A 52,246-nucleotide genomic window follows, 5' to 3' on the forward strand; every position below is an offset into this window, starting at 1 on the left:
GATTCAATCATTTCTGTATCTGGTTTTTGAACCTTTCAAAATCTCAAACTGCATCAGGGAAAAAATGTGTCAAATACAGGCTAACCAGTTCCAGAAGGGAAAATGAACCACAAGCAAGTGAAAACCAGGCTGAAACGCATGTGTAAACGGGCTACTCACCGCCGCGGCGCCTCCTGCTGGTTTTTCCGGGGAATTAGCTCTTTTTCAGCCCGGAGCGCCCTCTGCAGGCCGGTGATCCCCCTTTTTCCTATCGACCCCGTGTCCCTCCCAGGACCCGGTGCCCCTTTAACTATAATTGGGTCTCCCCCTCCCAGGGAAACCCCCACCCTACTATCCCCACTTTGCCTCAGTAGTGGCCACTGACAGTCATGGTCTAGCCCCACACCCTGGGGCAGACTGCAGTATCAGCCCACTCATCACAGGCAAAAGGGGTTTGGACCTGCTGCTTTGTCCTACCCCTGGGCTGCCCTCTGCAACCCCAGTACCTATGGCCCTTTGCTAGGCCGCAGCCTGGGGCTTTCTAGGCTGGAGCTCCCCAGCTCCTCAGCCTTTTCCCCAGCCCTGCTTCACTCAGGTATTCAGCCTCAAGCTAAGCAGCCAGGCCCATCCCTCTCTGAAGGCAGAGAGAGACTGACTGTGCTCTGGCTTCCCTGCCTTCTTATAAGCCCCAGGGCTTCAGTTTGGGGCGTGGCCGCAGCTACAGCCACTTCCTTAATCAGCCCAGCTTCCAGAGCCACCGCTCTCAAGCCCTGGCAGGCAGCATTTCAAGCCCCTCCGGGCAGGAGCAGGGTCCACCCTGCTACAGCATGGAACAATGGGAATGGTGTATAACAAAGAGAATTACAGTCACACTCTCTCCATGTCTGATCTAGTTTAATAAACCAGACTGACCCGCTATTCTGAGGGGAAGTAAATTATCATTAGCGAGAGTTGCCTTCAGTTTGTCTCCTCTTTGACCAGGCTGCCAGATCTGTGTATTTAAGTCCCAAGCGTTTTCTCTGCCTTCACTATACTGTGGGTATCAAACTTGTTATGAGGTCTGAACAGCAAAAGGCTCTTCTAGAGCTCTTCAGAAGAGCGAGTGCTGCGGGACATAGCCGTGACGTCAACAGTTAAAACCTACGAGGCTTTAAAAGGGGATTTGTAGGAAAAAATGGTTCCTAATTGAAGCAAAATGGCTCTGTCCGGGCGTCCCTGATCACTGGTGTGACCAGCATTCCCTGGGGGTCTAGAGTTCACAGCTCTGCTGCTACTCGAGTGCTAGGGTTCTTTGGATCACAGAGACCCCAGACAGAATCAGGCCTGGCTGTGCCAGGTGCTGCACATACCCAGAGACGCACCCTGCAGGAGTCAGGCCCTGTCCTGCAGAACAACAGACAAAGGCCAGGCAGGGACTTGCCCAAGATCACCCAGCAGGTCAGTGGCAGAACCAGGGCCGGCTCTACAGTTTTCGCCGCCCCAAGCAGCGCGCCGAATTGCCGCCCTGGGCGGGGCGGGGGGCAGTCCGTGTGCCCTTAGGGCGGCAGGCGTGTTTCCGCGGCGGCGGCAATTCGGCGGCAGCTTCTATGTTTAGCTGAAGGCGCCCCAGACAGCTAAACATAGAAGCTGCCGCTGAATTGCCGCTGCCGCGGAAACACGCCTACCGCCCTAAGGGCACACGGACTGCCCCCCCCCCGCCGGCAATTCGGCGTGCTACTTGGGGGCAAAACAAGGGGGACTGCTGCCCCTTGCAGAATGCCGCCCCAAGCACCAGCTTGGAATGCTGGTGCCTGGAGCCAGCCCTGGGCAGAACCAGGAATTGAAGCCAGTGCTCCTGACTCCCAGGCCAAGGCCATGCCCCTGGGAATGGTTCAATGACCCAGCCCTGCAGCATGTCCCTGCAGTTCTGGGTTTATCCCCCAGCCCTCCTCCCCTCTCACCTTCTCTGGGTGAAGGGCCAGGTTGAGGAGGCCTTTGAGCGCCAACCAGCGCATCACAGTATTGGGGTCTCTCAGCTGCCTGCTCATCTGGTCCAGGATGGCATCTTCCAGCTCATTGCTGAGGTCAGGATACTGGAGGAGCTAACACCTGAACAGCAAAACAAGCTAGAGAACGGGGCTGGCCCCTTGCAACTCATCTCCACCATGTGGTCCTTAGCTTCACTGGCCATGGGCCCGGGATGGGCTACACTGTACACCAGGCACTGTGATTGGTCACCGGGGTGGGCCCCACTGAAATGCTGCTAGTGCAACAGCCCCTTGAGGTTCCAGCTGAGATCAATGCCTGCCCTGCTTCTTCACTAAGTCTCAGCTGCACACAGAGCCGGGGGTGGGGGGATTCCGGTGAATTGGCCATGGATGGGCAGGAGGTTGCCCTGTTTGTGCACGGCACATGGAAATCAGACAGGACTTGAGGGCTGTGGAGCTAAGCCTGGGGGATCCAGAAACATCCAGCTCTGGGTCTTGCTCCAGCCCCGTGACACCAGCTGGGGCAGGTAACACCACAATGTCCAGAGAGAGTGACTCCACCACTAGGGATCTAGGGGATTTCCTGCCCCTGCTCACCCACCCACCCCGAGGGCCTTGAGGGCCACCCCTCTCCTGGCCATACGTCAGCCCCGTGCCTCAGTCACCGCTGGGCCAGGGCTGTTCTCACAACCCTCACTCACCGGTGAGGCTCACCTGAATGAAGAAGGCCATGGCAGGGATGTGCCACTTTTTGTCTCTGGTGTCGAGGATGGCCATCAGCTGGTGCAAGATCCAGGACCGCTTCTGGAAACGGTCCCAAACCATGGCCCTGGCACCGCACCCTGCCAACTCCTCCCAGAGCCTGCACCCCTTTCCCACACCCCACTCCGGCCCCCAAACTCCCTCTCGGAGCCTGCACCCCCACCCTCCACATCCCCTCCTGTCCCCAAACTCCCTCCCAGAGCCTGCACCCAGCACCCAAATTCCATCCCAGAGCCTGCACCCCAGGCCCCCTCCCCCATCCAAACTCCCTCCCAGAGCTTTAGGCAGGTGGGGGCGGAGTTTGAAGGGGTAGGCTCTGCTGAGCACCACCAAAATTTCTACAAACCTGCTGCCCCTGGTCATAGGTCAGCCCCATGTCCCAGTCACCGCTGGGCCGGGGCTGTTCTCACGACCCTCACCCGCTGGTGAGGCTCACCTGAATGAAGAATGCCATGGCCAGGATGTGCCGCCTATCGTCCCTGCAGTTAAGGATGGCCATGAGCTTGTGGAAAATCCAGTTACGCTCTTGGAAATGGATCGAAACCATGGCCCTGGCATAGGAAACACAAACATCACATCATCGAGGTGGGCAAGGACTGGTCCTCCATTTACAAATGTAACCAGACTAGTGCCACAGGACAGGAGATCCCGGGTGACTAGTCATGCACAGCTGGCATGGACTAGTTCCTGCTGGCTTAAAATGCCTAGTGGCCTACGTGCTAGAGACCCAAACCCTTAATCACTCGACAGGGAGCCCTTCCACGAGGCCAGCTCCAAGCACGCAGCGCTGGGGCTGCAAGAGAACTGCAGACAAAGAAGGGCGTCGGTGGGGTCGGTGGCCTTCCTCATGTGCCCAGATATTGGGTGATGAGAGACAGAAGGTGGGTGAGGGAATATCTTAGGTTGGCCCAAGACAAGCGTTGGAGTTTTCTGTGTTAGCTTCTCTCTCACCCACAGTCATTGGGCTAACCAAAGACATTCCCTCCCCCACCTTGTCTCTCTCATGTGCTGGGCCTGACAGGGCTACACCAACGCTGCAGACAGACATGGCGGAGGCTGTCTTTGCCCAGCCACGCCTGCTAGAGCCACGCAGGAAGAGGTTTACTGCCAGGCAGTGCAGGGTGGAGAAGTAGCCGACTGATCCCTTGGTCAACAGCACAGAGGCTGTGGCCTGTTCCACACAGGCGATTGAGAGCCACATCTCACCCAGCAGGGAAGGCAATGTGGCCGTGTCCTGGGCCCAGGGAGGGGAGCTGGTGCTGTGGTCAGTTCTGGGCAGCCAGCAGCCAGCCAGCAGGCAAGCAGGCAGATGCCTTTGTGCGTGTCGGAGCTCATGAGCATGTCCCAGCTGCCCTTCTTCAGGATGAAGGTGACCTGGTCCCCGTAGCCAGCACATCGAAGCAAGGATTTCATGGACTTCACCGTGCACCTGCGTGCAGAGCGAGCCTCTTGTTACTGAGCGAGCCCAGGCCAGGCCCTGCCGCGTGCCTGCGGCCGACGGTGCAGAACCCAGGCTGGGTGTCGGGCTGGCGGTACCTGACAGAGCTGAGGAGTGTGGGCGTGTCCTCATGGTTATGAACCCTCTGGTGCAAAGCAATGTTCTTCATGGACGGCTCCACCGTGTAGGTGATGTGGAAAAGCAGAGCGATGTAGAGCTGAGGAAAGAGCTCCTTCATCTTCTGCCTGCAGGCCTGCTCCTGGAGGATCTCGTACAGGGCTCTTGTGGCCTGCAGTAAGAACAGGAGACAGACATCGCTGCAGGCAGTGATGAGCTGCCAAAATCTTAACAACGGGTTCCCTATAAAAAGTTCTGATTTAACAACGGGTTCCCTATAAAAAGTTCTGATTTAAGGGATGTGCGACAGCATGTATTTTTTGTACCAATAGGGTTACCATACGTCCATATTTTCCCAGGAGGTGATTAAGAACCGAAAAGCCTGACATGTCCAGGAAAATACAGATGTATTTTAACCCTACCTAAAGTTCTTTTTTAAAAAGATGGGGCTGAACTAGAAATGAGCTCCGTTTCACATGTGTGGGTGGTGATCAGGGACAGTCTCAATTTTTGGGTCTTTTTCTTATATAGGCTCCTATTACCCCTCACCCCCGTCCTGATTTTTCACACTTGCTGTCTGGTCACTCTAGGGTGTGCACATGTGTTGGTCCCAGCTGCTCCCTGCCCCACCCCATCATTAAAGCAGGTGTGCAGGGTTACTGCCCTGGGAACTGCAGGGCACCAGTGGATGTGGGGCTGGCTGCAGATAGGGGCATGGGGCAGGGCTAGCTGGAGGCAGGGAGTGACACGGGCTGGCTGTGGGCAGGTGATGCAGACGGGCGGGCTGCGGGTGGCTGTGGGCAGGGGGTGGCTGTGGGCGGCTGTGGGCAGAGGCTGGCTGGAGGCAGGGGGTGGCTGTGGCAGGGGCTGCAGGCAGAGGGTGGCTGCGGGCAGAGGGTGGCTGTGGCAAGGGCTGGCTGCGGGCAGAGGGCGGCTGTGGGCAGAGGGCGGCTGCAGGCAGGGGGGTGGCTGTGGGCAGAGGGTGGCTGTGGGCAGAGGGTGGCTGTGGGCAGAGGGTGGCTGCGGGTGGCTGTGGGCAGGGGGTGGGGCAGGGGCTGGCTGGGGGCAGGGGCTGGCTGGGGAGGGGCGCAGATACTCACGCGGGGGGGGGGGGGGAGCGGCTGGGAGCAGCAGGACGCAGCCAGGGACTCACCAGGGCCAGAGGTCCAAAGAGCAGGAGCAGCAACAGGGCCAGGAGGCAGCTCACATGGCTCTCGCAGCACAGCGCAGCGCCCCCCGGCGGCCGGGAGGAGGAATTACAGGCTTCCCAGGCAGAGCCCGTCAAAGCTTCCCTCGCAGGGAAGCTAGTTAACAAGCGGTTCTAAAACCGCTTCTAAATTTAACAACGGGTTCGCGTGAACCGGTGCGAACCGGCTCCAGCTCACCCCTGGCTGCAGGGCTTTCGTCCTTCCCACGCTCCCCCAGGGCATCTAGAGAGGTGGGGTGGGCTAGGGGCTAAGCCCTGGGATGCTGGGTTCAATTCCTAGACTGTGTGACCTTGGCTAAAACCACAGAAGAGACTTTGGCTCAGCGTTGCCATGCCTAGCTTCATGTGCCCTGCTGCCCAGTGGACTCACAGCCCTGGGTTAAGTGCCCAGGCTCCAGATACGCTCCAGAGGGAGAGTCAGTTGGGCCAATTGTTAAAGAGGGTAAACGGGATGGCCTGGGTAATTTCAGGCCTGTCAGCCTGACATCGATCCCAGGCAAGATAATGGAGCAGCTGGTATAAGATTCAATTAATAAAGAATTAAAGAGAATAATTTAACTAATGCAAATCAACATGGGTTTGGTAGATAAAGGAAATGGCATTGACGTACTGTATGTAGACTTCTGTAAAGCGCTTGAATTGGCGCCACACTCCAGTTTGATTGAAAACCTAGAAGGATACAAAAGTAACGTGGCACACCTGCAGGGGCGGCTCTAGGCACCAGCAAAGCAAGCACCTGCTAGGGGCAGCCCATTTGCAGGGATGGCACAGGAGCTGAGAACCAACAGGGGGCTCTGGGAGCTGTAGTTCCTTGGTTAGCTCCCTGCCTATAGAGCAGCCCTGGAGCAGGGAAAGAACTACATTTCCCAGCAGTCCCTTGGGCACTACCAACTGGAAAGGAAGGAGGGGGACCTCATGGCGGCAGCGTGCTGTGAGTGCTGTGGAGACCATATTTTAACATTCAAAAAACAGGACACTCCAGGGGGAGGGAAGCCCCACCCTGCCACCATCCACTCCCTCCGACTGCCCCCCACAGAAACCCCAACCCATCCAACCCCCTCCCCCCGCTCCCTGATCACCCCCTCCCAGGACCCCTGCCCCTAACTGCCCCCCAGGACCCAACCCCCTATCTAAGCGCCGCTGCTCCTTGTCCCCTGATTGCCCCCTCCCGGGACCCCTGCCCCTAACTGCCCCCCAAGACCCCACCTCCTATCTAAGCACCACTGGTCCTTGTCCCCTGTTGCCCCCTCCCGGGACCCCTGCCCCTAACTGCCCCCCAGGACCCCACCCCATATCTAAGCAGCCCTTCTCCTTGTCCCCAACTGCCCCCTCCTGAGACCCCAACTTCCCCCCAGGACCCCACCCCCTACCTGTCCCCTGATAAACCCCTGGGACTCCCATGCCTATCCAACTGCTGCCTGTCCCCAGACTGCCCCCCCCCCCGGAACTCCCTACCCCTTCTCCAACCCTCCAGCCCCCTTACCGTGCCACTCAGACCAGCGTGTCTGGCTCCATGCAGCTCCAGACACGCTGGTGCATACATGCTGCTGTGCTCCCCCACGGAGCCCACAGCACCTGTCTTCCAGATTTGAACACCTCAAAATTCAGGAGTGCTCAAGCTCCATTTGGGTAGCTGTTACTTCATTTCTCTTAAATCAAATATACTGATCCATTGTAACTTGCTGTAGAAAAAGTAGGATAAAATTGAGTAAGAAATGCTTCCCAGTGGTTATTAAGACTGGAATTGCTATTTTCAACAGCCATTGCCTTTTGGTTTGTTTGTTTGTTTGTTTAAAAGGAAGACACTGATATTGCATTGGCAAATTCCCTATAGAAAGAAAGAGTGGAACAAAAGAATAATAAAGGCTCCTCAACTTTTCCTCATTTATGGAGGACAGTCTTATAATATGCATCCAGATATCCTCCAATCACACAAGCTGAAAATTGTTCCACTTTACTGCAGCTCTGTAACCATATGGGAACCAATCCTATCTGTGTTTTGTGCACAACCAAAATTCCTGCTGAATGACCTGCCCTGGGAGCGAATTACCAGTGACCCAAGGCTGCGGTGGAAGGAGGGTGCAGGTGAGGGGGGGTCAAGAGCCCAGGGCTGGGGTGGCAGGAGGTGTGGGAGGGCACTGGTGGGGAGGAGCCCAAGGCAGGGGTGGTACCGGGGTCAGGGGAGGGCACTGGTGGAGGGGAAAGGGGGAAGCCCAGTGCTGGGGCGGCAGGGTGTGTGTGTGAGGGGGAGAGCCCAGGGCTGGGGCAGCAGCGGGGTATTGGGGGGGAGCCCAGGGTTGGGATGGGGGGCAGCCAACATTTTTTTTGCTTGGGGAGGCAAAAAACATAGAGCCGGCCCTGCACACATGAATTGGATTATAAACTGGCTGATAGGTCTCGAAATGTAATTGCACTGGTGTGTTTCCAGTGTGGTCCCCGCAGGGATCGGGTCTTGGCCCTATATGATTTAACATTTTCATCAGTCATCAAATCATCACTGATAAAGTTTGCAGATGACACAAGAATTGGGTGAGTGGTAAATAATGAAGAGGATAAGTCACTGATACAGAGCGATCTGAATCGCTTAGTAAACTGAGGGGCAATCAAACAGTATGTGTTTTAATATGGCTCATTGTAAATGAATACATCTAGGAACAGCCCCATACCTGTCACATGACAGTGAGCAGCCCAGCAGGGTTCTGACCACCTCCTCGCTGAACTGGTAGCCCAGCAGGAGAAGGGCCCTGAGCAGCTCCTGCCGGGCCAGCAGCTCGCTGATGGAGTCCAGGTTGTGGTACATGCTTGTCACAGCCTCCGACACCTAGAAGGGAAATGGGGAGATGGGGGCTTCGCTTCCCCGCGCTGCTATTGATCTGGGGTGCCAGGAACCTGCCGCATGTAAGAGCCATCTGCCCTCCCAGATCCTCTTTGCCAGCCCCAGTCCTAGAGCACAGGACCAGTTCCCAGGCTATTAATTCATAGACCAAAAGGCCACAAGCGACCATGGTGATAACCTAGACTGACACACACACACACACACCCCCAACCCCGCATTGCACAGGCCAGAGACCTGCCCCCAGTAATGCCTAGCACCCAGAGACAGACTCTCCCACGGATGGGCTCCCCCAGCAGGGTGTTCTCACTGCAGCTCTTACCCTCACCAAGCCTGGGCCGGGAACTTCCAGGATCACATGCAGCATGTGCCTGGCCGCCACTGAGTTGTGGAGGCTGGTATCTCTCATGCCATCAATAGCAGTCAGGAGGAAGTCCATGCACTCGGATGGGTGAAAGTACTTCCCAAACACCTGAAACAAACCTGCCAGTGAAACCGCTTTTGCTGCCCAGCGTGGTTCCTGTCAGTGGCCGAGCAGTCAGGACTGGCCCGGCCAGGAGTGCAGGCAAACCCCGCTCTGCCGGGACAGGGCTGGGTTACTGCACCTGGGCAGCACAGTACCCAGTGTGGCAAAGTACCTTCCTCTCCTCAGCAGGCTCAGCCCCTTTTTGCCTTGGAGACACCAGCTTGGGCAAGGCAAATTCTTCCAGTAGCACAGGGTCCAGCTATCCCTTTCCCCAGTCAGTCCCTTGTGCTTGTTTTCCTTCCCTTCTGGGGAGGGAGTGCAGCCTTCCTTCCTGGAAGGGTTCGGGCGAGCCTACTGGCAGCTTCCCTGCTTCTCTCACTCTCTCACCCCCTTCCTTCCACGCAGGGGAGGGTTTAAAAACATCTCAAGCAGTTGTAGCCAGCTGAACTTAATTAGTTCCCTAGTAACCCCTTTTCCAGCTGAACCTTATCTCTCCTCAGTGGATTGGGAGAGGCCTTTTAACCCCCTGGAACTAATTACTACCCCCCCTTGTAGCTATTTGTATTGGGTTTACCACATATCCCCCCTGCCCGGCTCAACACTATGGGGTTGGGCTACTTGGGTAGGAAAGCAGTGCACTCTTGACAGGCCATCCACATTGCCCTGTTGGGTTCCAGACCTATGTTATACTGTGAAGTGGAAGGGTTGAAGTGACAGGAGCCATTTTGTTAGTCTCGTGTTTTTGTCCTTGTTTTGGTGCATCCACTGCAGAGGGGCATGGTCCGTGACAAGGGTAAACCTCCGTCCAAGTTCATAGTAACGGAGGCTTTCTATGGCCCATTTTACCGCTAGGCATTCCTTTTCCACTACGGCGTATTTCCGTTCCCTTGGCAGGAGCTTCCTACTGGTGTTCGTCGTCTCCGACCATTTGTGAAAGTACCGCCCCCAACCCTACTTCAGAGGCGTCGGTTGGTAGGATAAACTCCTTCCTCCAGTCTGGAGCTACTAGTATGAGGTCTGTGCAGAGGGCCGTCCTCGGATCTGCAAAAGCGCCTTCGGTTGCGTCAGACCATTTTACTATGTCTGGGCCCCGAGCTTTTGTTAGGTCCATTAATCGGCATGCTCTGGTGGCGAAGTGGGGAATGAACAGCCTATAGTACCCCACTAGTCCCAGGAATGCTCTGACCTGTTTTTTCCTGAGTGGTCGGGGCCACTTCTGTATAGCTTCTAACTTGTTGAGTTGGGGCTTCACCACGCCCCTCCCCGCAATATACCTGAGGTACTTGGCCTCAGCTAACCCGATTGAACATTTGGAGGGATTCGCAGTTAGCCCCACCTTCCTCAGGGTGTCCAGGACCGCTTCCACCTTCTCCAAGTGCATTTCCCAGTTGGGACTATATATGATGACATTGTCGAGATAGGCTGCTGCGTACTTGCCAACAGTTTGTCCATGAGCCGTTGGAACGTAGCGGGAGCCCCATGCAACCCAAAGGGGAGGACGGTGTACTGATACAGACCTTCTGGAGTTGCAAAGGTTGTCTTCTCTTTGTTGGCCTTGGCCAGGGGGATCTGCCAATAGCCCTTGGTCAGGTCAAGGGTAGACATAAACCATGCTTTTCCCAGTCTGTCAATTAGCTCATCTATCCTGGGTATAGGGTACGCATCAAATTGGGACACCTCATTCAGCTTGCAGAAGTCATTTCAGAACCTCATACTGCTGTCAGGTTTAGACACTAAAACCACGGGACTTGACCATTGGCTATGAGATTCTTCGATGACTCCTAAGGTCAGCATTTACCTGACCTCTGTCCTAATCTTTTCTCTTTTGGCCTCTGGGATCTGGTATGGCTTGACATTCACCTTCACTCCAGGCTCTGTGAGGATGTAATGGTGCACCTCAGTAGTCCTACCTGGCTTTTCCGAGAACACATCCTGGTTGCATTTGATCAGGCTGATCACTTCCGATCATTGTTCCGGAATCAACTCTGGAGATATTCCGACCTGGTCGGGCTGGTTGCTTTTAGGGGATGGTGCCCCTAGCGCAACCACTGGAGCTTCTCCTGTCTGACCAGCTTCTCCAAGACTAATGTGATTGCACTTCCCGAGTCTACTAACGCTGTGGTCTCTATACCATTCATCTTAATGGGCCTAGTGTATCTATGAGGGACCATCACAACCCCGACTAGACTTATTAGATCACATGGTCCTCATGTATCTCCCAGTTCGCATTGCATAGAGATGTGGGGGATGGAGGGCTTGGCTTCCTCACACTCCTATTGATCTGCGGTGCCAGGGACCTGTCGCACCTGAGAGCCATCTGCCCTCCCAGATCCTCTTCTCCAGCCCCATTCCTAGAGCACAGGACCAGTTCCCGGCCTATGGATTCATAGACTGCAAGGCCACAAGGCCATAAGCAGCCATGGTGATCACCTAGACTGAGCCCCTGCATTGCACAGGCCGAAACCTGCCCCACAATAACACCTAGCACCCAGAGACAGACTCTCCCATGGATGGGCTCTCCCAGCAGGGAGTTCTCACTGCAGCTCTTACCCTCTCCACGCTTGGGCCAGGGATCTCCAGGATCACATGCAGCATGTGCATGGCCGCCACCAAGTCATGGACGCTGGTGTCTCTCATGCCGTTGATAGCAGTGAGGAGGAAATCCATGCGCTCGGATGGGTGAAAGTACTTCCCAAACACCTGAAATGAACCTGCCAGTGAAACCCCTTTTGCTGCCCAGCACAGTTCCAGTCAGTGACCGAGCAGCCAGGATGGGCCCAGCCAGGAGTGCAGGCAAACCCCGCTCTGCCGGGACAGGGCTGGCTTACTGCACCTGGGCAGCACAGTACCCAGCCAGCAATCAGGAGCTGTCGTGCATGTCAGAGGCCAGCCGGGCAGTGCACGGGGGCACAATACTGCGCAGCACAGATACACTCTCTAGTGCTCAGCAGGGGCTGGGCTGGTGCGCAGATGCAATGATGCATTTTATTGCATTAATCTCTGGGGAAGCTCCCACAATGCCTGATAAGGAGCTGGGATCAGGTTTGGATGAGCCCCAGTGCATCTTGGGATGTGTCATGTAGGGAGGCATATTGGGCTGCATTAGTAGGAGCATTGCCAGCAGATTGAGGGAAGTGATTACTCCTCTCTATTCAGCACTGGTGAGGTCACATCCATAGGCGGCAGGTTTGTATAATTTTTGGTGGGGCCCAAAATGCTGGTGCCCCCCCGCTCCCGCCCTGTAAGCCGATATAAAATGAAGCTACAACGCGTCAGTGCCACAAGATTACAAGGGTCAATTAAAAGTGGAAAGTCAGAAGCAACACTTGCCTACTTCAATATACAGTATTATATTTTGTTGCACCTGTTGTGATGAAGTGGGAATGTTCTTAATATTTTCTCTGAATACTGTGTGGGTGCCTCAGTTTCCCCTTCAAGATCCCAACACCTTCAGTTGGCGACAAAGAGATCAGGTGGCCTCCTTGTCCGGAAGAGACACAGAGGCCAGAGGAGGGAGTGTCAGTTTGGAGCTGGCTGGGGAAATCGGGAGAGGCCCGGAACTTGGGTCTGGGCTCCCCACCCCGCAAGATGGACCTGACAGAGGGGTTCTGTTTTCTGTACCAACAAGCTCTGTTTAAACTGTGTTCCTGTCATCTAATAAACCTTCTGTTTTACTGTCTGGCTGAGAGTCACATCTGACTGTGGAGTTGGGGTGCAGGGACCTCTGGTTGCCCCAGGACCCGCCTGGGCAGACTCGCTGTGGAAAGTGCATGACGTGGAAGGGCATGCTGAATGCTCGGAGGTCAGACCCAGGAAGGTGTAAGCTTCTTTCCCTGGAGACAGTATGCTCCGAGAGAGGAGGCTCCCCCAGAGTCCTGACTGGCTTTGTATGGAGTTGTTCCAAAGCATCACAGCATCCCCTTCCACACCATGCACTTCCCAGAAGTCTGCACAGGCACTGACACTCCCTCCTCCGGCCTTTGTCTCTTTTCCAGGCATTAGGAGGCCACCCGATCTCTCTGTTCTCCAACACCTTCATTTGGCACCTTGCAGGAGAGTGGCCCAGACCATCAGTTACCAGGAGACAGGGTTTCAGCCATTCTCTGTGCAGACAGCTCACACTGTCCCTCTAGGGCTCTACAACAATCACACCCCCTTATCCCACCATCTAGATCCTTGAGAAATGCAGAGAGGAAACTGAGGCACCCACACAGTATTCAGAGAAAACATTAAGAACATTCCCACTTTGTAACACCTATATACGACTAGTTATATACTTTAAAGGGGTGTAAAATAGTCAAGTATCGTGCTAAACAAAATTATACTCCAAACTGACCACCAAATTTAAGTTGCACGTTTTTCCCCTCAGGTGAGGGTTCTGGGATGGGGCGTGGGATGAGGGGTTCACAGTGCAGGAGCGTGCTCGGTGCTGGGGGTGCAGGCTTTGGGGTGGGGCAGGGCTGAGGATGAGGAACTTGGGGTGCAGACAGGCTGCCCCAGGGCTAGGGCCAGAGAGGACTCCCCATCACCACCACTGGCAGCAGCAAGCTCCAGGGGAGGGACCCCTCCTCTCCTCCCTGCCCCCCACAGCACACTCACTCTGCACCACAGTCACTGCACATGCTCCTAGGGCCCCTCTCAGGTCCAGAAAGCTCACTCACCTCCTCTATGATGGGTACTAGGGGGTGGGGGTTGCCATCACAGGTGGCCTTCCATGTTGCTGCCCCTCACCATAACTTCACTGTGGATGGGGCTGCCCCTTGCCCAGCATGGGGCAGAAGTGGGGTCTGCACGGTGATGGCTATGGGGCAGGGGAGCAGGGATGTGTGTCATAAAATTCATCCAAGCCCCAGCTGCTCAGGTAGGTCTATGAACCCCCTCCCCCATCTGCCCTGTGGTGGGTGGGTGCTGGAGGGGAGGGGCACTGCCTTCACATATGGCTTCCTGCCTCCCTGACCCCTGCTGCAGGCTGCAGCCTGCTGCCCCTCACCGTAGCTTCACTGGGGGACGGTGGGAGGGGATGGCATGGGGCTGCCCCTTCCCCAGCGTTGGGCAGGAGTGGGGGCTGGGGCTAGGGCTGGGGCTGGGGGGGAATCATAGCGTCAAACACTCACGGAAGCCCCAGCAGCTGCTAAGGTGAGTGATGTCCATCTCCTGGCCGGAAGACCCCTCGCGTCTCCTCCAGGTAGGGGCAGGGGAGGGGAGGGGAGGGGAGGAGGAGAGGGCTGCCGAGCGGGGCAGGGCCCCCTCCACTCCCCTCCCCCTCCGAGGTGCTACAGCAACAGCAGCTTGCACTGCTGTTATGCTGTAGCCCTTAGGCACAGCAGCAGCAGCGGCAAGGGAGACAGACACGCTGCCTGCGTTCAGACAGGGAAGCTCGGGGGCAGGGCGGGGAGGGGAGGAGGAGAAGGCTGCCGAGCACGGCAGGGCCCCCTCCGAGGTGCTACAGCAACAGCAGCTTGCACTGCTGTTATGCTGTAGCCCTTAGGCACAGCAGCAGCAGCGGCAAGGGAGAGAGACGCTGCCTGCGTTCAGGCAGGGAAGCTCCGGGGCGGGGAGGGGGGAAGCTCCAGCCCTAGCGGCGGCGGTGCTCCAAGCAGGGGAGAAACCAACCAACTCCAAACATTGGTGGAGCAGAGCCCCTGCTTGGGAATATTCCTGGGGCTAAAGCCCCAGGACCCATATAAGTCGGCGCCCATGGTCACATCTGGAATATTGTGTCCAGTTTTGGGTCCCCCACAAGAGAAAGGATGTGGACAAATAGGAGAGAGTCCAGCAGAGGGCAACGAAAATGATTAGGGGGCTGGGGCACATGCCTTATGAGGAGAGACTGAGGGAACTGGGCTTATTTAGTCTGCAGAAGAGAAGAGTGAGCGGGGATTTGATAGCAGCCTTCAACTACCTGCAGAAAGGTTCCAAAGAGGATGGAACTCAGCTGTTCTCAGTGGTGGCAGATGAGAGAAATAGGAGCAATGGTCTCAAGTTTCAATGGGGGAGGTCTAGGTTGTATATTAGGAAACACTATTTCACTAGGAGGGTGGTGAAGCACTGGAATGGGTTACCTAGGGAGGTGGTGGAATCTCCATCCTTAGAGGTTTTTAAGGCCCGGCTTGACAAAGCTCTGGCTTTGATGATTTAGTTGGGTTGGTCCTGCTTTGAGAGAGCAGACTGGTCAAGTTTGCAGATGACAAAAAGCTAGGAGGAGTTGCCAACACTTTGGAGGATAGAGCTAAAATTCAGAGGCATCGTGGTAAATTGGAGAACTGGCGTTCCTAGGGGAACAGCGGGGAGAGTCCTTGGAGATAGAATTATGGAGCTTGCCCCAAAGCCCACTGGAGTCAGAGGACAGACCCACTGACATCAGTGCTCATTAGATTGGACTTCCAGCGAGGATCTTGCTGAGTCACTATTCTTGGCCCGGGTTTTCCCTGCCAGGGAGCGCTGCACCATGAAGTTGCTCAGTGCAGTTAAGAGGCAGCCAGGTCACAGGCCGCTCACCTTGAATCTGTGATGACCAGCTATGAGTTTGATCAGCCAGGCGATCCTTTCCACTGCCGTCAGCCGCCCATGCACCTCCTAGGATGTGGTCCAGGGGAGCAGGACCTGAGAGAAAAAAATTGGAACAAATTGCTAAGGAAAAGTACCAAAAAATAGCACAAGCACATAGGAGAAAATCAGAAAGCTTAAGGCAAAAATTAGTTCTAACTGGCAAGGGACATAAAAGGCTATCAGAAGTGGCTCTATAAATGCATTAGGAGCAAAAGAAAGAAAAAAGAAAGTGTGGGGCCACAACTCAGCAGGGAAGGAGAGCAAATAATGGATGACACAGACAAAACCAAGGTGTTTAATGCCTTTTTTGCTTCAGTTTTCACTAAAAAGGTTAATGGCAACCAGATGCTTAACACAATGTTAACAACAAGGGGAAGGAATAGAGGCCAGACTAGGGAGAGAACAGGTAAAAGACGATTTAGGTCAGTTAGATGTATTCAAGTTGGCAGAGCCTCATGATATTCACCCTAGATATAGCTAGGAAAACCTTTAGGAGGGCTGAGGTCCCATAGGACTGGAGAAGGGCAGACACAGAACCTATCTTCAGAAAGGGGAACGAGGAGGCCCCAAGGAATTATAGACCTGTCAGCCTAACTTTGGTACCCACAAAGATACTGAACAAATTATTAAACAGTTTGTAAGAACCTAGAGGAGATAATAGGGTGATAAGGAACAGCCACCATGGATTTGTCCAAAACAAATCATGCCAAACAAATCTAATTTCCTTCTTTGACAGGGTTACTTGCCTAGTGGATGGAGGGAGGCAGTATATGATGATGTATATGACGTTTAGTAAGGCTTTTGACACGGTTTCACAAGACATTCTCATAAGCAAACTAAGTCAGTATGATCCAGAAGAGATTATTATAAGGTGGGCGCACAACTGATGGAAAGACCATACTCAAAGAGGAGTTATCACTGACTACGAGGTAAACTGGGAGAGTGTCTCAAGTGGGGTCCCCCAGGGGTGTGCCTGGGTCCAGTACTAATCAATATTTTCGTTAAGAACTTGGTTAACGGAAAAGAGTATGCTTGTAAAGTTTGTGGATGCCACCAAGCTGAGAAGGGTTGCAAGCACTTTGGAGGACAGATTCGAATTCAAAATGAGCTTGCTAAATTGGAGAGGTGGTCTGAAGTCAACAAGATGAAATTCAGTAAAAAAAATATGTGACGTAACACAAACACATCTGCAGATATCACAGCAGACAAGCAGCAGAAAACTTGTTACAGACATTGGAACAAGAGGTAAGTGAGGGGCTCCCGTTTAATTTCATTCTTTTCCTCATCTAAGACATGGAGATGTCTGCATAATGTTCTCAGGGATCCCCTGTGCCTGCCCCCTCTCCAGGCCCTTTGTCACACTAATCTGAGTTTCAGTTCAAGTGCTCAGATACTACAGTGATGAGTGCCAGTGGTGCCAATATAAGAATCTAGAGAGAGATGATCTTTCCCTCTAGCTGAGGGGGTGGGAGGAGACACATGCAGTGTCACTCCAAATGCCTGGTAGTAGGAAGAAGGGAGTCACTCCTTCAAGTGCTCCCTTTCCGGGCTGTGTGTGCTGTTCGTGTTGTATTCCCAATCCTTGTATATCAAAGGAACAGGATCCTAAATGCAGGTCTCTGCATGGCCGTATGGCACACTGCAGTGTAAGACACATTCAACTTCCAAGGGACTTTCACCCTATTGTCCTCACATTGCAGCAGTCCTATCCTGCATTTCTAATAACAATAGTAATAATACAGTGACACAGGATTTATTAGCTATTTTGGCTGAAGGAGACTAATTCCATGGGGACAACAGCACCAGAAAGGGGCACAGCTGCCAAAGCATGACTGTTCGACTGTCAGAAGGGTGAAAGATCTAAAACTGATTTTGAATAAAGAGTCTAATTCAGACTTTGTCAGTGTACTCAGAGCTTTCATTTCTCACCCAGGGTGTTAACAACAAGCATTCTTAGTTTTACCAGTGATAAAAGATGTCTCCCCTACTTTTGTTTTCATATTTTTACCACTAATCTTTCCTGCCATTTATATAATTTTCCTACCCTAGGTCCTTGCAGCATGCTCCATAATAATGTGTCATGTTGTAGGGGTAAACTGAACAGTGGAACCAACTGCATTCAGTGATTCAACTTGCCAGACTGGCTTAATTTACCCCCTTGCTACAGCAGATTGTGAGATTCATATTGAGATAACTGTATTAAAATAATAAAAAATGAGGACTCCAGTGAAGGACTAAAGTGATCTGAGTTTTTCCTCAGGATCTAGTTTTAATGTTTTAGGTGCTGTATTGCATAAATGTACAGTTTTAGAACTTTCTGCATTTTGACACAAGACTACTCCATCTTTCTCATACCCTTCCTTATTGGAAAGGCTGCTTACAGGGACTTCACCAGGTACATTTTGGCCCAAAATACACGTTTAGCAAAACAATGTTTCCATGACTTTTTTTTTAAATCCAATTATATCAAAATTCCCCTGCAGTCTTTCTGACCCAGTATAGCAAGACACTTATTTGGAAAAATATGCTTCAGGGCATAAGCTAAACACTAACTGATGATGAAAGAGATCCCAAAGTGGGACACTAAACAAAATCCAGAACTGACAGGTTAAGGAATTTAATGACTAGCAGCTTTCCTCTTCTTTTCCAGAAAAATGAAAGCTCTGCAGTGTCAAATCCAGCTGAAATCCCCAAGCAACTTGTTAGTATTTGGAGTTACTTAATCTAATCAATGAATGAAAATTCTAGCTCCTTCTATTTATAGTCAAGTGAAAAGTTTTAAGGATAATGCAAAAAATTTTTGCCCTATTACATGCCCTCACATATGATAGAATGTACATGTGCAAAACCTACCACCACTGCATATAGGTCTGAGTGCTAGAACGAACGAACGCACACACACACACACACACACACACACACAAAATGGAAGCCAGATTGTGAAATTTTGGCACATGCCTATTGAAGGTGACCCATGTTTAGATTTTGGATGGATGCGAAATTTGTGAGGAATTGTGAGTGGATGATTAAATTGTTTTAGGCATTCTCTAACTTACATCAGCAGTAACAGTCCAGCAAGTCCTTCAGCCACACCTTGGTGTACTTCTGGCACCTTTCCTGTACTGGAGCAAAGCCAGGCAGGCGTAACTTTGAGCCCGCTGTGGTGTAGAGGGACTATATTGCAGCCAAGGATCTGGCCTAGAAAATTCCACTGTGGGAGGAGGTCACGTGGTGTTTCAGAATTCTCTTTAAAGATGTTAACTACTGAACACACTATCTGCTGCAACCGTGGAAAATTAATTTTGGTTGTGGGTGTCAGTCATTGCACTGACTTGGTGGAGAGGTACAATTCTGACGTAGTAGGCTTAATGGTCAGTAGGAAGAAGAGAAACACTTTACATTTTCTGAAGGCTAATTTGCTGAAACAGTTTTAAGAACCAATTGCTATGGCTTCTGGGCCACAGAAATTGAAAAATATGGAATCTTCATCAGAACCCAAAACAAGATTTTTTTTCCTACTAAATTTGTGGTGTTACCCATATTTAAGTTATATTTATTTTTGACAACCCTATTTTTCCCAGTGTTACAGAGGATAGCTAATTATTTCTACCTAAATATACTTAAAAAAAAAAAGATGAAAGGATTTGAATTTGGCAATTTTTTACAATCACAGCTTAATTTTTTTTTGACAGAAAAATTTTGCTACCACTAACTTCCATCCTGCCAGTATATTTTGAAAAATGTTAATATGCCAATATATTATTTGAAATTAACTATGTAAACTAAAAAATTCCATTTCTGTCTAGGTAAGACAACCAAATAGTATTACTTACCGTTTATTTTGTCCCCTTTCAGACTAGAAAGGCTTCCAAAGATCTCTACATTGAAGTTTCCCCTGGCACCTATTCTGTCACAGCAACCTCAGATGATATGGTGAAACAGACACATGTGGTGGATGTTAATGCAGGACAAAGTATTGATTTAACTTTCAGTATATGATGATCACTCTCTCTCAGCAATCAAAGGAATAAAACAATACTACGGTCTCCTAATGAATTAATATAACAAGCTATGCATATCTGTTTCTCTTTAGCACTTTAACAACTTCCTTTCTCTGGGCCTTTTCTATTTTACTCTGTCTACTTATTGTACACTCAATGCTATTATAGCCCATTGTGTACATGGACATTATGAATGTTTGTATAAATATGCCTTAATTTCAATTATGTGACATATCACCCAGAGTTTGGGGTTATTTTTAAGTCAAGCAATCAGTGGAATAAAGGATAAAAATTAATCTTTGAGATGAGAATTATTTTTACTTTTTTTTTTTTTAAAACTAGGGACTAAAGTCGTGCAACTTATATTTATAATTGCTTGAATGTAAAAAGCCCGATCCTCAACTGGTGTAAATCAATGTAACTCCTTTGAAATTCATGCCAATTTACAGCAACTGAGGATCTGGCTACAGTGTGCCAGGTAGAATACTGTAGTTGATAACTGGTCATACTGGTATGAATGAAGAAACTGGAGCTATAATTCAAACTAAAACGTGCACATGGTTACAGTTTAAAAAAAAATTAAGCCCAATTATTGCTACATAAATGTAAGTTTCGCCAGTACTGTTAGTTTTCACTTTCATTAAGCTAAATCCCACATGAGCAAAACGCATACACAAATGATTAACTCCCATTTCAGTGGCCCTGATTCAGCAAGGCATTTCAACATGTGCTTAATTTAAGAATGAGTAATCCCACTGCAGTCAGTGGGACTTCTCATGGGCTTCAGGTAGCTTGCTGAATGGGTACCTATGAATAAAATGGGTGTCATGTGTTTTAGTATGCATATGCAAACTTTTACTTGGCTTATTCTAATAAGGTTCTAGTAGATTTTATTTGGGGGAAGCTTTAAGTATGGTAGCCATAACAGCGGTTGGAATTCTACATAAATATTTGTATCTGCTTTGTTCTGTGCTATCTGGTTACTTTCCCTTCTGTTTTTCATCTTGAGAGATCTTTTCTGCCATTAACTTGTACTGGGTCTCCACTCTTCTCCTTCGGGCTTCCTACAAGAGAGAAACCATCATGCTGAAATCCCTGTCACAGACTTTTTGAAACCATGAGAACAAATGGGAGGCTTATTAAAACCTTGCTCTCTCAATTTCCAATTTTTCAGGTTTTCTGTGCTATTACTTGTTGTTCCTCTCTCCCCAAGAGTGTTGGCTTCTAGTCCAGCACAGTGGGAACTTAATATGGAAAGACACACTTCCCCTGGACAGGAGAGTGAAGGTACTTACCTCATTTCCATCTAAATGGAATTTATTTCAGTTGGTTAAGGTGCTGCTACTATTCATAAAGCTATTCTGGCTACCTACAGATTTTGTTTGGTTAAAGGAGAGGCGAAGGTCATTAGAGCAGAGAGCTTTATGATGAGGGCACACTTTATTCACTGTATAAAAATAACCCTATATAGATGGGTAGTTTACCTGAGATTGTTTCTCTTTAATTTCTTCATCTATACACTTATTAAATTCCCTCTCATCATGTGTCTCTCTGACTCGTTGCAGATGAGCTAGTCTTTGCTGTCCTTTCTGCCTGTCCTCCTCTGCCATGGTCTGCATCTTCAGGTTTGTCCTCTGCTGTGCGAGTTGCTTTGTTTTCATTGTCTGATTCTGCTTTCTGTCTTGTTCTTTTACCTTCTTATCTTCATTCTCGAAATGCTGCAGTTTCTTGTTCCTGGAGAAGAAAAACCCAATGAGTTAAGCATTGTTCTAAAAAGAATCAGTGTTTTTGTCTGCTCTTCTCCTATCCTCACAATAAATAGACATGGCTGGTGTAGCTTTCCCAGTGGAAGCAGTTTTACATGTGTGTAAACTCTTCACTGGAATATAAATGTTTTAAAAATAATAAACCTTAGGCTAGAGTTTCAGAAGCACTCAGTGGGACTTTCACTATTCATGTCCTTGGGAGCAAAGTTAGGCCAAAGCTGAGCACTTTTGAAAACCCACCCTGAAGTTTTAGTTGGCTCTTACAGTTGTATGTTTATAACGGATGTGGTCAAGTAGTTTAAGGCTCCATCTAGAGTACAAGATAGAACTGTGCTTTAACTGTGTTTAGGGACAGTCACATTGTAACTTGGTCTCACAACATTAGTTTGATATTAAATTGGGCCTGTGTCTTTTGGGGAATGTCCTATTGAGTCAACCCTTTAAATCTTTAATCAATCAGAGAAGGAATGTCTCTTCTGTTACTGCCACCAGTACTACAGGGAACAGGATGGCCAGCCACAGGTCATAGATCAGTCTCTTCATGTAGTTTCTTTATAGTCTTTATAAAAATACAGGGCCTAACCCTGCAGTCATCCCACATGCAAAACTATTGACTTCAGTAAAAATTGTGTGAGACATAGGGGTTTGTGTTCAAGCCCGGTCCAGCGAGATATGACTTCTTAGTCACTTATTCCAAAATTGCTAGAAACAGGTATCTGACATGACCTACCCATTAACCATTAATGTACAGTATGTCTCAAGTTTTATACTTGTTTCAGAGAAGCCTATGAACAGCGGTTTCCGAAGAAAGGTATAAATCAGTTACAACAGAGCACAATGTGGACATTTATTGCTAATTTAAACTAGACACTCATTCTGCTCAAACAGCTGAAATTCCTGTGCATATTTTCTATTAGGAGTTCTTCACTGGAATTAAAACACTAGTGTGTATAGAACAGATATTCCAAGATATTTCAGTTTCAGTTCTAAGGAATATATACCAGTAGAAAGAGCTTTGTCCTTTGAAAACCGAAATCATCTAAGTTTTTAGTGTGTACAATGCTTTACTCTGTAGTCAAAGTCCATAGAACCAAAAGAGGGAAGATGCAGAGTAGCTAATACTTGACCTGTGTGATGTACCTCCGGTGTTCCTGTGCAGTGTAGTACTTCTCTTCAGCCTGCTGTTCTCTTTCACACTCCCGCTGCTGCTGCTGGATTTTTTTCTTTCTTTTTTGTTCCATGCAGGCTCTTCTCTGGCGTTCACATTCTATTTGATTTTCTCCAAGTTTCTCTAAAAAAGGAGTGGCCTGTGGCTGGGAGAAATGAAGCATGAAAACTAGGACTTTAGTCTTCTTTCCTCTTGACTCGGTTTATGCATTTTGTATCCTCTAGCTCAGGGGTCGGCAACCTTTCAGAAGTGGTGTGCTGAGTCTTCATTTATTCACTCTCATTTAAGGTTTCGCGTGTCAGTAACACATTTTAACGTTTTTAGAAGGTCTCTAAGTCTATAAACTATTGTTGTATGTAAAGTAAACAAGTTTTTTAAAATGTTGAAGCTTCATTTAAAATTAAATTAAAATGCTGATCTTATCAGTTTAGTGCTTTAGTGTTTAACCTGAGGTGCATGCACCCCCTGGGGCAGGGCCGGTGCAAGGATATTTTGCGCCCTAGGCGAAACTTCCACCTTGCGCCCCCCGTACACCGGTTCATTGAGGGCAAATCCCAACAAGCCTTTATAAACCCCAGGGGCCAGCCATGTCGAGGGGCTGCTCCCCAGACTAGGTTCCCCCCTCCCTGCCCCTTGAACTGCCCTGGAGGGTGCACAGCCTCCCTCTGCCCCAAGCCCTCCCCACCCCAAATCCACTCACTGGCTTTGCCGGGATTGGGCAGCTCAGCAGGGAGGAGGCACCGGAGAGCCAGAGTGTACCGCTTGCAGCAGCCCTGGAGGAACCAGCGCGGTGCAGGAGAGCAGCAGCCCTGCAAAGGCAGTGGTGCTGCTAGCAGGGAGTAGCTGTGCCCCCTCCCCGCTGCGGCCCAGTGCCCCCCTGGGGGCTCCTGCAGGCTGCAGTGGATGTATGCGGGCGCCAGCCCCCGTGTGCCCCCCTGGGCTCTACCCTCGTCTAGGGTTACCATATTTCAACAATCAAAAGAGAGGAGAGCCGTGCCCTAGCCCCGACCCCACCCACTCCCTCCCACTTCCCACCCCGATTGCCTTGGTCAGAACCCCCAACGCCCCCCGGGACCCCTGCCCCTAACTGCCCCCCGGGACCCCTGCCCCTAACTGCCCCCCGGGACCCCTGCCCCTAACTGCCCCCCGGGACCCCTGCCCCTACCTAAGCCTCCCTGCTCCTTGTACCCTGACTGCCCCTTCCTGAGACCCCCCCTACCCTAACTGCCCCCCTAGAACTCTACCCCCTGACTGCCCCAACCCTTATCCACACCCCTGGCCCTTGACAGACCCCCGGGACTCCCAACCCATCCAATCCTCACCCTGCTCCCTGACTGCCCCCCCGGGACTCCCCTTACCAGGCCCATTCCGGTCAGATGCTGGCTCCACATGGAGGCAAAACACGCTGCCGGGCTGCTGCATGCACAGCCCCTCCCCCGCAGAGTGCTGAGGTGGGGGGAGCAGCAGGAGGGGCAGCGGTGGCTCACACTTCCAGGAGCTGCAGAACCCGAGTGCAGTGAGGAGGGAGTGGGGGGGCACGCCTGCCCGGGCTGTGGCCCAGTGGCTCCCCCCGGGAGGCTCCTGCAGTGGATGCATGCAGGCAGCAGTCCCCGTGTGCCCCCCGGCTCCCTCCTTGCGGTGCTCAGGCTCTGCAGCTCCCGGGAGTGTGAGCCACCGCCCCTCCCGCAGCAGGCTCAGGGCCCCAGGCCCTGGTGGCTCACACTCCCAGGAGCTGCAGAAACTGAGTGAGTGATGGAGTGGAAGATGGGCGGGATTAGCAAGGAAAGCTACCTTATTGAGGTCAGAACATGTAGGGATGAAGTGAGAGAGGCTAAAAGCCATGTAGAGTTGGACCTTGCAAAGGGAATTAAAACCAGTAGTAAAAGGTTCTATAGCCATATAAATAAGAAGAAAACAAAGAAAGAAGAAGTGGGACTGCTAAACACTGAGGATGGAATGGAGGTTAAGGATAACCTAGGCATGGCCCAATAGCCAAATAAATACTTTGCTTCAGTCTTTAATAAGGCTAATGAGGAGCTTAGGGATAATGGACGGATGACAAATGGGAATGAGGATATGGAGGTAGATATTACCACATGTGAGGTAGAAGCCAAACTCAAACAGCTTAATGGGACAAAATCGGAGGGCCCAGATAATCTTCATCCAAGAATATTAAAGGAACTGACATGAAATTGCAAGCCCATTAGCAAGAATTTTTAATGAATCAGTAAACTCAGGGGTTGTACCGTACGACTGGAGAATTGCTAACATAGTTCCTATTTTTAAGAAAGGGAAAAAAAAGTGATCCGAGTAACTATAGGCCTGTTAGTTTGACATCTGTAGTATTTAAGGTCTTGGAAAAATTTTTGAAAGAGAAAGTAGTTAAGGACATTGAGGTCAATGGTAATTGGGACAAATTACAACATGGTTTTACAAAAGGTAGATCGTGCAAAACCAACCTGATCTCCTTCTTTGAGAAGGTAACAGATTATTTAGACAAAGGAAATGCAGTAGATCTAATTTACCTCGATTTCAGTAAGGCATTTGACACGGTTCCACATGGGGAATTATTAGTTAAATTGGAAAAGATGGGGATCAATATGAAAATTGAAAGGTGGATAAGGAACTGGTTAAAGGGGAGACTACAACGAGTCGTACTGAAGGGTGAACTGTCAGGCTGGAAGGAGGTTACTAGTGGAGTTCCTCAGGGATCAGTTTTGCGACCAATCTTATTTAACCTTTTTATTACTGACTTTGGCACAAAAAGCGGGAATGTGCTAATAAAGTTTGCAGATGACACAAAGCTGGGAGGTACTGCTAACACAGAGAAGGACCGGGATATCATACAGAAAGATCTGGATGACCTTGTAAACTGGAGTAATAGTAATAGGATGAAATTCAATAGTGAAAAGTGCAAGGTCATGCATTTAGGGATTAATAATAAGAATTTTAGTTATAAATTGGGAACACATCAGTTGTAAGTAACAGAGGCGGAGAAGGACCTTGGAGTATTGGTTGATCACAGGATGACTATGAGCCGCCAGTGTGATATGGCTGTTAAAAAAGCTAATGCAGTTTTAGGATGCATCAGGCGAGGTATTTCCAGCAAAGATAAGGAGGTGTTAGTACCGTTATATAAGGCACTGGTGAGACCTCATCTGGAATACCGTGTGCAGTTCTGGTCTCCCATGTTTAAGAAGGATGAATTCAAACTGGAACAGGTTCAGAGACGGGCTACTAGGATGATCCGAGGAATGGAAAACCTGTCTTATGAAAGGAGACTCCAAAGAGCTTGGCTTGTTTAGCCTAACCAAAAGAAGGTTGAGGGGGGATATGCTTGCTCTTTATAAATATATCAGAAGGATTAATATTAGGGAGGGAGAGGAATTATTTAAGCTTAGTACCAATGTGGACACAAGAACAAATGGATATAAACTGGACACTAGGAAGTTTAGACTTGAAATTAGACGAAGGTTTCTAACCATTAGAGGAGTGAAGTTCTGGAACAGCCTTCCAAGGGGAGTAGTGGGGGCAAAAGACATATCTGGCTTTAAGACTAAGCTTGATAAGTTTATGGAAGGGATGGTATGATGGGATAGCCTAATTTTGGCAATTAATTTTGGTCTGTGATGGGATGTTAGATGGGATGGGATCTGAGTTACTGCAGAGAATTCTTTCCTGGGTGCTGGCGGGTGAGTCTTGCCCACATGCTCAGGGTTTAACTGATCACCATATTTGGGGTCAGGAAGGAATTTTCCTCCGGGGCAGATTGGCAGAGGCCCTGGAGGTTTTTCGCCTTCCTCTGCAGCATGGGCCATGGGCCACTTGCTGGAGGATTCTCTGCAGCTTGAGGTCTTCAAATCACAATTTGAAGACTTCAATAACTCAGACATAGGTTAGGGGTTTGTTATAGAAGTGGATGGGTAAAATTCTTTGGCCTGCTTTGTGCAGGAGGTCAGACTAGATGATCATAATGGTCCCTTCTGACCTATGAGTCTATGAGCCGGGAGGCGCGCCTGCCACTGGTCTGGGGTCCCGGCCGTCAGCCCCGTTCAGCCTCCTGCAGGCCTGGGGTTCCGTTCACTCAGCCAGCAGCGCGCTGAGCGGGGCCGGCGGCTGGGACCTCGGCTGGCAGCCGCATGCCAGGCAAAATCGGCTTGCATGCCACCGGTTGCCGACCCCTGCTCTAGCTGAACTCTAGAGCAGTATTCTCTCTAAATTGTCTGCTATTTTTAGAGGGAAAAAATTCTTTCAGAATCTGATCTACAGGACTGATTTCTAGAAAAATACCCACACGCATCAGGCTTTGGGGCAGTATAAAATGTCCTCCATGGAGTGAGCCTGGTGCAGAGTTGCATTGGGAGAAGTAGAAGGAAGGAGAGCTCCTTGCTTGGATTCTATTACTCCTGAATTTCAGAGCCATCCATTCCCAGGATCAAGCATCCTATAGGAGTTGCTTACCTTCCTAAGGCCCTAATCCAGCTCCCATGACTTCAGTGGGCATTGGCTCAGTCTCCAAGGTTACAAGCTCCATTGAATCACCATCTAGTTACATGCCAAGTTTTAGTTTTTTGAACTGTAAGATGGATTCAGATCCTGCCCAGTTGTGTCTTGAATTGGAAGAGGAGCTCTCTTCCCAACACAGATATGGGGCTTGCCTGGGAGGGAGGTGGGGATGTTTAGCAGGCAACAGGGTAACTTCAGGGCCATTTGCTTCTTCAGCTGATATCCAGAACAACATCATCTTCAATTTAAAGAACCAAGGTACCTAATTATAATACTGTTTCACCATAGATTACTTACCCTCCGTGATGGCTTGAAATCATGGTAGATTAAGACATCTTTCAGCGTGAGATGTCTTCTTGGAGACTGTTCAATAGTTTCAAACATTGCACTCTGGTTGGTTGGTGCAACAGGGTGCATGTCCAAGGAGAAAATGGTTCCGGATTCTGCTTTCCCCTTTGTACACTTGCTGCTGGGAATGCTGATTCCTGGGGATATAGATACTATATTTAATATGCATAATCTTACTTTTACATTAAAGAAAAAAAATGGTAGTCATTTGGAAAGGAAAGTGCAATTTAAACCTAAAAGGAACTCTTGTAGGTGCATGATTTCTGGTTCTGGATATTCGTTGCTTAAGTAAAAGTTAATTGTGTGGATGGCACCATGAAAAATGTGGCAGGGTTGGGGGGAAGATCAGGATTTTAGAGTTGTGCATATATTTGTGTGTGTGCGCGCGCGCCTGAATCTGATTCCATTTTTGTATGGTTTTCCACTGGATAAAGTACTGAAAGAGGAGCCCTTACATGTGATGAAGAGGGCAAAACTTGGTGCAGATCTTGCATTTATAGAAATTAATTAAAGGGATTGTTAACTGGGGCCTAAACCAGGCATCAATACAAAGTTTTGCTTTGTTTTTTAAAAAGGGGAGTGGGGTTACAAAACATTTTTATGAATTTAAGATTTATGAATTTATTTAATCTATTTTAAATTCTAGGTAGTAGTTAAAGGATTAATGACATATTGTCAGATTTGTTTTCTGCTTTCTATGCATCATACACACTTTGTCTACCAATGTTGAAATAAGGTAAGGTAGACATTTACAAGTACATCTGTGTCACTGCTAGCAGAGATATAGGCCTGCATTCAAGTCTGACACTGAATGAGATACAGTGCCAGACTGAAGAGGGTTATAGAATGCTTTCAGTGAAGAAGCACCTGTTGACAAGTAACCAAGGAAAGAGATGAAATATACCTGGATTCCTAGGATGTGACTTGGTGTGGCTTCTCTTCCAATACTTCCATTCAGGTCTTGCAGCATCTTTCAGTTTGGGTTTTTTGAAAAGGCTAGAATCTGTATTAACAGCACTATCCACCACCGTGCTCTTCATTAGGCCCATCTCTTCCTCACTTTCTAAATCAGAGGAGGAGGAGGAGGAGGAGGAGGAAGCAGCAGTAGTAGCAGCTGCTGCTCGTTCATTTTCCTTTGGACTTTCCAATTCTAGAAGTTGTGCAGTGGGCTTGTTATTGGACTCTTGCTGTTTAGTGCTTCTTTGAGGGAGCAAAGATGTGGATAGTAGAGGCTGCCAGGCACTGAATTTGGGATGGGAGCAGCAGATGCATCCCCATGGACTGGTGAACAGCATATACTGTGACAATGACTATGGAAAGGGGGGCAGATAAATGGCCATGGCCACGGCCACCTGTACTTACTTAGCCCATCGTCTAAAGCACATGAATGGATGGGGGCTCTTAGAAGTCTGCAAGTAGAAGTGTAAGAGCTAGTGGTGGTGGGGGGGTTTGTAAGCTTTAATCGGCTGGTGAAGGGCATGTGAATCATCTCTACTATCCTTTCCCACGTGTCTGGTGGAATCCATAAGGCCACACCTAGTGGTACTTTCACTTTCTTGTCATTCCAAAAACAGACCATGATTTCTTCATCCTCTGAGGCTATTGAAAAGAAAAAGGTAAGATACCATTAGACAGTACCGCTCTGGTTGGGAAATACTTGCATCTTGACTTGTCTTAGCAATTTAATACATGTTTTCTACCTTTGTCAGAAAGCAGGAACACCCTTATCATATACTGTATGATATGGAGGCAGCTATCACAGACCTGTTTTCCTATCACAGAAGTTTTCCTGCAAATTTGTCCCCACATAAAGTAGACGCAAATGGTAATTGTCTGGGTAACTTTTGGTATTGTGGCCACATTTGGCAGTGAATCTATTAACATTTTACCAGTATTTTGATAAGCAAACAGGGCCAAATTGTCAAACATGGATGGATTATTAGGCTGTCTAAATTCCACATGTGGGTGCTCAGATCAGCTCTTGGATGTATAAATAACCCAGTGCCCATCGGAGCATTCTGATGAGTTATCTTCTTAAAACTACCCCATTTGAAAACAGAGCTTCCCTGTGCATCAAGTCTCAGGAATTGAACGTGTTATCCTTTCCCCTACAGCTGGTGCCCTTGTTTCAATAGCAAGTTAAACTGAATAACTGCTAAAAGACTAGATGTAGTGGATAGTGAAGGTGCAAATTTAAAAAGTCAGTTTTCTTAATAAAAGGTAGATCAATCTAGAAGTTAACTCTCATGCTCAAGGTATTGCTAAGGAGCACTTTCTAGGATCCATTACTAGTTCCCCCTACATCCCTTGCAACCTGTATACATTTTTAAAATAAACATTGCAAGTTGCACTGATGCTTCTGCTACAGTAGCAATACCAAAAATAGTGTTCATTCTTACCACTTCAGGGGATCCCTTCTTACCTCTCAGGGGATCCCGTGTTTCAATGCCCAGTAGGATGGTTCCAGGGCCATATCTGGCCAGGTCTGGTTCCCAGGGTGCCAGCACTTTGTCTCCAGGGAGTATGGAGTGCCTCATTCCATTGACATATTCAAGGATGTCATCCCTGGCTGTTTTTTGCACACATACTGAATACTTGTCACCTGATGCAAGTGGTTTGTCAAACTCTACCAGGTAAGTTCCTCTCTTGCCCTGTTACCAGGAACAAAACATAATTATGAGGAAGCCCACCATGTAATACATAATATAAGGCCTTGTACTGCAGTCAGCAGTCCATTCCATGGCAGCTTAGACTAGGCCTGAACTCTAGGACAGCAGGAATGGTGACAGTAAGCAGCACATGCTATGTTAATCTCTCAGCTAGAGAGCTGGAAAGAACTACAGGGGGATGTTTGTGTTCAGCAGCCTTGGTAAAATACGCCCCCATATCCACTACAACTAAGACCTGTATTTTGTCCACTGCAAAAGACACTACAGGCCTGAGATTATGTTCCCAGCTGTAATTCATGTGATGCTGCCGATTTCACAAGCTACCCTGTATGTAGATGGTGACAAAGCTGTTCTCTATTCACTCATGAATCCTTTCCTATTACCTACTGGGTAACCAGGCATTTTATCTTTTAGAAAACAGTTAAGGAGCTTTGCATCAGCAAGTGAATCAAACCACTCCCCTGATCTTCAAAAAGAATAGGCCCTTTTTTCTTTAAAGTTTTAAATGCTAACAACTTAATGAATTAAACCATTCACTGGTGTCTCTGAAAAGACATGCTGTGCCTTGGTTTGCAGAGGAATAAAGCCATAAGTGTATACATAACACACTAACAGTTTTCCAGCCGTATCGATGTTTATCTGTCTATTCACAACAGTAGGTGGTGCGCTGGCCATAACACCAGAAAATTCATCTAAACGTGGCTCAGTGCCCAGCAGGACTGGCTCAGAAACAAAGAGCCTGTCCCTGCAAGGTGCTGAGAGCCCTGACTCGCAGCAGGAGCCAAGACTTCTTGCAACCTTGCAGGATGGATCCAACGGGGGCAAAACGAAGTTCCAAAAAAACATAAGCACTGGTGGAAGAATGGGAAGGCAAAGTGTTACAATGGGCGCTTCCCTAAAGAGATCAAGCTGGTAGTCCTTATCTCACAAGCAGCTGCCTTGATTTCTGAATAAGGGGCATGCCCTGACTTTCAACAAGCCAACAGTCCCTCTTGCAGACTAGAATAGCTACCAGAAAGTCTGACATCAGGAAGAGAAGGCACAGCAAAGGAGGCAAAGAGGCTGCTGAATGTGAGCTATAGAGGCTGTATACAGGTGTCATCTCAGCCCATACCTTTGTTATCCTGAGCAGTCTCATACAGTATGCCATTACTCAATAGGTACAGTAGGATGGGCAGGACCACTGGACACTACTGCCCCTCTACATGGTCTTTAATCCACTGGAACGGTATAATCACAAATGCAGATGCTCTGTTTGTGACTTGCCTCCTGACTTCATGCAACAGCCTATATCAGAACTGATAGAAACCCTGTATGATGCACGGACCCCAGTGCACAGCTGATCTGCCTTTGCACCCCCATTGCCCTCAACCCAATTCCACCTACAGCAGGGGTTCAAGTGGCAGAGAGGTGCTGCTGGGGGGCATTCTGCAATCCATGAATTTGACCCTTTGTGAATCTCTTCTGGGGGAGTCCACTGTGTGATCCAGGTGACTTCCTACAATGAACCGATCCGATCTCACTGTAATGGAGACACAGTAAATTAAGAATATCTACACAAGATAGGTGAGCCAATAGTCACTTGCCTCTATCTCCTGCTTTATTGTACCAAGATAATAAAACCCATCAGAGTCCCTTCTTGCTAGAACAGGAACATGAGCAATGTCCACTGATTTTTCCCACACCTTCAGTCCCTTACATGCTATGTCAGGGAAATGGGGACAGTGGCCAATCCATGAACACCTTGAATAAAAAGAAAAGGGTTAGTGGTGAGAGCAAACAGCTTCCATGAGTCAAATTAAGACACTCTATTAACCTTCAAGGGCCAGATCCAGGGCCCTAGTGGACCTGTTTTGTTCCACCCCTATGGTGTAAAGCAGGCAGAAGGAGCTGGCTGAGGATTTGCCTGTGTAGGAGAATCCCTTGCTTGCATGACTCCAGCAGCTCCTCTCAGCCTCACACCGCTGTAGGGGAGGGTGTTTGGTGGTTGTGGTAGGATCACACTGTGATCCTGGTTTGGGATAACCTACAACAGTACTTGCTCTAACTTATGCTGGAAGTGAAACTAGCCTCTAATTGCCCTTAAGATCAGGTTAACAAGAGGTGTCCTGAGTCCCCTTGAAGCATTCCCCTGTGATATCCAGACCCTATACTGGCTACTCTCAGAAATCCCAGCTCATTTGTCCTCAAAGGAGCAGTGTGCTCCAGTTTACCACTTTTACCCTAAATGACCATTTCTGTATAATGTACTGCACTTATGATAAAACAAAAGAAGGTTTATTTAAGAAAGAAGAGAGACTCCACTAGAAACAAGAGACAGTGATGGAAACATCTAGTTATAATACAAAACAAATAATAAAATGCAAACTAGGGCCTACACTTTATTAATAGTTACTTTTCCTAGCTAATAAAGTAGGTTCCCCCCCAGTTCAGTCTCTGGTTGGCATCACAGGAACCAGGATCCAATTTTTCATGAAACCTGCCCCCCATTCAACAACATGTCTCCTCAATGAATGGATACAAGGAGTCTTTTTCCATCCTGTGTTATACTGAATCAGTCTTTCATCTTTATTCACAGACAGGACAATCCCCTGTCTGTTGTAATGGTTCTTTTTACCTCCAGGTGGTTTTGATTGTTTGCAGTTGGCTTTGATGGTTTTCCAATGACTGTTCTAGGATAGGGCATGGTTAGACAATTGAAGCTTGTATTACATCACCAGCCTACCAGGGAGGGATGACAACTCCCTCCCACTCGAGTGGACTATTACCCAGTTATACAATTCTCTGGTGACTGACTTTAAGACCATACGACAGTTTTCAATACTGTTAAATTATTCCTTAAATATTACCTGTACACACATCTAACGATGATTATGAGTATTGATATGTTACAAGCTTTCAGCAGAGACCTTACATGCTACCTTTCATGGAAAAATACCATGAAAGGGATGTATTAAGTGTAGTGAGTTTGTCAGATCTGAGAAAGGAGTTTGTAAAGAACAGTTGGCACCAATAGGCCTGTCTCACAGAGCATTTCTTTAGTTAGTGGGCTTACTTCATAGCTTGTTTTCAATCGTCAACAGTGTTGCAAAGCAAATGACAGACATAAGCAAGAACTTTTTGTTACCTTTGGGGGATGAGAGGTCTGGTAACCCAAGCAGGATGCACTATGAAAGAGCTACTAGAGAAGGGATCAATATTAGTTACAAAGTTGCTGCATGAGAGTTTATCTAGTGCTGTCACTGCTCTGCAGTACTTGTGCTCTGTACACAAGGATCTTCCTGGATTCTCCATTCCCTCATAAGCAGTTACCTACAAAATGGAATTGTGGTAATTTGGTGTTTGAGATGAACAAACACAGCATACCAGGTTTTAAGCAAATATACAAGTTAAATGATGATGACAACTTACATTTTCTAGTGGATCCCAAAGGACTTTAAAATATTTATTAATGGAGTTTTACATAAAAAAAATGAATCAAAACTTTGCCTACCACTGAAATGCAGCCACTTCTGGTGTGAAATATAACAACTGTTTAACAGTGCAGAGCAACAGGAACTGAAGATTAAGGTATTCAGTTGAAATTACAGGGGGGATTTAAGTGGGTGGAATGTAATTCACCAGACTTGAATTTGGCCAGAAGTCAATGTGGTTAACACCCCTATACTATCCAAAACCCACTGATGTCAATGAGAGCCTTTCCATTCACTTCAACAGACTTTGAATCAGACTTTTACATAAGGTGATCGGCACCTTAACAACATTAAATAAACTAGAAAAGTCAGGGAATTTTCTGTTTTAAATCAAGTCCTCCACAGGACAGTGCCCTCGAACACTACTGAGAGACTCATGCTTATGCCACCTGGGGAATCACCAGCATCACCTGCTGCACCTTCATTCTTCCTAAAATGATTCCCATCTGCATCCTGTCCCATCCCAATCCTACATATTTTATGAGCTATGACAAAAATCACAGCTGGAGCTGATATAGCCAAATGAGCTTGAAGACAGCTTTTGAATGTAGCACTAGATTGATGTTGCCTGTTACTCGTGTTATAGTGATGTATTTAAGGGGAAATAATTTGATCTTGCAGCTGTTCTGTCATGTTTTATGACAGGTTATGCTTTTAGCAAGAGAAAGAAATCATGCTGACATTTGACAAGCGAAGAGATAGCTTTTCTGTGGCTGTCATGTTAAGATTTATAATGCTATAGCTACCTTGTAACCTGGGCAAGATTTAGCAGGACTCTTCTATTCTAACTAGATTTTTTTATATTACTTTAAAATATTTATACATGGGGTCAATTTTTCAAACTGAAAGTTAATGGGGCTATGCTCCTAAATTACATTTGCAAATGGAAGTTAGGCTCCTATGATATTTAGCTGCATTTGAAAAATGTTACCTGTGGATTTTACTCTCTCATCTTCTCTGGAATAAAAGACTATCATCTGGCTACTCTTTTGATAGATATGGTCAGATTTCAGAAAATTCTTATTTAACAAACCAGTGTTTTACATAAACACCCAACAGGGTCACAGATTGCAACAATTATTGTAATAATCTCTGCAAAACTTGTGTCTGCAAATGAGCAAATAATGTCAAGGATATTGATTACTTTCCAAGCATACTGATTCTTACACACAGATTAATGAAATAATTCATGTAAAGTTAGACTTTGTGTTGATTTTCAAATTTTACTTTTAATTTAACATTTAAACATTTTTGTTGCAGTGAATTTAGTGCTTGGGAAAGATATTGGCAAGACAACCCTGAAGAGCAAAGTCCCTTCTTATCCACAGAACAGATACAGCATGGGCAGAGGAGAGCAAAGACAAAGGTGACTTGTATAAAATTATATTACATTTACTGAGTAGCTTCAATTACTTTGATACAGTGGTTCTGGAAACTGAATATATTGAACTTACCAGATATTGAGAGTGCCCAGTCTTGTCATCCCACACCTTGCCTGACTTCAAAAATCCTGCCCTTTTGCCTGTTTAGTGTGAAAAGTCATTTGTTGCTAGTGTTTCCAGTTACTAAGCTGGTTGCCATAGATTCATTACCAACAGGAAGTGACTGTGTTGAAGAAAGCCACGCATGCACGTACATGAGTGTTTCAGCTAACAGCCAAAGGAACGATACTCCCATAGATAATCATCTGTCTAACACATCCATTTGATTTTAAATGTGACAGACATAATCCGTTTGATCAAAGTATCAGTTACTGTGGTGGGGTCAGAGTGTAGGAATGCATTGTGCATATACAGTCAATTTTGCACCCTTGAATGATCAAACACAATTTTATTGACCAAGACAGGATCACATGAATCTGCGGGATTAAAATAAAAAGCCCCCCTATGAGGTAACAAAAGTGCTGCTATGCAGTTAGGGCAAAAGGGAAGTGGTTGAGCTGGTGTCACATCACTTTACAAACATGAAGTCATTAAATCTCACATCCATCTACTCGGTAGATAAAAGTACAATATGCTGTGTATTACAGTGGCACCTCAAAGCCCCAAAGAAGATCAGGTCTCCATTGTGCTAGGCACTATATAAACAGTGGGAGGGAGTTCCTACCCCTAAGAGCTCACAGCCTAGACTAGACAGATAAGAGGTCAGAGGAGAGACAGATAGGTGAAGTGATTTATTTTTATTTGTATTACAGTAGCACCTAGAGACCCCACCTCATTGTGCTAGGCAGCGTACAAAAACAGAGACAGCCACTGCCCTCCAGAGCTTCCAGTCCGAAGGTCACTCAGCAGGTCAATGGCAGAGCCTGGAACATAACCCTGATTTCTTGAGTTCCAGTTAAGGGGCCATCCACTGGACAATACTGCCTCTCTCCCATTTTCAGGTGAGTAAAGAGAGATTTCTTAACTTGGAATAATATCTAGGAATCTTCCTGATTGTTGATCCCTGCTCTGATCTCTAGATCTGTCTCCTTTTCCATAGCTTTAATGAATTGTTACAAGGGCATTTCATTGCTCCTCTGCTGGAGTTTTTTACATTCATCCACTACACATACGAAATCCAGTACTTAATTTGGGCCAGGGCTGATCCCCGGCACCTCTAGGCTTGGCAGTTCATAGCCCTGGCACCTCTGGGTTTGCTGCATGAATTAGGAATGTAAAAAAATTCTATTTCCCAGCTGTTTCATCAGAGTTGTATTTCATAATCTTTTAACCAGATGATTGTCCTAAGGAAATTAATTTAAAACAACTGAATGACTAGCAGAATTACCTCTGACCTTACAATCCTATTGTCCAAAAGCTTGGAAAATAGTCATGCTGTCTTCCTCCTCCTGAGGAACGCAGGCATGAAGTCACTGGGGCATGCTGGTGCTCCAATGTTTTGAAAATCAGGCCACTTACTCAGGAACCTGAATGTGGATTTAGGAGCTGAACTTGAAGATCCTATTTTTGAAACTCTTGGCCTTAAAGCTTTGTTTTCACTCAGAAAAGAGCAAAGACAACTTGGTCATGACCAGGTTCAATATGGGCTGTAGCAGCAACAAAGCTTTTAAGCCTTCAAAAATAATGGTGGAGATTTCAAAACTTCAACTAGAATGGAGAGAGATACATGTGCATGTGTGCGCTAGAGACCTGCCCCACACTTAAAGGGCTAGCACTGCAAATAGTAATTAGTAGACTAAAGTTCCTTTTCTGTGTCATGGTAAAAATAGCTTTTTGCTTCCATAAACCCAGTAGCGTACACACGACTGCTGGGCCTAAAGGATAAGCCACATCTGGTTTAGATTATCAGATGCTAATACCTTTTTCCTCAGTACTTTGCTGCACCCACATTGCAGTTGCTCTCATTATGGGACGTGGAGAGCCTTTTTATTGAATATCAATAAAATAGGACTATAAATAATATAGCACCTTTCAACCCAAGGGATGTCAAAGCTCTTTGCAAACCATGGGCTAAATCTTCCCCATCACTCTCATGTGAGTAGGCCCTAACTAGAAAAAATTGCTGAAATGCAGCTAGCTATAGGGTGAAACTGTCAGTTATTTAAGAGTGCAGAGCAACAATTTAGGACAAGAAGCGAAGAAAACATTATTCCAGTGAAAGTGCGGAGGCATATAGGCTTGCAGGATGTCATTCCCCGGGGCCAGATTCTGCCACCCCTCCTCAGAGTAGTATCTTACTATGTCAGTAAGTAAATCCATATTCAGTGATTTTCAACAAGACAACTCATGAAATAAGCTCACTGACAGTATGGGTGATGGAATCTGGCTTATTGAGATCAGAGGGTGTAGGGATGCAGAGAGAAAGGCCAAAAGCCGGGTAGAGATGGACCTTGCGAAGGGAATTAAAACCAATAGTAAAAGGTTTTTTAGCCAGATAAATAGGAAGAAAACCAAGAAAGAAGAAGTGGGACTGCTGAAAACTGTAAACGGAGTGGAGATTAAGGATAAGCTAGGCATGGCACAATATCTAAACGAATATTTTGCCTCGGTCTTTAATAAGGCTAATGAAGGGCTTAGGAATAGTGGCAGAGTGACTGATGGGGGGTTGGAAATCACAGTATCCGAGGTAGAAGCCAAACTTGAACAGCTTAACGGTAGTAAATCAGGCGGCCCAGATAATCTTCATCCTAGAATATTAAAGGAATTGGCGAGTGAAATTGCAAGCCCATTAGCGATAATTTTTAACGAATCTCTAAACTCGGGGGTTGTACCGTTTGACTGGAGATTAGCTAATATAGTTCCTATTTTCAAGAAGGGGAAAAAGTGACCCGGGTAACTACAGGCCTGTTAGTTTAACATCTGTAGTATGTAAAGTCATGGAAAAAATATTAAAGGAGAGAGTAGTTACGGACCTTGAGGTCAATGGCAATTGGGACAAATTACAACATGGTTTTACGAAAGGTAGATCGTGCCAAACCAACCTGATCTCCTTCTTTGAGAAAGTAACAGATTTTTTAAACAAGGGAAATGCGGTGGATCTAATATATCTTGATTTCAGTAAGGTGTTTGATACGGTACCGCATGAAGAATTACTGGTTAAATTGGAAAAGATGGGGATCGAAATGAAAATCCAGAGGTGGATAAGGAACTGGTTAAAGGGGAGACTGCAGTGGGTCGTATTGAAAGGTGATCTGTCGGGTTGGAGGGAGGTTACCAGTGGAGCTCCTCAAGGTTCGGTTTTGGGTCCGATCTTATTCAATCTATTTATCACTGACCTTGGAACCAAAAGTAGGAGTGGGCTGATAAAGTTTGCGGCTGACACGAAGTTGGGAGGTATTGCCAATTCGAAGAAGGATCGGGATATCCTCCAGGGAGATTTGGATGACCTTGTAAACTGGAGTATTAGTAATAGGATGAAATTCAATAGTGAGAAGTGTAAGGTTATGCATTTAGGGATGACTAACAGGAATTTTAGTTATAAGCTGGGGACGCACCAGTTGGAAGTAACGGAAGAGGAGAAGGACCTCGGAGTCCTGGTTGATCGCAGGATGACTGAGTCGGCAATGTGATGTGGCCGTTAAAAAAGCTAATGCGGTCTTGGGATGCATTAGGTGAGGTATTTCTAGTAGAGATAAGGAGGTGCTAGTCCCGTTATAAAAGGCGTTGGTGAGACCTCATTTGGAGTACTGTGTGCAGTTTTGGTCTCCCATGTTTAAGAAGGATAAATTCAAACTGGAACAGGTACAAAGAAGGGCCACTAGAATGATCCGAGGAATGGAAAGCCTGTCGTATGAAAGGAGACTTGAGGAGCTCGGTTTGTTTTCCTTAACCAAAAAAAGGGCTGAGAGGAGATATGATTGTTCTCTTTAAATATATCAGAGGGATAAATACCAGGGAGGGAGAGGAATTATTTCAGCTCAGTACCAATGTCACCAAATTAGTTACCTCATCAGATTATAAGAACTGATTATTTGTTGTATTAATCCTAAAAAGGATCTAAGAAGGTGACTGTTTGGGTTATGAATCCCAACTAAAGAATTTTACCCAATCAACCAAATCTATAACTTGGTGCTGGGTCACTCTCTTAATACTGTAAGGAGTTTATTATTTAATGTCCGAACAACAAGCTCAGAGCCAATTACAAAGCTTTCTCCTGACATTTCAGTGTGTGCTGGTGAACACTTTCCTCCCCTCACCCAGAGCTATTACAGTGCAGGCTTTAAAAAAACACATTCTGCTAAGCAGCAGTTTGACATCTCTTATTTAGCAATTTACAGCTGACAGCTTTGTTTCTCAGGCCTCAAACACACACAGACAGAACATACTTCAGCAAATGTCTTTTAGACTGTTTTTGGGCTACTTCTATCCGGGGAACTTTCTTTAAGGCGCTTTCCTGGTGTGGATTCTACTGGTGCTCGTATGCACATGCTGCATGTATGTACAAACCCATGCTCTCACACCATCAGATTAGAGAATAAAAAGGGCTGGGACATCTCCCAGTTAACAAAACCAAGGCAAAAATAGAAAAAAGGGAAAAACAAGACATTTAAGATAATGCCCACACTTGTGCTGGGACTTATAAAACACAAAAAGTCTGTACACGCTAAAAAAACCCTGACTGACAGAGCAGGAGGGGTAAACACTAACCCTCCTACCTTTTGGGCTTGATCCTGCTATGACCAAGGGTATATTCACCTATGCAATTTTGTTTGTTTTCTGACAGATGGGTAGGAGCACCGAGGACTCTAATCTTCTCCCTATTGCCCAGTATCTCTATGACCGGGGGTGTGCACAACTGAATGATTGATCACTTTATACGTATGATATACCCTTTAGCAGTATTTACAACAATCATGGTGCATGTCCTCCCCCTTTTTGCAATTCTCCACCAACAAATGTTATGCTTATAAGAAGCACACGGGATTTTTTTTAGGGGAAAAGGCAATACACCGCGGATATTGGAGATACAACAATTAGCATATGTATTTAATTACACACATAGACACACTGTCCCACTAGTCAATGTTATAGTTACCAGTTCAGAGGCTGTCTCAGTCTAGTGGCCAGCTAAGGTTGATTACGAGTAGGGAGGACCCAGGTTCTGTAGGTCACGACACGATGCACTGGGGAAGTCTTGGCGGGATGAACCCATAATGATATGGCAAAGAACCCTGTTTATATACTGATTTTTGTTTTATTGAGACCAATGAGTTTTTCACCATTATGCTGTAATTAATTGCCATTTGACAAGGGCTTGTTTTTTAATTTTTTTTTTATTTTTTATTTTGTTTTTTATTAGTTTTTTTGGGGAGTTACCCCATGCTGGTTTTGATTAGTTATTTTGTCCCGGTTGATAGGTAACTGCCTTATTTTTTAGAGTTGTTAATTTGTCCTTTTTTGACATTTTAATAGGGGCATGTGGCAATTTTTTGGTATCTTTACGTTGTTTTGGGGGGGTGGGGGTTGGAACATTTGGTTTGATAATGGCCTTGACAGTTATTTTTTTACATACACATTTTTTATTTACACACAAAACAGGATTGATTTACACAGAACATTTGAACAGGAACATTAAATTGCAATGCAGGAGAAAACCATTATTGCATTATTTTATTAATTTTAAAATGCTAATTTTAAACCTACAACAAAGTGGTGACCCCAAAGGTCTATTACTGCCTTGAAATTAGCTTTAGACACAAGATTCTGGCTGATGCAATTTTTACCAAAGGCCTGTTAGGCCATTCCTTTCTGCTTTCAGACATGATGGCTGGCAGAATATTGTTCAATTATATTATACATTAATACATTTAATACATGCTACATTACCAGTCTTTATTTTTTATTTTAAATTATACAAAATACAAACCTAAGATTTTACAAGGCCACACAGGCCAAGGCCGGTCAGTGGCTGTATAGGCAGATGCCTAAACATCTGTTGGTAGAAGGATTGAGAAAGAGGGGTTATGAGGGTGGGAGGGGGATCAGGGCTGGGGCAGGGGATTGGGGTATGGGATGGGGCGCAGGCTCTGGCTGGGGGTGCAGGCTCTGGGGTGGGGCTGGGGATGAGGGGGTTTGGGTGCAGAAGGGTGCTCTGGGCTGAGATTGAGGGGTCCAGAGGGTGGGAAGGGGTTCAGGGCTGGGGCAGGGGTTGGGGTGTGAGGAGAGGCTCAAGGGTGCAGGCTCCAGGTGGTGCTTACCTCAAGCGGCCCCCGGAAGCAGAGGTGCAGCCAAGTGGCTCGGGACGCTGCCCTGTCTGCAGGTGCCATCCCTGTAGCTCCCATTGGCCATGGTTCCCGGCCATGGTTCCCGGCCAATGGGAGCTGCACGGGCGGTGCTTGGGGCAGGGGCAGCATGCAGAGCAGTGCCCCCTAGCAGCCCCTACATGTAGGAGCCAGAGGGGGGCCATGCTGCTGCTTCTGGGAGCTGCACGGAGTGGCCCCCGATCCAGCTTCCCGGCTGGAGTGCCAGAGTGGGGCAAGCCCTAGATCCCGCTCCCCAGTGGGAGCTCAACAGCCGGATTAAAATGGCTGGCAGCCCAGATCTGGCCTGCGGGCTGTAGTTTTCCCACCCCACTCTCGGCAGTCCTTCACACCGACCCCAGGGTTAGTGAGCTTCAGGGTGCAAATCACATCTAAAGCTGGGCCCCTGAGGCTCTCTACTAGACATCTTCACTTTTCTGTGCCTGGTATGGCCCACTTCTGCAGCATTTCAATGGTATGTTCCAACCAGGGTTCACACTCCTTTTCCCCAGGTATTGCAATGGGACCCCCAGAAAATAACCTTAACTTAACGATAGAAGCTTGATGTAGCATGGAACAGCACAACCTTTTCCAATGCTTGCCCCAGTGCTTTTCCCCAATCATCGGCCAAGGCTGCAGCCCCCAAGCTAGGAGCTGCTGAGTCAGGGCCCAACAAACCTGACTTATCAGCTATTATACAGAGTACTTCCCTCAAATATAAACACAATTGTTTTCCTAACTTAGTGATTCACTCACCAGGTGCTTACGAGCCCCCCCAAAATGTAACCCTTCCGCTAGGTGGAGCCAGGTTGAATATCTAGGGGTTCCTTTCCATTGATCCAACACCCCTTGAGGGTATGCAGCCATTTGTGCACACACACACCCTCATATTTTTACAAGGCTCAGACATTTGAGCCCTTTTTTTTTACCAAGGTTCTTTAAACTGAAAGTGACTAGCTCCTTTGGGACAGGTTAAGCACAGTCCTTCTTTTCTGTATTCCCACAATAATTACAAACATTGGTAACTATATTTCACTACCCCTGCATTCAGGGCTAAAATAATTTGTGACCCAACACCAGCTAAGTCAATTACAATGAGCAAAACACTGGTCCATCAGCTGAATATCTAGCAAATCTAAACAAAGCAGGAGCAAACTGTATTTACCTAAACACACCCAGGGTGTATCACCTGGTCTTGGGAACTTGCTGCTCATCTATTTATCAATTTGCTGCAACACTTCCTCCTTTGTTATTGCAGGTTGACAGTTCCTCATCTTTCTTCCTGCATGTCTCCACAAAGATTTCCCACCCTCCTTCTCTAAGCAGCCCCCACAAACTCTACCCCAGCAATTCTCCTCTGTCCCCTCAGCTTCCCAGGATTGTAAACTTCCTCTCCCCCCCCTCCAGGAGTTATGGATTGTGCTGCCCCCACATGACCCTCACTTTGCACTGGGGCAGCATGTGCTCTGGGGACTCACCCTGGTGTCACTAATGTAGATGATCTCTGAGTGAATGTCTTAATGGAGATGGGCCCTTAGACACAGCTCTGATGTCCTCAACCAATGAAAATATCAACCAATGATTTTTAGCAGAAACCACAAACTCCCAGCTCTAGTTATTGATTTACCTTTTGAAGGCATCTTCACACCACAGAGTTACAAAGCTATTTATTGTTTATAGTGAAAACTCCCAAATCATTGGTGATCGAGCATTTAACTGCCAGAGTCACAAGTGCTCATGTTTAACCAGTCAGTCTGCAAAAAATCCTTTAATGACTCTGTACAGAGCACCAGTGCACAGAGCAGAGCTAATCCAGGCAGAGAGTTACATAGTGCTCTGTATGTGGCACTGGAAAACTGTGGAAAACATACTATCATAGAGAAGGTTAAGGGGTGGCTTGATCAGTTTATAGGTACCTCCATGGGGAACAGAAGTTTGATAACAGAGGTGTCTTCAATCTAGCAGACAAATGTGTAAGAGGATCCAATGGCTGGAAGTTGAGGCTAGATAAATTTGCACTGGAAATAAGGCACACAGTTTTAACCACTGGAACAACTGACCCAGAATTGCACTGGATTCTCCATCGCAGGCAGGGGCGGTTCTAGGCACCAGCAAAACAAGCTGCTGCCTAGGGCGGCAAAATATAGGGGGCGGCAAAAGGCTGGGGCTGGGGCCCCAGCTCATCCTGCCGCTGCGAGCCGAGGAGCAGCCCATCCCCTGCAGCCGGGCAGGGCCGCGCTACCGACTCCGCTTGGGGGAGAGGGATGGCCCCTTACCAGTAGCGCGGCCCCGCCTGGCTGCAGAAGACAGGCCGCTCCTCCTCCGCTTGTTCCCCAGGTCCTAAACAGCCCAGCAGCAGCTTGTCTGGGGGGCGGGGCTGAGCCCCGCCCCGCTCAGAGCCGTGTGGTCAGGGGGTGGGGCTGCAAGCTCCGGGCCCAGCGGAGGCAGCTGAGCTCAGCCTGGAGCTTGCGGCCCCGCCCCCTCCCCACGTGGCTCTGAGCGGGGAAGAGCTCAGCCCCACGGTGAGCCGGGGGTGAGCAGCCGGGGGTGAGCAGCCGGGGCGGGGCGGGGCGGGGCGGGGGGGGGGAGGGTGGCTAAGGGGCAGGGAGTCCCGGGGACACTCAGGGGGCAGGGAGGGGGCACAGGTTCCGTGGGGGGGCCAGGGATGGGGGGGTGGATTGGGGGGGTCTCAGGGAGGTGTTTGTCAGGCACCCCCCGACCCCATTACCCCCAGGCCCAGCCCTGACCCCCAGCTCCAAGCCCAGCCCCTCTGAGGTGGGCACCCCCCCAAACCCATCCTCCCCACCCAGCCCTGACCCCCAGCTCCAAGCCCAGCCCCTAGGACCTGGGCACCCCCCCGGCCCCATCCCCCTCACAGCCCTGACCCCCAGCTCCGAGCCCAGCCCCTCTGATCCAGACACCCCCCTCACCCCATTCCCCCCACAGCCCTAACCCCCAGCTCCGAGCCCAGCCCCTCTGATCCGGACTCCTCCCTGACCCCATTCCCCCCACAGCCCTGACCCCCAGCTCTGAGCCCAGCCCCTCTGAGCTGGGCACCCCCGACCCCATCCCCCGCTGCCCTGACCCCCAGCTCTGAGCCCAGCCCCTCTGATCTGGGCACCCCACTGACCCCATTCCCCCCACAGCCCTGACCCCCAGCTCTGAGCCCAGCCCCTCTGATCCAGACACTCCCCTCACCCCATTCCCCCCACAGCCCTGACCCCCAGCTCGGAGCCCAGCCCCTCTGATCTGGACACCCTCCTCACCCCATTCCCCCCACAGCCCTGACCCCCAGCTCCGAGCCCAGCCCTTCTGATCCGGACACCTCCCTGACCCCATTCCCCCCACAGCCCTGACCCCTAGCTCTGAGCCCAGCCCCTCTGATCCGGACACCCCCGACCCCATCCCCCACTGCCCTGACCCCCAGCTCTGAGCCCAGCTGCTCTGAGGTGGGCACCCCCTGACACTATCTCCCTCACCCCAGACCCCCAGCTCCGAGCCCAGCCCCGTTGAGCCGGGCACCCCCCGACCCCATCCCCCACAGCCCTGACCCTCATCTCCAAGCCCAGCCCCTTTGAGCTGGGCACCCTCCGACCCCATCCCCCCACCCCAGATCCCCAGCTCTGAGGCGAGCCCCTCTGAGCCAGACAACCTCCGACCCCATCTCCTCACAGTCCTGAGCCCAGCCCCTGTGAGCCGGGCATCCCCCAGAGCCCAGCTCCCCACCCAGCCCTGGGCAACAGCAGCACCACCTCCAGGCAGTGACAGCCCATTGGCACCAACCATCACCATCACCCAGCAACAGCCCATTTTGTAATTGCAAATGTATACAGACCAGTAAAGCATTTAATGTTTTTAAATAATGTATTTGGTGTATTTTCAAATTATTACAAATTAATTTTCACTAGTTATTTTTTACATTTCCAAATACATGTTACTATAGTATTGCAACTTTTTTTTATGGAAGGGGCCCCCAAAATTGCTTTGCCCTGAATCCTCTGGGCGGCCCTACCCAGTGTGTGTGAGGAGCCGGGGAGGGAGGGAAACGGGGTCCCCTGGAGCTGAGCCCAGGCTGCGATGGTGGCGAGGGGCTCCTGGAGTGTGTGAGGAGGTGAGCGGCCGACTGGGTTTGTCGGTGCTGAGCAGGTAGCCCCGCAGCCGGAGATCCTTGCCTTCCCTCCTGCCAGGGCTGGGCCAGGGCACCGCGAGGCTGAAGAGCAGCAGGTCCAGGGGGCTCTCCAGGTCTTTGGCCGCCAGCATGTCGAGGGTGAGGGTGGTGAGCGCAAACTGATCCACCTTGGCCACCAGCAGTGCTGTGAAGCCCAGGGAGGGGGCCGTGTTCTTTGTGCCACCCCGTAGCCGTGCTGCCACCTGGAAGTACTCCTGCTCCGTGCTGCCCAGCAGCTCCACCCGCATGGGGACGGAGTCTCAGCTGGGCCAGGGCTCGGCTGCAGTGTGCTGGTAGCGGATCCCACATTTGTGGGGGAGGCCAGTGCTGGGGCAACAGGGGGTGTGAGTGGGGGGTACTGGTGGGCGGGGGGGGGCTCATGTCTGGGGGGGGGCAGCCAAAAATTTTTTTGCTTGGGGCGGCAAAAAACCTAGAGCCGGCCCTGATCACAGGCACGTTTAAAATGAGGAGTGGCTATTTTTCTAAAAGTCTTGCTCTAGATCAAGCACAGCTATTAGACTCAAAGCAGGAATTAATTCAGGGATGTTGTGTTGCCTTCTGCATGAGGTAAGACTAGATTGTCACAACAGCCCTTTCTGCCTTACGTCTGTGAACTGTGAAACCAGATATTGGGGAAAGCCCATGCCCTGTGGGGGTCTAAGGGTGGGGCAGTTTCTTTCCCAGGAAAATGGGAGACAGAGCTAGGGGCAGGGAACCATGGGCCTAGGTTGTTTATTGGGTAGGATGGGACATCCCCTGAACACACGGAAGCCCTGTCCTTGCCCTGGTCTCTACCTATGAAGGATTGGGCCTGTGACTGTGATTTCCCTCCCTTGTGAAACTTGTGGGCTGGCTCAGTGGAGGCTACTGTTTGATGTACTGGGATATGTGCACAGAATGACAGGGTATGACATGGAGGGGTGATGTGTGATGTCCCTGAATGAATGGGTGGAAAATGAATGGGTGCAAGGAGCATGCTTCTCCCCTGGATCTGCACCAGCACAGAACCCACATTTTAGCATGCAAAGATCTTGCCCCCTCTCTCCTAACAAGCATTGGCTGTGATCTGGGGGGGAGGGGGCTCACTTTTTAGCCACTTTTTGATCCCTCTCCCATCTTCTTCCTACACCAGTCCTCATTGAGTGTCACTTGCTGCCTGCAATCAAACATGGTGTGTGGGGATGATCCTCTATATTGCACAAAGCAGAGAGATTGGGATTGCCATGGACTATGTGCCAGGCAATTATCATGTACAGAAAAGGCAGGGAGAGAGGGGAGCATGAAAAGGGACGCAGGTCTCAGCAGGGGCACAGGGAGCAGGACAGCCATGCAGCAGAGCACACTCTCTATCCTTTGCAAAGTGCAGCTTGGGTCTCCCATGTTCAGGTGCCACCAGATGCTCTTTGACTGCAGTTTGGAAGAGGTGCCCTCAGCCTGCCAGACTGCACAGAACACGGGACACCCTGGCGATGGGGATGTTCTAACACAGCCAGAGAATGAGATTGTCACCCCCCAACTCACCCTGACTTCTGCTCTAGGGTACAGCTATGCTGGTGACTCCACATACGTGTATGCTCAGGCTTGTGCTATAACCCCCTACTGTCCACACTTAAACTCCAGCAGCACCTGTCTCAAGGCAGGCAGAGGGTGAGGGAGCTAGCAAGCCTCAGGGCCATGGGTAAGCACGTGCCTTATCTGTGGCATGGGGCCAGACCCAGGGGCCAGTTTGCAGTGTGAACAGGGGGAATGTGCCAGCTCTTGAGATTCATTAGTCCTCCACTCTCATTCCCACAATGACCCTTTTCTTCCTGACCCTTCCCAGTCTAGGTCCCTGCCCCCTGAGCACTGGTGGTAGTGTGTGGCACTGACTGGCCACAGAAGGCAGCCTGGCTTTCCACTGCTAGCCTTAGAAGTGAAAATGGATCCTGCACTGAGAGCAGCAGCTTGGCCCACCAAGCAAACCCGGCTGCTGATCAATGCATGGGTGCAGTACACTGTGCCACGAATTTGCCCAGAGCACCAAGAACATTTCTCTGTATCTGGAAATTTCACGGAGGATGGAACAGGAGGCATTCAGCAAATTCCATCCCCATGAAGCACTTGAGGCTCCTGTACAGGCTGCCAAAGACTTAAGCAGTTCTTCCAGGAGGGCTCGTCGTACATACTCCTTCTACAAGAAGCTGGACCAGGTTCTTTCCAGGGCTCACAATCCCCTGTTCAACCACGCTGGCCTCATTCTCCAAGAGGCAGAGGAGGCTCTAGCATTTCAGCCACCCCAAGCACGCAGGCAGGCTGCCTTCAGCAGTTTGTCTGTGGGAGGTCCCCGGTCCCACAGATCTGGCGGCATGTGTGCGGGAGGTCCACCGGTCACGCAGCTTCGGAATCCGCGGGACCGGTGCACCTCCCACAGGCATGCCGCCCTTGCAGGGACCGGAAGGGCGCCCCCAGTGGCTTGCCGCCCCAGGCACGCGCTTGGAGCGCTGTTGCCTGCCAAGAGGACACTGATGGGGGCCAGGGTGAGAAGGCAGCAGAAACTGTGGAGGACATCCGAGAAGCCTCAGAGGACGAGGAGAATGTAATTCTACACCTGTACCTGCAGGAGCAGGTTGAAGAAGCCCCCCCATGACGAACTGAGGAAGACCTCCCCGAGCTGTGTCAGGAACCAGAATCTGAGGCTTGTCAGCGACAATGCCTCCTCACCAATATCACTTCTTGCTCTGGTGCTTAATTCTCAGTTTTAAGATCCAGGGCATTTAAAATACTGTGCGCTGACTTTTCCTCCCTATTGCAGCAAAAACTCCAGCTGGTTCTTCAGGGTCACCGGCAGTGCAAATCTGCTTCCTCCACCTTCATAGATGACCAAATCCCTCCATTCAGCAGTATGTGATCCACTGGGCCTTGCAGGACGATTGGCTAGTAAACTTTTCAGTTCACTGACTCACCTGCCCAGCGCGAGGGACAAAGTATTGGGCTATGGATGCCATCGATGGCCCTTCACAGTTCGGAAACCCCATTCTCTGAAAACCAATTAGTAGTGCTGGAAATTTTCTTATGACACCCACCTGTGGGTACATCAGTGTTCACTGCCTCACAAACCTGCACAGCCACAACCCTGACAGTGGATGGGTCAACCCCAAAGTGGTTTACAATGGACCTATAGCTGTCTGGTGTAGCCAGCGTCCACAAGGTAATAGTATCAGAGGGGTAGCCGTGTTAGTCTGGATCTCTAAGAGCAGCAAAGAATACTGTGGCACCTTATAGACTAACAGACATTTTGCAGCATGAGCTTTCGTGGGTATCCGACAAAGTGGGTATTCACCCACGAAAGCTCATGCTGCAAAACGTCTGTTAGTCTATAAGGTGCCAAAGGATTCTTTGCTGCTTTTACACAAGGTAATAGCCACCCACTTCTGAACTGGTGCGACTTCCCTGAATCAAGTGTTCTGGTGCTGGAGAGTTGGCACAAGCTCATCACAGAGCTCCATGTAGGTCTATTGCCTCATTCGGCACACAACTTACAACCCAACCATAGGGTGCTGGTTCTCCTTCACCAGATGTGACAGTCTCTAGAAGGACACACCGTGACAATACAGGCATTCACATAACTATATCGTGTGAGCAGAATTGACTTGTCAGTGCCCCACAGGGTCAGCCATCTTCAATGTGTCAGAAAATGCTGGGGCAGAATTCCATCCAGCAGCTTGCTGAGCACCCACTTCACTGCATAACCATTTATCCCTCAGTAAGGAATGGGAGACGAACCAGATCATCATCCAATTGCTCCATGTCTTCTACCCAGTTCTGTGGGGAGTGACAATCAGAGAGTGACATGATCAAGAACTGCCACAGGCAAGCATGTGAAGGTGGAGGACAATAGCAATACCTCACAGCAAAGTGGTTCTTGTAGTGTCTTCCTGTGACACAGAGAGCCCTGAGAAACCACCCCTGAAATGGCAGGGCTATTGCTGTGTACTTACAGTGGCAGTGTGGCCACAGGGCTATGCATGTACACAGTATTATACCTGTTTCCATCAACGCATAGGTGGGTTTTTGGTCATGAGTAAGTGACGCAAATGGGGGCATAGTCTTAGCGTGAGGGGAAAAAGCTCTCGCCAACATAAGCTCCAAATCAGACCAGTCACATTAAAAAAAAAAAAAAAAAGGACCAATGCTAGTGTGACGTGGTGGTTACTCTAGAGGTCACTTTCCCACATAAAGCTGAATCCAAAGCCCAGGGAAAGATTCCCTTTGATTCAGTGGGCTTTGGAGCAGACCCATAAAGCCGATTCATGCGTCACTGAAGTCAATGGGAGCAGGGCCGGCAATAGGATTTTACCGCCCCAAGCAAAAAAAATGTTGGCCACCCCCCCCTTTTTCTCATGTCCCCCAGCCCTTCACCAACTCCACCCCTTCTGAACCCCTTCCCCAAATCCCCAGCCTCCCCTCCTCCCCTGGGTGTGCAGCATTTCCCTCCCCATTGCTTCCTGGGGGCCCCCACGACCTCACACCCTAGCTCACCTCTTCTCCGCCTGCTCCCCCCGGTGTGCCGCTGCTCCGCTTCTCCCCCCTCTCTCTCAGGCAAGGGAGGGCGGAGAAGTGGAGCAGCGGCGCATTCAGGGGAGCAGGCGGAGCAGAGGTGAGCTTGGGTGGGGGGGCACAGAAAGTAAGGAGGGGTAGAGGAACCATTCCCCACTCCAGCTCACCTCCACTCCACCGCTGCCGCCTCCCCCAAGTGCCTGCCGCTCAGCTTCTCCTCCCTCCCAGACTTGCTGCGCAAAACAGCTGTTTCGCGCACAGCAAGCCTGGGAGGGAGGGAGGAGAAGAGAAGTGGCGGCCGGCCGCTCAGGGGAGCCAGCGGAGGCGAGCTGGGGCAGCAAGTGGGGGCGGCGGGGGCACTTTTTCCCCATGCCCCAGAGTCGGCACCTATGATGGCCAGTGCCAGAATGCCGCCCCTAGAAATGTGCCGCCCCAAGCACCTGCTTGTTTTGCTGGTGCCTGGAGCCGGCCATGAATGGGAGTTTTGCAGTCAGGGCAGGCTTAAGCCAGTGCGGGGCCCCATTCTTGGGGCATGTACTCTCTGGGTGGCACTTCGAATTTCCCTGCTCCGGTGGTGGTAGCGGGGCCGAGGGGTTGCGAGCAGGGGCGGCTCTAGAAATTCTGCCGCCCCAAGCAGGGCGGCGCGCCGCACCGTTCGCGCCACCCTTCCCCGGTCCCGCGGCAGGGGCAGAAGTGCCTGCGGACAGTCCCGTGGTCCCGCGGCTCCAGTGGAGCATCCGCAGGCATGCCTGCGGGAGTTCCGTCCGAGCCGCGGCACCAGCGCACCCGCCGCAGTCATGCCTGCGGGAGCTCAAGCGGAGCCACGGGAAGAGGGGACCCTCCGCAGGCATGACTGCGGAAGATCCGCCGGATCCAAATGCCGCCCTGCCAGGACAATGCCACCCCACGCACCTGCTTGGCGCGCTGGGATCTGGAGCCGGCCCTGGTTGCGAGGCTCCAGCCGAAGGAGCAGGAATGAGGGGTTGCAGGGTTTCTGGCCGAGGTAGCGGGGTCGCAGGACTTGACGCGCTCCGCCGGGGGAACGGGACCCGCGGGGTTACGGTGCTCCGGCCGAGAGAGGGGGACCGTGGGGTTGCATGGCTTTGGCCGGAGTAGCGGGGTCGTGGGACATGTGGCGCTCCAGCGTGGGGAGCGGGACCGTGGGGTCCCTGGACTCTGGCCGGGGAAGCGGGAGGGTGGGGTTGTGGGGCTCCAGCCGGGAGAGCGGGACCGCGGAGTTAAGGTGCTCCGGCCGGGAGAGCGGCGCTGCGAGGTTGCGGGGTTCCGGCCGGGGTAGCGGGACCGCAGGTTTGCGGGGCTCCGGCTGGAAAAGCGGGGCTGCAGGGCTCCGGCCGAGGTGGCAGGGCTGCGGGAGTTGCCGCGCTCGGCCGGAGAAGCGCGACCGCAGGGTTGCGGAACTCCGGCCGGGAGAGCAAGACCGCGGGGTTGAGGTGCTCCGGCCAAGGGAGAGGGACCGCGGGGTCTCTGGGCTCCGGCCAGGGGAAGCGGGATGGCGGGTTGCGGGGCTCTGGCCGAGAGAGCTGGGCTGCGGGGTTGCGGGGGTCTGGCCGCAAGAGCGGGGCAGCGAGTGTTGCCGCGTTCGACTGGGGGAGTGGGACCGCCGGGTTGTGGGGTTCTGGCTGGGGTAGCGGAACAGCAGGAGTTGCGGCGCTCGGGCGGGAGAGTGGGACTGGGGGGTTGCGGGGCTCCAGCTGGGAGAGCGGGTCCGCGGGGACCATGGGCTCCGCCGGGGGAGCGGGACGGCAGGGTTGCGGGCAGGGCCGGCTCTAGACCCCAGCGCGCCAAGCGCGCGCTTGGGGCAGGGTCCCGCGGGAGGGTGGCAGGCGGCTCCGGTGGACCTCCCGCAGGCATGCCTGCGGAAGGTCCGCTGGTCCCGCGGCGCCGGTGGACCTCCTGCAGACGTGCCTGCAGAGGGGCCGCGGAACCAGCGGCCCCTCCGCAGGCACGTCTGCAGGAGGTCCACCGGCGCCGCGGGACCAGCGGACCTTCCGCAGGCACGTCTGCAGGAGGTCCACCGGCGCCGCAGGACCGCTGACTGCCCGAGCGCCCCCCGCGGCGCGCCGCCCTACTTGGGGCGGCGGAAATCCTAGAGCTGCCCCTGCTGCCAGGGAGGCAGCACCCCAGCTAAAGGGGCACCGGGTCCAGGGAGGGACAGGGGGACCAGAGGACAGGTGGATCACTGGCCTGCAGAGGGTGTTCTGGAGCTGGAACGAGCTAATTCCCAGAAGTCAACAGCAGGCGGCGGCTGCAGGGGTGAGTCTGCACCTCTACAAGCTGTTTAAACAAGGATGCTCTTACTCATGCGTTGGTTCAGTCTATATTTTATTGCCATTGTTATCTTGGTGAAAATCCCTGTTTCACCACTCAGTGCTGTGCTGATCAGAGTATTGAAAGTCATTAAATTAAACTGCATTAAAACAAAACTCATTTCATGCAACTTCAGGGTCAGTGAAAGTTCTCAGCTATAACATTTCTTAAAGAAGCCAACAACATACCTACCCAGAATACACATTAATGATGATTCCACCCACATGATAATTAGTTGCTGAAATTTGATTCAAATCCCACATGGCATGTTTAGAAACAAGGGT

The 52,246-nt window shown here is 49.7% G+C and overlaps 2 protein-coding genes and 1 long non-coding RNA gene across 4 annotated transcripts; 1 reads left to right on the forward strand and 2 right to left on the reverse strand.

Annotated features, from left to right (window-relative positions):
* Positions 1–1,069: 1,069 nt before the first annotated feature.
* On the reverse strand, positions 1,070–19,279 carry LOC123369243. Its single transcript, XM_045014598.1, has 9 exons — positions 19,152–19,279; positions 15,268–15,372; positions 11,320–11,469; positions 8,626–8,775; positions 4,245–4,435; positions 3,145–3,259; positions 2,661–2,750; positions 1,920–2,060; positions 1,070–1,084 (listed from the first exon to the last, which is right to left on the reverse strand). Exons 3-9 carry the CDS (start codon positions 11,434–11,436, stop codon positions 1,070–1,072), a joined length of 819 nt encoding a protein of 272 aa, XP_044870533.1. The 5' UTR covers positions 11,437–11,469; positions 15,268–15,372; positions 19,152–19,279.
* Positions 19,280–20,154: 875 nt separating this feature from the next.
* LOC123370293 (uncharacterized protein C11orf16 homolog) lies at positions 20,155–33,680 on the reverse strand. The gene is given in 10 exon segments (XM_045016703.1): positions 20,155–20,383; positions 20,804–21,053; positions 22,226–22,398; positions 27,057–27,244; positions 28,012–28,383; positions 28,386–28,706; positions 29,530–29,758; positions 31,363–31,519; positions 32,904–33,088; positions 33,639–33,680. Coding segments are annotated over 10 exon segments (1,995 nt in total). The 5' UTR covers positions 33,675–33,680; the 3' UTR covers positions 20,155–20,299.
* Positions 33,681–33,848: 168 nt separating this feature from the next.
* On the forward strand, positions 33,849–47,029 carry LOC123370294. Of its 2 annotated transcripts, none has more exons than XR_006579358.1 (4): positions 33,849–34,250; positions 34,510–34,615; positions 35,444–35,632; positions 46,921–47,029. It is a non-coding gene; the product is annotated as an uncharacterized LOC123370294 (long non-coding RNA). The 2 variants fall into 2 exon arrangements; XR_006579359.1 differs by lacking the exon at positions 46,921–47,029 and adding an exon at positions 42,189–42,313.
* The last annotated feature ends 5,217 nt before the right edge of the window (positions 47,030–52,246 follow it).

The sequence above is a fragment of the Mauremys mutica genome, chromosome 4 (assembly GCF_020497125.1).
Source record: "Mauremys mutica isolate MM-2020 ecotype Southern chromosome 4, ASM2049712v1, whole genome shotgun sequence".
NCBI lineage: Eukaryota > Metazoa > Chordata > Testudines > Geoemydidae > Mauremys > Mauremys mutica.

Excerpts from the sequence above, each read along its gene's own strand:
- LOC123369243 (XM_045014598.1), bottom strand. The coding sequence starts at position 11,436 with ATGGATTTCCTCCTCACTGCTATCAACGGCATGAGAGACACCAGCGTC. Across the intron at positions 8,776-11,319 it reads CTGGCCCAAGCGTGGAGAGG|GTGTTTGGGAAGTACTTTCA; the intron begins GTAAGAGCTGCA and ends GGTTTGTTTCAG. Across the intron at positions 4,436-8,625 it reads CCGGCCCAGGCTTGGTGAGG|GCCACAAGAGCCCTGTACGA; the intron begins GTAAGAGCTGCA and ends TTCTTACTGCAG.